This window comes from Loxodonta africana, chromosome 3 (genome assembly GCF_030014295.1).
Source record: "Loxodonta africana isolate mLoxAfr1 chromosome 3, mLoxAfr1.hap2, whole genome shotgun sequence".
Taxonomy (NCBI): Eukaryota; Metazoa; Chordata; class Mammalia; order Proboscidea; family Elephantidae; genus Loxodonta; species Loxodonta africana.
This window is the reverse complement of record NC_087344.1, coordinates 17,433,201-17,495,227: the sequence shown is the minus strand read 5'-3', so window position 1 is coordinate 17,495,227 and position 62,027 is coordinate 17,433,201. Positions and strand designations below refer to the sequence as shown.

General features: G+C 39.8%; 2 protein-coding genes across 2 annotated transcripts; both read right to left on the bottom strand.

Annotated features, from left to right (window-relative positions):
• Positions 1–17,794: 17,794 nt before the first annotated feature.
• On the bottom strand, positions 17,795–19,545 carry LOC135230629 (olfactory receptor 7D4-like). The gene has a single exon (XM_064280559.1). It carries the CDS (start codon positions 18,828–18,830, stop codon positions 17,829–17,831), a length of 1,002 nt encoding a protein of 333 aa, XP_064136629.1. The 5' UTR covers positions 18,831–19,545; the 3' UTR covers positions 17,795–17,828.
• A 27,293-nt stretch (positions 19,546–46,838) lies between these two features.
• LOC135230628 (olfactory receptor 7G1-like) lies at positions 46,839–48,882 on the bottom strand. Its single transcript, XM_064280558.1, has one exon. It carries the CDS (start codon positions 48,531–48,533, stop codon positions 47,460–47,462), a length of 1,074 nt encoding a protein of 357 aa, XP_064136628.1. The 5' UTR covers positions 48,534–48,882; the 3' UTR covers positions 46,839–47,459.
• Positions 48,883–62,027: the final 13,145 nt, after the last annotated feature.

Sequence of the window (62,027 nt, the reverse complement as noted above, 5' to 3'; positions counted from 1 at the left end):
ATTCTGGAAGGTAATTGCGTGGCTGTTTTATGGTTCACTGTGCTGCTCTGTTTTAAAACATTCCATAGTATTTTTTGTTTTGTTTAAAGAAAAACAAAAATACTGGAAAGGTAGAACAACAATTCTACATGGGTCTCAACCTCCTTTCCCAGGGTACTCACAGTGTGGTGACAGGGAGGAGATAGGGTTCTCTAAGTGTGAATTCTGGAACCAGGAATGGGAAATTTGGAAAGGCAACTTCACCACACCCCAGCCCCACTCCTGGCCAAAGAAATGAGAGAATGATAGAACATTTATCAAATTTTTGGAAGGGCTAATTCGTGTGTGGGTGGAGAAAAAGTCCTTGGAATTTAGAACACATAGTAGGGAGATGGGACTAATGAAAGCTGCTTGTAAATTGGATGCAAGGGGGAAAGTAAATATTAGCAAAAAGAGGATCATAGTTTAACTTGAGGTCTCCTCTATAATGTAAACTCATTGAACTTTCTCTTACCTCTCAAATGTCCTCCAGATAGGCTGGTAAAAAGAAAGACCTGTTCAGTTTCCCACAACATTATGAAATGCTAATCAGGGCACTTCAGTAGACCTTGGAGCCGTCGGTGAAGGATTCTTCAGTGTTCTTCTGGATATTGAAGGAGGAAGATGGAAAACCTGTCCTCAGGAAGGGGAGATGGACAGAGTGAGGCACATGGCTCTTGGGTGAGAGGGATCATCTCTGGGAGGAGACTCAGGTGTTCTTTTCCTGCCCTAAGCAGGGCCGTTGAGCGGGATGGTCAAAGGAAAACAATTTGCGGTTTCTGTGGTCCTGAGGGCTCAATTTCCAAAGCTCCTCACTGTGTTTTTTACTATCATTGCTTTCCCAAGGAAGCTCCAATTCTTAAGCAGCAGAGCTCACAGAAGGAGAGAACTCCTAGATGGCTGACTCCCTGATCCTGAGAGGCCAGGTATAAGCCATCCTCTTCCCACCATGATTTCTTTCCCCTGTGGGGGAGCCCTCTCCTGTATCCTTGCGTCTGACCTCCAGGGAGCTGGTGAGATTCTCCTTAGACCAGATTCCAGCTGTCTCTGAGCCAGAAGTGATCATTGAAGGGCTATAGAACCACAGTAGTGTGAGTCCCAAGAGGGACAGAGGCTCAGGGATGCAGATGATGTGTCATGGGATCATCTCCACAAAGTCACACTTCAAAATGTTTCTCTTTTCTTAATCTCCCTTCATGAATGAGCTTATTATAAGAAAGAGGCAGCAAAGAAATCAGCCAGTTTACTAGTTACTGGAGCAGGCTTTTAGGAGTTGTCTGAAAAATACAGACATCAAAACCAATGATCTTAAGGCCTATCCTCTGCTCAATCTATGATAAAGTCACTCTTGAAAAAATTTTAATTCAAGCTGAGGAAGGAATGAAATTCTCTGGAGGCCATTTAATTGCACTGTTATAGACTTTAGCATTTTAAACATTAATACTCTGTAAAAAAAAAAAAACTGGAAGAGATTTGGATAAATCAGTGGTAGGAGGTGGAAGAGAGGACATACTATGGAGATTGATGACTTGGCTTAGACAATCACAGAGGCATGTGTGTTTGTTCAAGAAAGTGATTTTTAAACTCTAGCCCTAACACAGCGTGCTGAGTGAATGCTTTAGGTCTGCAAGAATTTTATAAAAGTTAGATTTAGGAATTGTCATATATTTAGCTGTATTTTTAAGGTATAATAAAACCTTGAATGTTCAAAAAAAAATAAAACAAAAATCAATGCTCTGATTGAGGAGGCCACAAAAAAGAATAACTATAAAGGAAGCAGTTGATAAACTCATTACATTAACAATGTGAACCTTTGAGGGGTATGCAGAAACTATCTGTACTATCTTTGCAACTTTTCTAAGTTTAAAATTAACTGAAAATAAAATCTGAGGTTTTTTTTTTTTTAAACTAAAATAACAAAACATGGTACCAGTACATACTTATCAAAATGGCCAAAATGAAAAAGACAGACGTAAAATATTGGCAAGGTGCTTGACATGTAAATTGATGCAGCCACGTTGGAAAATTGTTTAGCAGTATCAAACAAATCTGACCTATGTGTTCCCTATGAGGCAGAAATCCCACTCCTGTGTATAAACCCAAGAAAAACATGTACACCTGACAAAAACATCCATCTTATGGCAAACCCATGCACAAGAAAACAATATTGTGCTCTGCCTGGTCACACATCATTCCCATGATCACTGTGACCACTGGCTGATTTTCAGCATTAGAACACCAGGCCTTCCTTCCTAGTCTGTCTCAGTCTAGAAGCTCCACTGAAACCTGTTCAGCATCATAGCAACACACTACAACCACAATGTTTTTCTTGGGTTTAATTCACTTGTATGTCTTAAAGAATGAGTGTCCACTGAATGCCATTCCACAATGATTTTTTTAAAAGGGATTCTCTGCAGCAAGAGTTCTTTGATGATGCCTGAAGAATAAACATTTACTGAAAGCTTTCTTACAGACATTGCATTAATAGAATTTTTCTTTGGTATGTATTCTTTTATGCACAATAAGATTACACCTTATCCTAAAGTATTTTCCACATCGATTACACTCAGAGCATGTCTCTCTAGTATGAGTTCTCATGTGTAGTTTAAGAGATACATGCCTAATAAATGTTTTTCCACATTGACTACATTTAAAAGGTTTCTTCTCCTTGGTGTGATTTTTCACGTTTCCTATGAGATAAGAGATAACTGAAGACTTTCCCACATTCCTTTCATTTGTATTGTTTCATTCTCATGTGAATTTCCTTGTGCCGAATAAGGAAGCATTTCACTCTGAAGGTTTTTCCACACTGATTACATGAAAAGGGTTTTTCTCCAATGTGAATCCTCCTATTTTCTTTAAAACATGAGCAATCCCTGAAGGCTTCCCTACTGTTAATGCATTCAAAGTGTTTTACTATAGTATGAATTTTCTTGTGTATAATAAGATTAGAGCTCATCCTGAAAGTTTTCCCACATTCATCACACTTGTAAGGTTTCTCTCCAGTGTGAATTCACAGGTGTGTCTTAAGGAATGACTGATTATTTGTTGCTTCTCCACAGTGGCTACATTTAAAATATTTATCTACAGAGGGGTTCACTTATGTCTTCTAAGGCATGGAAGAACAATGAAAGTTTTCCCACAACCAATACATTTATAGGATTTCTCGCCAGTATGCATAATCTTGTTCATGGTAAACCTAAAGGTCCTACTGAAGGCTTTGCTGCATTGATTATATTTGTAGGGTTTTTCTCTAGAATGAATTCTTTCATGTTGTCCAAGAAGTGAGCTGTCCCAGGAGATTATTCCACAGTCATGACATTCACAGTGTTTCTCCCCGATACGATTTCTCTTGTGTCATATAAGGCAATAGCTTGAGCATAGGCTTTCTGCATTGATTACACTTGTAAGGTTTTTATCTAGGATGGGTTCTCATGTACAATTTAATGGATTAGTGGCTCTGAAATGTTTTCCCACACTGACTACATTCAAAGGATTTCCTTCTAATGTGAGTTTTCTCATGCTTCTTAAGATATAGGATTGAACTTAAGGCTTTCCTACAGTCACTGCATTCATAGGCTTTCTATTTTGTATCTTTTCTAGAGCCCAGGCTGGAGGTATGTTCATTTTGTTTACATCCAGGGGATTTTTCCCCAGGACAAATTCTATCTTGTGGTTGAGGTTGTGAAAAATCTCGAAAGGCTCTCCCAGAATCAAAGTATTACCGGGATTTCCCTCTAGTATGAATCGTCTTATTCAAGTACTCTTCATGCTCACGGTTAAAAAAAGTTTTATTACATTTACTGAGTTTATATACATGAATTCACCCCTGTTAATTAACATGAGTTATAAGCACAGAATTTATCATACTAATTGTATTGACCCCATGCATCTCTCAGTTTGTCCTACTTTGGTGGCTTCTGTGTTGTTGTGATATTGGAAGCTATGCCACTAACATTTCAAATACCAGCAAGGTCGCATGTTATACACGTATTTCAGCAGAGCTTTCAAATCAAAAAAGACTAGAAAAAAGTACCTGGAAGCCTACTTCTGAAAAAATTGGCCAGTGAAAACCTCGTGAATAACAGGTGAACATTGTCAGATATAGTGCCAAAGGTGAGCCCCTTAGTTAGGAAGACACTCAAAATATGACTGGGGAACAACTGCCTCCTTAAAGTAGAGTTGAACTTAATGATGTAGATGGAGTCAAGTTTTTGGGACCTTCATTTGTTGATGTTCCATGACACAAAATGTGAAGAAATAGCTGAAAACATCCATTCATACTCGGAATCTAGAGCATACAAAATAAGACTCTAGGAAAATCGGAAGTCGTCAAAATGAGGTGGGATGCATAAGAATCAATATGCTAAGCTTTAGTGAGCAAAAATGGACTGGTATTGGCCATTTTGAGTCAAGCAATCATACAATCTACTAACCAGGAATGACGAATTGAAGAGGAATGGCTTAGCACCCATTGCCAAAAAGAAAATTTCAAGATCTATCCTAAAGTACAAGGCTGTCAGTGAAGGGATAATATCAATATGCATGCAAGAAAGACCAGTTCATATGACTATTATCCAAATTCATGCACCAACCACTAATACCAAAGACAATGAAATTGAAGATTTTTACCAACTTTTCCAGTCTGAAATTGATCAAACATGCAGTCAAGAGGCATTGATAATTACTAGTGATTAGAATGCAAAAGTTGGAAAAAAGTAGAAAGAACTGTAGTTAGAAAATATGCCCTCAATGATACAAATGACATCAGAGATCACATGACAGAACTTTGTAAGACAAATGACTCATACATTTCAAATACCTTTTTCAACAACATAAAAAATGATGATACACACGGACTTCACTGGATAGATACACTGGAATCAAATCAACCACATATGTGGAAAGAGACAATGGAAAAGCTCAATATCATCAGTCACAAGAAGGCCAGGAGCCAGCTGTGAAGCATACCATCCATTGCTCATCTGCAAGCTCAAGCTGAAGCTGAAGAATATTAAAACAAGTCCACAAGAACCAAAATATGGTCTTAAGTATATCTCACATAAATTTGAAGACCATCTCAAGAATAGATTCAACACATTGAACACTAATGACCAAAGATCAAATGAGCTGCAGGATGGCATCAAGGACATTATACATGAAGAAAGCAAAAGGTCATTTAAAAGACAAAAAATAAAGATCAAAAAGGGTGTCAGAAGAGACTCTGAAACTTGCTTTTGAACAAAGATTAGTTAAAGTGAATGGAAGAAACAATGAAGTAAAAGAGTTGAAGAGAAGTTTTCAAAAAACAGCTCAAGAAGAAAAAGTAAAGTAGTATAATGAAATGTGCAAAGACCTAGAGATAGAAAACCAAAAGAGAAGAAGACACTCAGCATTTCTCAAGCTAAAAGAACTGAAGAAAAAATTCAAGCCTTAAGTTGCAATTTTGAAGGATTCAACTGGTAAAATTTTGAAGGATGCAGGAAGCATCAAAAGAAGAAATTCTCTGAATTTTAATTTCAAGGCCTGAGTGGTTTTTCACTACAACATTCCCAGTACTCTTGTTTTCCTTCACACTGCATGCATCTTCCACATTTTGCTAAAAATTACTGTGACAGTTAAGGTTGCATGTCAACTTGGCTGGGTCTTGATTCTCAGTAATATGACAGTTACATAATGATGTAATTTGGCAGTTATGTAATGAGGTAGTCATAATCCATGTTGTGGTTTTATGTGATTAGCCAATCAGTCATAAGCAGAATTTCCTTGGGAGTGTGGTTTGTATTCACTATTTATATGGACATTCTGGCAAAACTTATTTGCTTCTTCTGGATCCTGATTCTGACTCATCTTCATCTGGCCTCTGGTCCCTGGGACTTGAGCCAGCAGCCTTCCATACTGCCTGCTGATCTTGAGTTTCATATGTCTCTACAGCCTGTGAGCCAGCAGCCTGCCATCTGACCTCCCAATCTTGGGTTTGTCAGTGTCTGCAACTACGGGAGTCCAGAGAAGCCTCCAGCCTGACTCCTGAGCCATGCACTTGGGACTTGCCACCCTCTACAGCTGCATGAGTCATTTCCTTGAAATAAATCTCTCTGACTCACTATATATATATATATATATATTTATATATTTATATATATACACACACACTTGACCCAGCCAAGTTGAGATATATATATATATATATATATATATATATATATATATATATATATATCATGGACTGCCAAAAGAATGAACAAATCTGTCTTAGAAGAAGTACAGCCAGAATGCTCCTTAGAAGCAAGCATGGTGAGAATACACCTCACATACTACGGACATGTTATCAGGAGGGATCAGTTCCTGGAGAAAGACATCATGCTCAGTAAAGTAGAGGGTCAGGGAAAAAGAAGAAGACCCTCAATGAGATGGACTGACACAGTGGCTGCGGCAACAGGCTCAAGCATAACAAAGATTGTGAGGATGGCATAAGACCAGGCAATATTTCATTCTGTTGTACATTTGATATTTATGATTTGGAACTGACTGGACGGCACCCAGCAACAACAACAATATATATATATATATATATATATATATACACACACACACACACACACACACACACATATATATACATACTTACACTTCACTGTGTTTGCTTCTCTAGAAAACCCAGCCTAAGACATTTGGTACTGAGAGTGACTCTAGAGAAACAAAATTGTAAGGATGAGTTTTCTAAACTGGTTTTCAAGTCTGACTAGTCTTAAAGGTGCTGATTACTCTGCCTCCAGTCTTAAAGAGGGTGCTGCTAATCTATGGAATGAGGTGGCCATATTAATATGCAAAATATCACTACCAATGAAAGAAGTATTCGGGAGAAGCAAGGTTCTGTGTGGTGGCATGTTTGATACTTTTTTATAATTTTGTCACAATTGTGACCAAGCTGGTTGGTTGGTCCTAGTTTCTCCAGAAAAAGTGTTTAAAGAAAGACATGAGCTCAGGGTTTCAGAGTCACAGCTCAAGTGCCACAAAAAAGACCTGAAATTTGCCACTTGTGTCCTGAAGGGAATCTTTATTTCTTGAAGTAACAGAGCTGATATTGCTGAAAGCCAAATCAAGTCTTATTGTAAGAATGGCTGAATTACACAGCCAACTGATTTCCCAACCTCAAATGGTGTCTGAAGTTAAAGTGAGGGCATTGATTGAGAAGAAATGGGATCCTGAAATTTGGGATAGGGACATGTGGGCAAATAATCAGGGATCTGGAGACATTGAGCCTCTGAATTCCATTGAATCACTCCTGTCAAGAGAACCAGCCCTGTTACTTCCATCTGAATGCATTATTCCCTGCTTGTCTGCTAAGCCAACCTCCTCAGTGAAACCACTATCTCCTCCACCCTCACCTGAAGATATTAATGCAGCTGTGTCTGAAGAGCGTTTGTCTGAGATGTTTACTGGTTTGGCATCTGAATCATCGTCTGGTGAATCGCCTGGGATGGTTCCCCTGCCAGACATTGCTGAATGTTACCAGGACCAATACTGACCACCTATTTTTGCTTCTAGACCTGTAACTAGACTTAAGTCTCAGTGATCCCCAAAAGGGGAATTACAAAGTGTGTCCCAGAAGGAGGTACACTACACTCCAAAAGAACATGTTAATTTTTCTAATATGTACAAACAGAAACCTGGGAAATATATGTGTTAGAATGCCTATTAAGGGTGTGGGATAATGGTACAAGGAACATAAAGTTAGATTAGTTTGAATTAATTGATATGGGCCCACTAAGCACAGATTCTTCATTCAGTGTTTCAGCTCAAGAGGTTGGGAAAGGATCTAACAGTTTCTTTGGCTGGTTCACTGAACCATGGATTAGGCAGTGACCTACACTGAGTCAAGTTGAAGTACCAGGCCTGCCTTGATATACTGTAGATGAAGGTATCCAAAGGCTTAGGAAAATTGGCATGTTAGAGTGAATTTATCAGGTTAGACCTACAGACCCACACAGGGAGTGGCTAGAGGACACACTTTTTACTGCAATGGTGAGGGATTTGTGGAGGAAGCTTCAACATCCTTGAAGACTGTTTTATTTTATGTAAGTCATATTTCACAGTGGGAACTACCCTAACTGAGTGAAGACACCTAATTACAATGGGGCTGATTGAACCCTATGGTGGTAGGAGCCATATGGATTCCCTCAATTGAAAAAGACAAGGTGGGCATGGTTACCAAAATGACAATGGAGTCAAAGCAGTAATCAGAACAGTCTGACTCATATAGACCTATGGTGTTGGCTACTTAGTCATGGTGTGTCTAGGAGTGAAAGAGATGGAAAATCTACTAAATACTTATTTGAGCTGTACAAGCAGAGGAATTCCAGGTAAAGTGAATGGCAGTCTAACTCAAATTGCCATATAAGAGAGTCATGGCCCCTCAATCAATTCCAAGACTTGAGCCAGTTTATAGACCCACAAGGGGATACCAAGTCCCCCTGATGAAGGAACCCACTATACTGTCAAAAACATATACTGTTTATCTTTCTCCCCACCCTGCCACATGTCTGTCAGTTTGTCGTACTCTGGTGGCTTGCACATTGCTGTGATGTTGGAGGCTAAGCCACTGGTATTACAAACACCAGCAGGGTCACCCATGGTTGGCAGGTTTCAGCTGAGTTTCCAGACTAACAGAGTAAGAGGAATGACCTGGTGGTCTACTTCTGGAAAAATGAGCTAGTGAAAAGCTTTTCAATAGTCTGATATAGTGCCAGAAGATGAGGTTCTCAGGTTGGAAGGTACTCAAAATATGACTAGGGAAGAGCTGCCTCCTCAAAGTAGACAGACAAGAAAAAAAAAAAAACCCTGCCACTGAGTTGATTCCAATGCATAGTAATGTTATAGCACAGAGGAGAACTGCCCCATAGAATTTCCAAGGAGTAGCTGGTGAATTCAAACTGTCCATCTTTTGGTTAGCAGCCTGAGCTCTAGTCGACCTTAGTGATGTGGATGGAGTCAAGCTTTCGGGACCTTCATTTGCTGATGTGGCATGACTCAAAATCAGAAGAAACAACTGCAAATATCCATTAATAATAAGAACATGAAACGTACAAATTATGAATCCAGGAATATTGGAAATAGTCAAAAGTGAAATGAAAGGCATAAACATCAATGTCCTAGGCATTAGTGAGCTGAAATGGACTGGTATTGGCAATTTTGAATAAGGCGATCATATGGTCTACTATGCTGGAAATGACAAATTGAAATTAAAGACTTTTACCAACTCCTGCACTCTGAAATTGATCAAACATGCAACCAAGGTGCACTTATAATTACTGGTGACTGTAATGTGAAAGTTAGAAACAAAGAAGGATTGGTAGTTGGAAAATATGGCCTTGGAGATAGAAATGATACCAGAGATCACGTGGCAGAATTTTGCAAGACCAACTACATCTTCGTTGCTAATGCCTTTTTTCCCCAAACGTAATCTGTGACTATAGAGGTGGACCTTGCCAAGCAGAATACACAAGAATCAAATTGACTATATCAGTGGAAAGAAATGATGGAAAAGCTCAATATTATCAGTCAGAACAAGATCAGGGGCCGACTGTGGTACAGACCATCAATAACTCATATGCAAGTTCAAGGCGAGGTTAAAGAAAACAAGAACAAGTCCATGAGAGCCAAAGTACGACTTTGAGTATATCTCATATACCACCTGAGTTTAGACACCATCTCAAGAATAGATTTGATGTGTTGAACACTAATGACCAAAGACCAGATGAGTTGTGGAATGACATCAAAGACATCATACATAAAGAAAGTAAAACATCACTAAAAAGACAGGAAACAAAGCCCAAAATGGATATCAGAAGAGAATCTGAAACTTACTTTTGAACATATAGTAGCTAAGGTGAAAGGAAGAAATGATGAAGTAAAAAAGTTGAACAGAAGATTTCAAAGGGTGACTGGAGAAGACAAAATAAGTATATAATCAAATATGCAAAGGCCTGTGGTGTAGTGGTTAAGCGCTACAGCTACTAACCAAGAGGTTGGCAGTTCGAATCCACCAGGCGCTCCTTTGAAATGCTATGGTGCAGTTCTACTCTGACCTATAGGGTCACTATGAGTCGGAATCAACTTGATGGCAGTGGGTTTGGCTGAAAGAGATCCGTATTTGTGGACATTCCAAAGAAAGATAATCCAACAGAATGCAGAAATTTTCAAACAATATCATTAATGTCACAAACAAGTAAAATTTTGCTCAAGATCATTCCAAAGTGGTTGCAGCAGTACACTGACAGGAAACTGCCAGAAATTCAAGCTGGATTCTGAAGAGGGTGTGTTACGAGGGATATCATTGCTGGTATCAGACAGATCTTGGCTGAAAAGAGGGAATACCAGAAAGATGTTATCTTAGTTTTCTGGTACTGCTAATACAGAAATACCACAGGTGGATGGCTTTAACAAGCAGAAATTTATTCTCTCATAGTCTAGTGGGCTAGAAGTCTGAATTCAGGGCAGCAGCTCCAGGGGATGGCTTTCTCTCCCTGTCAGCTCTAGAGGAAGGTCCTTCTCATCAATCTTCCCCTGGTCTAGGAACATTTCAGTGCAGGGAACCCTGGTCCAAAGGATGCACACCGCTCCCAGCTCTGCTTTCTTGGTGATAGGAGGTCTTTTCAGATTCTGCTTCTGGGTTTCTTGGCCTCTTGGCCCCTCAAACCTCACTGCCTGCATCTACCATGCTGGGGCAAGTGTTCTAAAGCTCTGTAGCTCAACCGATAAGTGCATGGAGGCACCCTGCTTTGACAGTAAAATTCAGCTGGAGGATACACAGCTCTCTTGCTCTATGGGTTTTATTTAGCACATACTGTAAAACCATGACAATCATAATATTCTGTATTCCCGACGTGTAGAATACTTGGGTCTAGAAACCAAGGGGTAAAAGTATAAATGACGCAACATAAAATCACTCCCAGTGACACACTTGAGGAGTTTGTGCTTCAGGTTTCCTCCACTCTGGCCTCTTCAGGTTTAGAGGTCTTAATTCATAAAGGGAAAATTCTTCCACTTTACATTCCCACCAGATTTATCTCCACATTTTCACCAATACTGTTATTTTCTCTTTTATTATTTCTTTTACTATCAAAATCATCCTCATGGAAGTGAAGTGGCATCTCAATGTGGTTTGATATGAATTTCTTTAATGACTAATTATGTTGAGCATTTTTCATGTGCTTCTTCACCCTTTGTATATCTCTTGTAAAGAAGTGTCTATTCACATCATTTGCCCAGTTTTTATGACGTATTTGGATATGGTTGTTGAATTGTAAGAGTTTCTTTTATTCTTTTGTTCCCTTTTATATCATTTTGTTATCTTCCACCATAATACTGCTGAACTAGTATATTGGGACAACCCTATGGTACAGCCAGAAATAAACTAACTGTGGAGGCATCACAGTCATGTGAGACTGCCTGGGATGAGTCCTTATTGCACATGTTCATTTGACTTGGTTCATTTTCCTAAGCCAGATTTCCCACTTTGATGTTGAGTCTGTAAGCTAGTAGATATTTATCCTATAACATTAATTATCCCCTTAATTTTTGCCAAAAGGCAAGGGCAAGGATGTCATTTTCTATAATTATCTTTTAGGTCTAGTTGCTTTATAATAATATTCAAGTTCTTTATTTCCTTATTGGCATTTTTGTCTAGATGTTCTAATCATTTTTGAAAGTTGTCTATTGAAGTCACCAACTATTATTAAAGAATTGTCCATTTTCCCTTCAGTTCCATGTTTGCTTCATGTATTTTGTTGCTCTGTTGTTAGGTAGGAATACCTGGTGTAGTAGTGGTTAAGAGCTACAGCTGCTGACCAAAAGCTCAGCAGTTCGAATCCACCAGGTGCTCCTTGGAAACTCTATGGGGTGGTTCTACTTTCCCTAAGGGATGTGCTAATGCTACAAGGGATGTGTTAATGCTATCAACAGCTGTGACTCTCAAAATCCCATTGTGACAAAAATGGAATGTATTTTGGTTAAGCAATCTTTGGCAGATCATGGAAGCAGAATAAGGTCCCTACTTCAAGAAAAAGAATGCAGTCATTAGTAACTTTGCTAATGAAAAACCAAGCAATGTGAATGCTAAAAGCATCCCTTAGAATTTGTTGAGGATAGAAGGTCACTGCAGACCTCCTGGAGCATGACCTAGATGGAGGTAGAAAGACTCCAGATCAGGTTGGTTGAGGAGAGAGTAAGCAGTGTGGAAAAGAAAAAAACAAGTGCAGAACAAATATTTAAAAGTTTGGAGCAATATTCAAAGAGGAATGGGGGTGATGAGTGAGTCTTATTTACATTGAAAGATATGGGAATATGTTTAACTACATTGCAAATTATAAACTTGCATGCAGACATTGGAACATACAGGATAAAGAAGGGATAAGTGATAGTGTAAAATACTAATACATCAGGAAACCCTGATGGCATAGTGGTTAAGTGCAACAGGTGCTAACCAAAGGATCGGCAATTTGAACCTACCAGGCACTCCTTGGAAACTCTGTGGGGCAGTTGGATCAGGAATGGATTGAATCCAAAAGTCAGGTAGATATTTTCAAGAGACATTCATCGATAAAATAATTGTGTACAATGGTGGCTGATATTGTGATGGATGGCTACAGTGTCCAGTGAGAGCATATGTCTGGTGGGGACACTGTAACTGAGAACTGAAGAATCATGGGTAGGATTCAGCCAAGAGTCATCTCTTTCTAACTCTAGACTAAACAGTAATTTCTCCCTCTATCTGGGCAATTAATTGATTACATTGCCACAAGTGCAGACTGATGAATGCCAAACCATTATATTTGACATCTGAAATGATAGCACCAGTGAGGAATTCTGTGGTCTCCACTAACTCAACCATTCCTAATAATAAGCTGATGTTTTGTTGTTCTTGTTGCTGTTGATAGGTGCCATCGAGTCGGTTCCGACTCATTACCAGCCCTATTCACAGCAGAATGAAACACTCCCAGTACTGAGCCATACTTACAATCGTTGTTATGCTTGAGCTCATTGTTGCAGCCACTGTGTCAATCCACCTCATTGAGGGTCTTCCTCTTTTCCACTGACCCTGTACTCTGCCAAGCATGATGTCCTTCTCCAGAGACTGATCCCTCGTGACAACATGTCCAAAGTATGTAAGACTCAGTCTTGCCATCCTTGCCTCTAAGAAGCACTCTGGCTGCACTTCTTCCAAGACAGATTTGTTTGTTCTCTTGGCAGTCCATGGTATATTCAATATTCTTTGTCAACACCACAATTCAAAGGCGTCAACTCTTCTTCGGTCTTCCTTATTCATTGTTCAACTTTCACATGCATATGATGTGATTGAAAATACCATGGCTTGGGTCAGGAGCACCTTAGTCTTCAGGGTGACATCTTTGTTCTTCAACACTTTGAAGAGGTCTTTGCAGCAGATTTACCCAATGCAATGAGTCTTTTGATTTCTTGCCTGCTGCTTCCATGGCTGTTGATTGCGGATCCAAGTAAAATGAAATCCTTGAAAACTTCAATCTTTTCTCCATTTATCATGATGTTGCTCATTGGTCCAGTTGTGAAGATTTTAGTTTTCTGTGCTTTGAGGTGCAATCCATACTGAAGATTGTGGTCTTTCATCTTCGTCAGTAAGTGCTTCAAGTCCTCTTCACTTTCAGTAAGCAAGGTTGTGTCATCTGCATAACACAGGTTGCTAATGAGTCTTCCTCCAATCCTGATGCCCCGTTCTTCTTCTGGTATTATTTGTCCAGCATACAGATTAAATAGGTATGGTGAAAGACTACAACCCTGACTCACACCTTTCCTGACTTTCAACCAGTAGTATCCCCTTGTTCAGTCCAAACAAACGCCTCTTGATCTATGTAAAGGTTTCTCATAAGCACAATTAAGTGTTCTGGAATTCCCATTCTTCGCAATGTTTTATCCTCCCTTAAATGTTGTGTCTCCTATTTTCCCTGTCTCCTGGAATATTAAGGCCATCAACTCCTGCACCTTTTAGACCAGTGGTTCCCAACTTGGGCTATTTTGCCCCCTAAGGAACAATTGGTAATGCCTGGACACACTTCTGGTTGTCACAAATGAAGAGTAGAGTTCTGGCATGTAGTGATTAGAGGCCAGGGATGGCGCTAAACATCCTACAATGTACAGAATAGTTCTCCACAGCAATGAATTATCCAGCCCAAGATGTCAATAGTGCTTAAGTTGAGAAACACTGGTCTAGATTGTTAAACAATAATATTAAAAATATTATCTAAAACATCCCAGCCGTTTTCTATTATTTCACCATGTTATTGAAAATGTCATTTAAAATAAATCTCACAATCTTTCTCTATTCTTTGGTGCTTCTTCTTTTTTTTTTTTATGGTCCTTTCTGTAATTCTAAAGTTTTTATTGGTTCACTTGTTTGTCTTTTTTCTTCCCCAATGGAATGTAAGCTATATAAGGACAGGATCTATTTTTTCTTCACATCTTTGTTCCCAGCACCTAACACATAGTAGATTCTCAATAAACATTCCTTCTATAAAATGAATGTATCACTTTGATGGCTATGAGGGTGGTGAAGGAGGAAGACTGGTATTCACCAACTAGATGGTAGACAAGAATTACTTTAGGTGAAGGGAAGGACAATGCACGATACAGGGGAAGTCAGCATGACTGGAGTAAACCTAAAGCTAAGGAGTTTCCATAATGCAACGAAACACTTAGAGGGACAGAGTAGCAGGGGCAGGGGTCTGGGGACCATGGTTTCAGGGGACACCTAGTTCAACTGGAATAAAAAGTTTATTAAGAAAAGATTCTGCATCCCACTTTGGTGAGTGGCACCTGGGGTCTTAAAATCTAACAAGCAGCCATCTAAGATGCATCAATTGGTCCCACCCCACCTGGAGCAAAGGAGAATGAACACCAAAGACACAAGGAAAATATGAGCCCAAGAGACAGAAAGGGATACATAAACCAGAAACTCCATCAGCTGGAGACCAGAAGAACGAGAAGATGCCCGGCTACAACCAATGACTGCCCTGACAGGGAACACAACAGAGAGTCACTAATGGAGCAGGAGAAAAGTGGGGTGCAGAACTCAAATTCTAGTAAAAAGGCCAGACTTAATGATCTGATTGAGACTAGAGGGACCCCAGAAGTCATGGCCTCCAGACTCTCTGTAAGCCTGAATCTAAAACCATTCCCGAAGCCAGCTCTTCAGACCAAGATTAGACTGGAGTATAAGACATAAAATGATACCAGTGAGGAGTGTGCTTCTTAGCTCAAGTAGATACATAAGACTAAATTGGCAGCTCCTGTCTGGAGGCGAGAAGAGAAGGCGGAGAGGGACAGAAGCTACACATGGGAAATACAGCGTGGAGAGGAGAAGTGTGCTGTCACATTATAGGGAGAGCAACCAGGGTCACAGAACAATGTGTATATATGTTTTTGTATGAGAAACTGACTTGAACTGTAAACGTTCACTTAAACCACGATAAAAAAGAAAAAAAAAAAAAAATGAATGTACCAGTAAATCTCCTGGAAGTCTAAGATTGAAAGAGACTGAAAATAAAACAAATAGGACAGATATTCTCCCTATGGTAATTAAAATTTTACAAATACACTATTTTTTTCCAAATACTACTAGGAAGCAGTCCCAATGATAAGTACACTCAAGGTAACAAGTTGTACAGGGTAAATCTGGAACTCCTGGGGTGTTTTAATAAATTATTCAACATAAAAAATCACAGAGAGGGTGGGCACTCTCCTTATCTACTTGTTTCCTATACAGTTATGGAAAGGAGGTCGTTACTGGAGGAGACTAGGAAAACAATACCAAACATTGCTTTATAAAATATTTATGAAAGATTTTTGATAGGACCTGGAGCACTGCCCAACCCCAATATCATTAGAGATGCCATATATTCAAACAATCTAAGATTGCTCTGACCAAACGGACTCTGTCCGTAATACCTCACTCTCTGAAACTGGATTTGGGTGACGAATGCACAACTAAATAAATTTGCTAAAATCATTGGATTATAGCAATGGGACTATTTCATGGTATGTAAACTGTACCTCAGTAAAGTTGTCCAAACTACATTCAGAAAGTTTTCGATAGAATCATTCAAGGTGAGTTGAAAATATTTACTTTTGTTTACAACAGTTTCTAGTACACATCAGTATGATTATGCTTACTACTTGGAATTAAAATCTTTTTTTTCTCTTTTTTAATACCTCTCTGCCCTCCTCCTCACTTTGTACAAAGTAGATAATAAGCTAACCAATTAAGATTTTTCAGTAAATTATTTCTTTTTTTTTTAGTTTTGTATTGGCCACAAAGACCCCAGTTCCTTTCATGTCTCCCTTAATACCTGTTGGTCTTTATCAACTGTCCTAGTTTTGGTTCCCACAGAAGCAGACACTGAAACAAGGATTCGAGTGCAAACAATTTACTTGAAGGAGCAAGGAATATGTATGGGAGAGTGGAGAAGTGACACAGGAAAGAAAATACATCCAGTAAAGTGTGCATTAAGTCAGCTACCACAGTGAGTGAGCAGAATTTTCAACCTGTGGGGAGATTTTGGAAAATGTGCAAAACCCACATCTAAGAATTACCCCCAAGTAAAGAGGTAAATCCCACACCTCTCAGTGAAGGCTACCCCAGAAATAAATAATTACAGATCACATTTGCTACTATGCATTTGGCAAAGTAGGTTCCAGCTGGTGCTGTCCATAGGCAGTCAGACTGGGGTACAATAGGGATGGTGAGAGGACCCCAGGGAATGTGATAGGAGCATCTACTACTCCACCAATCACTGGCTGGACTCAATTCTACCAATATTGTTCTCAAAAAATGAATATCTGAATGCATTCCACAAGTGTGTAATTACCTTTCCTGATGACACCTCCAGAGAGTCCCAGAAAATTAAACCACTTGAGGGAACAACTCTTATTCCACTGTATTCAATACTACATTGTTTTACTATCTTGGGGAGTATATCTAAAAACTGCAATGATGAGACATAAAGGTAAAATAAAATAAAGAATTAGAGAAAGTAAGGAAGAAAGAAAGGGGAAAAGAAGGAAGAAAAGAACCAAGAAAGGACCACAGAGAATGAATCAACATCTCAGGTTATCCAAGGCAGTATATTACTATGAATCATCTGCAAAAACCATCTATCAAATCTAGATTACCACCCTTGAACTTGAAAACCACATCATTGTTCTTATACAAAGTAGGATAGCAAAGTATGGTCGCCAGTTTCAAACCATCCCAATCTCAGACTCTTCTCTGAAAAATGGGGTGAATGAGAATATATCTCAAAGAAATATTGTCATGGTTAAATGAAATCATATGTGTAAAGCAGTAAGGACAGTCCAGATGGGGAAAGCAGTTTGTGATGACTGTTGTATGATTTTGATTTTATTTTGCTCAGGGAAAAACACACACATAACCAAATGAAGGTGAAATGCATCAATGGTTGAGAGATTAACTTTTGGGAAAATCATGTCTGCACTTAACAAGATTAATGATGTCAATCTAAGGTTGGATTTTCTAGGAATGGCTCTAAGAAAGCTGACCAAAGAAAGAACTTTATGGACAGCACATAGGAAAGAAGAGTCAAAAAAAATTACTAAGTCAAAACGGTACAATAACAAGTAGAAGGCCAATTATAGTTGCTTTGGGATTGGAAGAAACAGTGCATGTCTTCTGAGGAAGAAAAAAAAAATCGGGATATTTAAATTCATGATATTTGGCTCTGGGGACTGTGAAGCCCATTTAGCCCTGAGGCCAGTGGCCATCATCCTGGACAAAAAGCTGCTCTACAGAGGAGCCTTCCCAGGGCTCCCTTCACATCCTTATTCCTTAGGCTGTATATGAAGGGGTTCAGCATGGGCGTGACCACAGTGTACATCACTGAGGCAATAGAGCTTCTCTGGGAAGAATGGGTCACAGCAGAACTGAGGAAAACCCCAAGACCTGTCCCATAGAACAAAGAAACCACGGATAGGTGAGACCCACAGGTGGAAAATGCCTTATACTTGCCCCCAGCAGAGGACATCTTCATTAAGGAGGAGACAATCTGAGAGTAAGACAAGAGGATCCCTGAGAGGGGAAACACACCCAGCGGGGCAGTCAACACATACAAGAAGACATAATTGATGTGGGTATCAGAACAGGCCACTTTGATAATCTGAGTCAGCTCACAGAAAAAATGTGGTATTTCAGTGTCTGTACAGAAGTTCAGCTGTGTGATCAAGACAATATGAAGCAGGGAGACCCAGAAAAAGATGACCCAAGACACCAGAACCAACAAGACACAGAACCGGGGGCTCATGATGACTGTATAGTGCAGGGGGCGACAGATGGCCACAAATCGGTCATAGGCCATCATGGTCAGGAGGAAATTGTCCAGTCCAGCAAAAATCATGAAGAAATACACCTGAATGAGGCATCCTATGTACGAAATGTCTTTGTTCTGTGTCTGGATGTTCACCAGCATCTTTGGGACCGTGGTAGTAACGAAACAGATGTCAACAAAGGACAGGTTGGAGAGGAAGAAGTACATGGGGGTGTGGAGGTGAGGGTCAGAGGTAACCGCCAGTATGATGAGTAGGTTCCCAAGCACAGCGACCAGGTGCATAGACAGGAAGAGTGCAAAGAAGAGGGGCTGAAGTTCAGGATCCTCTGAGAGGCCCAGCAGGAGGAATTCTGAAAATTTTGTTTGGTTTTCTGCTTCCACGTATTTAGTGTGTTGGCTGGAGAAGGTAAGAGCAACATTCAATGAACTGCCAAATGGCATCTCAGCTAGTCATCACCTTTACAGTACCACCTGCATTTTGTTATTGAGTCCTTCCATTGACTGTGACTCTCAGTTACAGGTAGCCCTTTTCATTTTAAACATATATAATTATTCAGACACTTTAATTCAGCAGAAATTTCTCTTTTTAGCTTCTATTCACTGGTTCTAATTATCCTATTTGAATCTATACTCATAAACCAATTTTCAAGCTAATTGGAAACATGTAATGTGAACTCCCAAGTATGATCTCTTCCCTGATAATCTCCATGCCTCATCCATTCTGGTAACTCTATGTTAGTGATTAAAGGTCATCTGAGCTGAAAATCCATGTCTTAAATGTGATCTGTCACATCCAATTGATGTAACAGTTAACTTTTTGTGCCTTATTTTTTTTCTTTTTTTTAAAAATCTGGTTATTGCTATTACCTTCTTTGCAAGGTTTAGAAATGCCTTTGTGAACAGGAGGATCTGTTTTAAAAATAACCCCCGCCCCCCCAAAAAAATCCAAACCCATTGCCGTTGAGTTGATTCTAACAAAAACAACTCTATAAGACAAAGTAGAACTGCCCTACCATGTTTCCAGGTCTGGTATCCTTAAGGAAGAAGACTGCCACATCTTTTTCCTGTGGAGTTGCTGGTAGATTCAAACCGCTTACCTTCTGGTTAACACCAGAGTGTTTAGCCACTGTGGTACCAGGGCTTCTAATTAGTAATAGCTATTATCTTTTTTTTTTTTTTTTTTATTATCGACGGCAATGGGCTTGGGCTTGGCTTCTTCATTATCATTATTAATCTGTTCTTTTTATGATAACTATTTTAGATACATAATTCTCCAAAGCTACAGTATAAAGCTGTGATTTCAAAAATGAGGGTTTGAATTGTACTGCCTGGAATAGAATTTTGGCTTTACCAACTTAGTATCTTATGTGACCATGAGAAAATTACTTAATCTCTCTTAACTGCAGATACCACCTTCTCAAATGAGAGTGCTAAATATTCCCGACATAATGAGATCGATGAGTGAATTGAATGAGATGATGCATGTCATTTTTCTAGTGGTGTGCCTGTGATATAGAGCAGGCACTTGATAATTGTGGGCTTCTGTTTTTTTTTTTTTTTTCACTATCACAATAAACGTGCCTTGCATGTCTATCGATTATCAATAGCTCCTTTAAACTATGGCAGCCATAAAGCAAGGATGGAATTGTGATAAGTATAAACAAAACAGGTCTGTTACCTCTTTTGATCTCCATGCAGCTCTTCCAATTAGTGAAGATCCCTATGGCTCCTTATTGCAGAAACCACCTGCCAAATGGATTCTTCCAAGAAGGGGAAAGGCCAAGTGGACTCTGTAAATAAGAGGAGGAAATAGAAGAGCACACCCATTGAAATGAAATACAAAGTATGTGTGTACTCATGTGTACATGCTCTTGAAGAAGGATGTGTTGCACTAAAATCACTGGAGTTTATTACAAAGTATAGGATGGATAAACTAGATTAAAATATCAAAAACTTCTATACAGCAATTATACCAAAGAGAACTAAAAGTCAAACTTAAGATATGAAAATTTAAACTTAAGTCAAAAAGTCAAACTTAAAAAACCAAAACCAAACCCAGTGCCTTCGAGTTGATTCCAATTCATGGAGACCCTATAGGACAGAGTAGAACTGCCCCATAGAGTTTCCAAGGAGCGCCTGGCAAATTCGAACTGCTGACCCTTTGGTCAGCAGCCTTAGTACTTAACCACTACGCCACCAGGGTTTCCAAACTTAAGTCAAACTTAAGATTTGAAAATTTCCAAAAAAGAAAAATAGTATTATTCATGCATAAAATATGGAAATTAATTAAAAAGAGAAAAAAAAATTGTGGGTATATAATTTAGTCTGGGTCTATGAGTAAAAAAAAAAAATTTTTTTCTTTTTTTCCTATGAGTAGGAAAGATTTTCTCTGAAATAGGATTCTTTGAATTGACAGAGGAAGAATAGGTAATTGTTATTCATAGGAAATAAGAAAAGGGAAAGCACAATAGACTGAGAGAATAGAAGGTTAAGTCCCTGAGGGGCAGTGAGCTTGGTAACGGAAGGGATTTGAGAGACCAGTGAGATGAAGAACAGAGAATGACAGATAGGAAGGACTGAGCTTATGACTCCCACAAATAGAGCATGCAGAACTACTCATTGATGTGTCTCTTACATGGGTACTTTTATGTTTACTTGTGTGTCAGAGGTTGTGACTTTGTTTTCTCACCATTCCCTTAACCCAATATAGAATGGCTGTTTTTAAACCACAGCCAACAGGATAATCTCTATTAAAACACTAAAATATTTGTGCTAAATTCATGAATAAGCCAAGGAAATCTAATTCCACTTTAGTCATTCTCCTGTATCACTTAAGATGAGAAATGAAATAAGTCTGAGTATTAAAACTTCAAAAATAATTTTACTATTTACAGATGATATTGAGGACACTGAGGAGAAATAACATAAAAATAGAACTTTTAAGTGCTATCAGTAAGTTGGCAGTGTATTCAACAAATATTTAAAAATCAGTAAATTTCCATTTGGAGGAAAAATGCTTGGGGAATATATAGAAAAACCCAAACACTTTAGGAACAAAACAATACTTCCCTTATAGTAGATTTTCTTTGAACAGGTAATAGATAAATTACAGCAATCTTTAATTTATAGAAGAGAGAAGAGAAGTGATGTTTGATGAGAGAGATAAGATAAAATGTCATAACTGGTTGAGTCAGAGTTTCTTTGGAAAAATTACCCATTCAAGAAATGGCCATTTCCCTTCGGGGGTCTTAAATGCTAGCAAGCAGCCATCTAAGATGCACCAATTGTTCTCAACCCACCTGGAGCAAAGGAGAATGAAGACCACCAAAGACACAAGGTAATTATAAGCCCAAGAGACAGAAAGGGCCACAAACACCAGAGCTTATATCAGCCTCAGACCGGAAGAACTAGATGGTGCCTGGCTACAACCAATGACCGTCCTGACAGGGAACACAACAGAAAGCCCTTAGGAGCAGGGGAGCAATGAGATGCAGACCTCAAATTTTCGCAAAAAGACCAGACTTAATGGTCTGACTGGACTAGAAGGACGCCAGAGGTCATGGTCCCCAAACCTTCTGTTAGCCCAAGACAGGAACCATTCCCAAAGCCAACTCTTCAGACAGGGATTGGACTGGGCTGTAGGACAGAAAATGCTACTGGTGAAGAGTGAGCTTCTTAGATCAAGTAGACACATGAGACTATGTGGGCAACTCCTGTCTGGAGGGGAGATGAGAGGGCGGGGGAGGGTCAGAAACTGGCCGAATGGACATGAAAATAGAGTGGAGGGAAAGAGTGCACTGTCTTATTAGGGGGAGAGCAACTAGGATTATATAGCAAGGGTGTATATAAATTTTTGTATGAGAGACTGAATCGATTTGTAAACTTTCACTTAAAGCACAATAAAAATTAAAAAAAAATTCTACATAAACAAATTGCAAGAGCCCTTGAACCAGACAAAATTCAGGACACCCAGTTAAGCTTCAGATAAACAATGAATATTATTTTAGTATAAATATTACATGTGACATGCAATATTGCATGGGACATAGTTATATTAAAAATAAAAAGTATTATCTGAAATTCATATTTAAATGGGTGTCCTGTATTCTTATTCAATGAATTTAGCAATCCCTACCCTGAGCATATGGCAGAAAATTAATATCAAGAATGCTTATCTGAATTATATGAACTCTCTAGACATGAGAATGTCGGAGAAAGCTATCAGAAGGCTAGAATCTTCTTGGAGACCATGTGTCAATATTCATGTTGGGGAGGAAGTTCCTTGATTCCCACTCCATCTCTGGGACCATGTTATTCTTCTAGCTGCTGTACCCTGAGGAGTCCCCCTAGGTCAATAAAAATGAATGACATTGCGTATTTCCCCCTTTGCACAAGTAAGTGTTGATCATCTATCATCTTTCCCTTTTCTCCCAGTGCTTCTTAGTAACAACCTCAGTTGCTAATGTCAAAAAGGAACAAAAAAGATTCTCTTGTCATAAAAGTTCTTCTAACACTTTTTTTGTTATACACTGTGGTGCCATAGCTAGCTGAAAAAGGAATCTTTCAAACCATCAAGGGAGGAAGGAAGGGCTGTTGCAAACTCAAAATTACAAAAAAACAGAAAAAATGTTAAAGCTGCAACTGATCCCATTCTAGCACTTTCAACAGTTTCTTTCCTCTTTCAGAATTTTGACAGTTTAACTTTTAAGAAAAATTGGGGACAGGAGTAGACAAAAGATAATAGACTAATAAAGTCTATAGCTACAAAAAAAAAAAAAGAAAGAAAGAAATGGCCATTTCCAACTCTTCTTGGAAAGAGGTTCTAGATTACAGAAAGACAAAGAAGAAACAGAATGAGAGCTGGAAAAGACTGGCTACAGTGGAAAGTAAAGTGCATTCAAGGGACAGGGAGCTCACATTCCTAAGCAAATATGGAAGGTTTCAGTATCCTTACCAGAGAGATGAGGCCCAGTACATACTTTTGTTCCTCTTGTCCTTCTTACTCCACCAGCCCTGAAGGGAACACACTAACTCTTTCTAATGGTGTCACTGAACCAGTTTCTCTTCTCCATTGTCTGTCTCTGACAAGCCAAATTTGGTTTTCACCAAGGCTGGGGTCAAATATTTACATGGTGAGGGACAATGACGAGATGTTTAGAGTTTGCTGAGTCTCCTGGGTTGACTCTCAGAGGTCTTCATTAAAAAAATTGTTCTATTCTCCCCTTACTCTCTAAATAATTCACCTCCCAGGGGTACAAAAAAATAAAAACCCATTGCCTTCAAGTCGATTCCAACTCCTAGCGACCTTATAGGACAGAGTGGTGTTGCCCGAGAGGGTTTCCAAGGAGCAGTTGGTGGATTCGCCCTTTGGGTTAGCAGCCAATGTCAAAAACAAACAAACATTTTTCTGCCAATTTTGTCTCTTTGTAGACAGCAATGGGGGGAGGGGCGGGGAGGGGTTTCTGAGATGGATTTTTTCCTCCAAGGAGAAATTCTTCTGTTTTTAGTTTCATTTTAAAGTAACAAGCTGTCCTTTAAGGAAAGTTAACTGCTACAAGGAACCAAACCTAGGAGCCGTCTTTCTTAGAGTGAAATCCCACACTGGGAAGTGTTTACCTTAAAGAATATTTGGCAATTTTATGGAACACTTGGTGTCCTCAAGGTTATGGAGGCAAACGGGTTCTACCTGAAGAAAGGCAAGCTGGTCAATAGTTTTAATGCTGTTAAAGAACTAAAAAGACAAGGACTGAAAAATACCCCTTGATATGCACTTAGTGACATGAAAACTTTGTTGATCTTAGAGAGTGCTCCATTTATTTCCTGGCTCTCTAAATAAAGAGGCAGGGTTAGAAATAATTCAGGTGCCGTGGCTAAAGAGTGATTGAGTATTGAAGAAAAGTAGGCGGCGGATATAGACCTGTTTTGCAAAAGTTTGTAAGGAAAGGGAAAGAAAGAGGCAAAGTATAGCCTAAAGTGAATTTGAAGTTCAGAAGAATTAAAAAAACAAAAAACAGTGGTTGTATGGGAAGATAATTAATTACAAAGGTAATCATCATATATAACACAACATTTGAATACACAGGCAGTTATGACTACATAATTTTCCAGATGGTATACACACGGAAGAAGCCCTGGTGATACAGTGGTTAAGAGATCAGCTGCTAATCAAAAGGTTGGTGATTCTAACCCATCAGCCTTTCTGCAGAAGAAAAATGTGTCAGTCTGCTTCTGTAAAGATTACAACCTCTGAAGCCCTATGCGACAGTTCCATTCTGTCCTATAGGGTCACTATCAGTTGGAATCGACTTGATGTCAATGAGTTTGGATTTCATTTAGTATATACTGTAAATTAATGACAATCATAGTATTCTGTTTTCAAAAAGTGTAGAATACCTGGGTCCAGAAATCAAGCGGTGGAAGCATAAATGGCCCAACATAACATCATCTCCAGTAACCCACCTGGGGAGTTTGTGCTTCAGATTTCCTCAACTCTGGACCCAACTCATAAGGAGAGTTTTTCCATTTTATATTGCCACCAGAAATATCTACACATCCTCACCAAATCTGTTATTTTATCTTTTTTATTATTTCTATCATTATAAACCCTCAAGTGTCTGTCAGTTTGCCATACTGTGGGAGCATGCCTGTTGCTGTGATGCTGGAAGCTCTGTTACCAGTTTTCAAATACCAACAGGGTCACACATAGCAGACACATTTCAGCTGAGCTTCCAGACTGAGGGAGACTAGGAAAAAGGGCCCGGTGGTCTACTTCGGAAAAGAATTAGCCACTGAAAACCTTTTGAATAGCAGCGGAGCATTGTCTGATACAGTCCCAGAAGTTGAGTCCCTCAGGTTGGAAGCCACTCAAAACACAACAGAGGAAGAGCTACCTCCTCAAAGTAGAGTCAACATTAATGACATAGATGGAGCCAAGCTTTTAGGACCTTCATTTGCTGATGTGGCATGACTCAAAATGGAAGAAACAGCTGCAAACGTCCATTAATAATTGGAACCTAAAATGTCCAAAGTACGAATCAAGGAAAATTGGAAATAGTCAAAAAAGAAATGGCAGGCAGAAACATCAATATACTAGACAATAGTCAGCTGAAATGGACTGGTATTGGCCATTTTGAATTGGACAATCATGCAGTCTACTTTTGGGAATGACAAGTTGAAGAGAAATGGCATTGCATTAATCATCAAAAAGAGCATTTCAAGATCTATCCTGAAGTGCAATGCTGTCAGTGATAGAATAACATCCATAAGCCTACAAGGAGGACCAGTTAATGTGACTATTATTCAAAGTTATGCATCAACCACTAAGGCCAAAGATGAAGAAATTAAAGATTTTTACCAACTTCTGAAGTCTAAAATTGATCAAACGTGCAATCAGGATGCATTGATGATTACTGGTAATTGGAATATGAACGTCGGAAACAAAGAAAAATAACTGGTGTTTGGAAAATACGGCCTTGATGATAGAAACAATTCCAGAGATCACATGATGGACTTTTGCAACACCAACAACTTCTTTATTGCAAATATCCTTTTTTTTCACCAACTAACACATGGACCTTATGAGCCGGAATACACAGGAATCAAATCAACTACCTCTGTGGAAAGAGTCGACTGAAAAAATATCATCAGTCACAACAAGGCCAGGGACCAAATATGGAACAGACTATCAATTGCTCGTATACAAGTTCAGGTTGAAACCGTAGAAAACCAGAACAAGTCCACGAGAGCAAAAGTATGACCTTGAACATATTCCTCCCAAATTTAGAGACAATCTCAGCAATAGATTTGACGAGTTGAACACAAATGATTAAAGAGCAGACAAGTTGTGGAATGCCATCGAGGACATCATACATGAAGAAAGCAAGAGGTCATTAAAAAGAGAGGAAACAAAGAAAATTCCAAAATGGATGTCAGAAGAGACTCTGAAACTTGCTTTTGAACGTTGCGTAGCTAAAGTGAAAGGGAGAAACAACTAAGTAAAAGAGCTGAACAGAAGATTACAAAGGGCAGCTGGAAAAGTCAAAGTAAAGCATTATGAAGACTAGCGCTAAGACCTAGGGGTAGAAAACCAAACAGAAGAACACACTTAGCATTTCTGAAGCTGAAAGAACTGAAGAAAAAATCCAAGCCTGGAGTTGCAATACTGAAGGACTCTACAGGGAAAACATTAAATGATGCAGAAGCATTAAAAGAAGTGAGAAATAGTTTAAACTGAGAAGAAAACATTCTTTTGTGGTTAGGAGAGGGGGGAGGGAGAGAGGGTGGGAGAGGGGCATTCACTAATTAGACAGCAGATAGGAACTACTTTAGGTGAAGAGAAACGCAGCACACAATACAGGGTTTCAGGGGACATCTAAGTCAATTGGCATAATATAATCTATTAACAAAACATTCTGCATCCCACTTTGAAGAGTGGCGTCTGGGGTCTTAAACGCTAGCAAGCAGCTATCTAAGATGTATCAACTGGCCTCAATCCACCTGAATCAAAGGAGAATGAAGAACACCAAGGACACAAGGTGATTACAAGCCCAAAAGACAAAAAGGGCCACATGAACCAGAGACTACATCATCCTGAGACCAGAAGAACTAGATGGTGCCTGGCTACAACCGATAACTGCCCTGACAGGGAACAAAACAGAGAACCCCTGGGGAAGCAGGAGAGCAGTGGGATGCAGACCCCAAATTCTCATAAGACCAGACTTAATGGTCTGACTGAAACTGGAAGGACCCTGGTGGTCATGACCCCCAGACCTTCTGTTGGCCCAGGACAGGAACCATTCCCAAAGCCAACTCTTCAGACATAGATTGGACTAGACAGTGGGTTGGAAAGGGATGCTGGTGAGGACTGAGCTTCTTGGATCAGGTGGACACTTGAGATTATGTTGGCATCTCCTGCCTGGAGGGGAGATGAGAGGGTGGAGGGGGTTAGAAGCTGGTGAAATGGACATGAAAAGAGAGAGTGGAGGGAGAAAGCGGGCTGTCTCATTAGGTGGAGAGTAATTGGGAGTGTGTAGCAAGGTGTATATGGGTTTTTCTGTGAGAGACTGACTTGATTTGTAAACTTTCACTTAAAGCACAATAAAAATTATATAAAAAAAAAGAAGATGGAAGGAATACACAGAGTCACTATGCCAAAGATAATTGGTTGACATTCAACCACTTCAGGAAGTAGCATATGGTCAGCAACTGATGGTACTGAAGGAAGAAGTTCAGTCTGTACTGAAGACTTTGGTGAAAAACAAGGCTCCAGGAGATGGCAGAATACCAATTAAGATGTTTTGACAAATGGATGCAACACTGGAAATTCTCACTCATCTATGCCAAGAAGTTTGGAAGATAGCTACCAGGCCAATTGAATGGAAGAGATCCAATTTTTGCCTATTCCCAAGAAAAGTGATCCAACAGAATGAGGAAATTATGGGAAAATATCATGAATGCCACACACAAAATTTTGTTGAAAATCATTCAAAGGCCGCTGCATCAGTGTATCAACAGGAAGCTGCCAGAAATTCAAGCTACATTCAGATAAGGACATAGAATGAGGTATACCATTGCTATTGTAAGATGGACCACAAAGATGTCAGCTGTTTACCTGTGTTTTATTGACTATGCAGTGGCCTTCCATTATGTGGATCATAACAAATTATGGATAACATTTGGAAGAACGAAGATTTCAGACCACTTAATTGTGCTCATGAGGAACCTGTACATAGATCAAGAGGCAGTGGTTTGAACAGAACAAAGGGATACTGTGTTGCTTAATGTCAGGAAAGGTGTGTGTCAGGGTTGTATTGGACATTTTACCAGAAGTGATAAGCCCCTGGAGAAGAAGATCATGCCTGGTAAAGCAGAGGGGCAGTGAAACAGAGGAAGGCCCTCAACCAAATGGATTGACACAGTGGCTGCAACAATGGATTCAAGCATAACAACAACTGGGAGGATGGCACGGGATCAGGGAGTGTTTCATTCTGTTGTACATAGGGTTGCCACGAGTCAGAACTGACTCCATGGCACCTAACAACCTAACAACAACTTTATTATTAAAGTCATCCTCATGGAAGTGAAGTCACATCTCAATGTGTTTTGATTTGAATTTCCTTAACGAGTAATATTGTTGAGCATCTTTCATGTGCTTCATACCCCTTGGTACATCTCTTTGAAAGAAATGTTTATTCACATCTTTTGCCCATTTTTATTAGGTTATTTGGATGTAATTGTTGAATTGTAAGGGTTTCTTTTATGCCCTTTTATACCCGATATCTTCTGGCTCCACACCCTCCCCACCCCGCACGTGGAAGAGGATCCTCCATCCAGCTACAGCAGATGACATTTTCCAGATTGTTATGTCCAGTTGTTCACAAAACCTCCTATCCTTGGAATACGTGTTCCACGCCCCAACCACCAGCAGAAAAGTTACTGTTAAAGATCTCAGTTCAAGCATCATCCCCTCTATGGAAGGCTTTTCCAATTCTCCTTCCCAAGGGTATAATGAAAACTTTCTCCTTTCTGTCCCCAAGGTCTCATCAACAAGTGTAGTCTTCCATCATCATACCTGTGAAACTTATTGACCCTGTTCACAGGCCTGACAAAGTACAAAGAAAACCATGGCCTGGCTGATGTCATAAATAAATAAAAGAAGAAGAGATAAGATTCACCTGGGGGTTTACTAAAACATAAATGGCTAGAACCCACCCACTTGCACAGTTTCTGTCTCAGTAGTTCTGTGGTGTGGGTCAAAGATTTGCATTTCTAACAAGCTCCCAGGTGGTGCTGAAGCTGCTGGTCCAAGGACCACACTTTCAGAGATTACTGGATGTTGGCTATGAATTGACTCTAATTCCAGGAGACCCAAAATGCCACTGTGGCCCGCCAGTCAGAGTGGGGGCATAAGGAAGTCAGGTTATTAATGGGGTCTTAGCTCACATCCATCTCACAATAGGTCCAGTGGGTCTCTGAACCTGTCCTGTAGTGATATCTCCAGTTCCAGAATATATAATTGGAATAGATATACCCAGTAATTAGCAGAACTGCTGCATCAAATCCTGACAAATGGTGTATGAGCTATTACAGTAGGAAAAGGTGACTGGAAGTCATTAGAACTGCCTCTACCTAGGAAAATAGTAAAATAAAATCAATGCCACATTCCTGGAGGGATTGCAGAGAGTCACCATCAAGGACTTGAAGGATGCAGGGACGCTGATTCCCACCACATCTCCATTCAACTTGCCTATTTTATCTGTGGAAAAAACAGATGGATCTTGGAGAATGACAGTGGATTATCAAAAACTTCACCAGGTGGTGACTCCAATTTCAGCTGCTGTTCCAGATGTACTCTCATCGCTTGAGCAAATTACATCTCCTGGTACCTGGTATGTAGCTATTGACATGGCTAATGCCTTTTTCTCCACACCTGTTTTGAAGGGCTGTCAGAAGCAGTTTGTCTTTAGCTGGCATGGCCAGCAATACACCTTCAGTTGCCTACCTCACTGCTACATCAACTTTCCAGCCATACATCATAATTTAGTCCACAGGGACCTTGATCACCTTTCCTTTCCACAAGATGTCACACTGGTCCATTACCTTGATGACATTATGCTGATTGGACTTAGTAAGGAAGAAGTGTCAACGACTTTGGACTTACTGATAAAACACTTCTGTGCTAGAGTGGGGGAAATTAATCCCACAAAAATTCAGGCATCTTCCACCTCAGTGAAATTACTAGGGGCCCAGTGGTGTGGGGAATGTTGAGACATTCCTTCTAACGTGAAGGGTAAGTTATTGCATGTGGCTCCCCTCAAAACTAAAAAGGAGGCACAACACCTAGGTGGCCTCTTTGGATTTTGGAGCAACATATTCCTCATTTGAGTATGCTGCTCCAGCCTATTTATCAAGTGACTTGAAGAGCTGCTAGTTTTGAGTGGTACTGAGAACAAAAGAAGGCTGTACAACAGGTTCCAGCTGCTGGGTAAGCCGCTCTGCCACTTGGGCCATAGGATCCAGCTGATCCGATGGTGCTCAAAGTAACCATGGCAGATAGAGATGCTGTTTGGAGTTTTTGGCACCTCCTTTTGGTAAATCACAGAGTAAACCATTAGGAGTTTGGAGCAAAGCCCTGCCATCCTCTGCAGATAACCACTATCCTTTTGAGAAACAGCTTTTGTTGTTACCGGGCCTTAACAGAGGCTGAATGCTTAACCATGGGACGCAAGTCACCATGCAGCCTGAGCCGCCCCTCATGAACTGTGTGTTGTCTGACCCACAAAAGTCATAAAGTTAGACATGAACTGCAGCTCTCCATCATTAAATGGAAGGGGTATTTACGAGATACAGCCTGAGCAGGACCTGGAGGCACAAGTAAGTTGAGTGAGGAAGTGGCCCAAATGCACGTGGTCTCCACTCCTGTCACATTACCTTCCACCTCCTAGTCTGCATCTATGGCCTCATGGGGAATTCTTTATGATCAGATGACTGAGCAAGACAAAACTTGTGCCTGGTTTACAGATGGCTCTGCGCCATATGCAGACACCACTCGAAAGTGTACAGCAGCAGCAGCACTACAGCCCCTTTCTGGGACACCCCCTAAGGACAGTGGTGTTGGGAAATCCTCCCAATGGGCAGAGCTTTAAGCAGTGTGCCTGGTTGTTCACTTTGCTTGGAAGGAGAAATGGCCAGATGTGTGATTTTATACTGATTCATGGGCTATGGCCAATAGTTTGGCAGGGTGTTCAGGAAGTTGGAAGAAACATGATTGGAAAATTCAACACAAGTATTTATGAGGAAGAGGTATGTGGATAAATCTCTCTGAATGGGCCAAAGAAGTGAAGATATTTGTGTCTCATGGGAATGCTCGCCAAAGGTAACCTTAGCAGAGGAAGATTTTAACAATCAAGTGATTAGGATGACTAGTTTCCAGAAAACTAGTCATCCTCTTTCCACAGTTACTCCTGTCATTGCTCAGTGGGCTCATGAACAAAATGGTCATGGCAGCAGGGATGGACTTCCATTCACAAAGGCTGACTTAGCTACAGCCACTGCTGAGTGTGGCACCATCCCTCCAGGTGATCAGCCAAAAACCTGGTGGTAAGTTAATTACATTGGAGTACTTCCATCATGGAAAGGGCAGCATGTTGTTCTTATTGGAATAGACACTCAGGATATGGATTTGCCTTCCCTGCATGCAATGCTTCTGCCAAAACTATCATCTATGGACTTACAGGATGCCTTATCCACAATCATAGTATCCTGCAAGCATTGCCTCAGATTAAGGGACTCACTTCACAGCAAATGAAGTGCAGCAGTTGGCTCATGCTCGTGGAATTCACAAGTCTTACCATGTTCACCACCATCCTGAAGCAGCTGGCTTGATAAAGATGCAATTACAGCACCAGCTAGGTGTCAATACCTTCCAGGGCTGGGGCAATGTTCTCCAGGACACTATTGCTCTAAACTAGTGTCCAGTATGTGGTGCTGTATCTCCCATGGCTAGGATTCATGGTCCGGGAATCAAGGGGTGGAAATGGGAGTGGCACCACTCACTAATACTCCTAGTGACCCACTCACGAGATTTTTGCTTCCTCTCCCTGAGACCTTATGCTCTGCAGGTCTAGAGGTCTCAGTTCTAAAGGGAGGAATGCTCCCACCTGGAGACACATCACTGATTCCACTGAACTGGACACTAAGAATGCCAACTGGCCACTTTGGGCTCCTTATTCCTCTGGATCAACAGGCAAAGAACGGAGTTACCATACTGCCTGGCTATTGTGATTGATCCTGATTACCAAGAGAAGATCAGGTTGATATTATATAATGGAGGTAAGAAAAGCCTCATGGATTGAATTATGTCCCCCCAGAAATGTGTGTATCAACGTGGTTAGGCCATGATTCCCAGTATTGTGTGGTTGTCCTCCATTTTGTGATTCTAATTTTATATTAAGAGGATTAGGGCAGGATTCAGGTTACCTCCTTGATCCAATGCAAAGTGTGTTTCCCTGGTGTTTGTCCTGCACCACCTTTATCTCAAGAGATAAAAGGAAAGAGAAGCAAGCAGAGAGTGGGGAACCTCATATCACCAAGAAAGAAGCACTGGGAGCAGAGCACATTTTTGGGCCCAGGGTTCCTGTGCCGGAGAAGCTCCTCGACCAAGGGAAGGTTGAGAACAAAGACCTTCCTCCAGAGCCAACAGAGAGATAAAGACTTCCCCGGAGGTGATGCCCTGAATTTGGACTTTTAGCCTACCTTACTGTGAGGAAATAAATTTCTGTTTGTTAAAGCCATCCACTTCTGGTATTTCTGTTACAGCAGCACTAGATGACTAAGAGTATGTCTGGAATGCAGGAGATCCCTTAGTGCACCTCTTAGTACTACCATGTCCTGTTTTAAAGTCAACCCAAAACTACAGACACCCAATTCTGACAGGACTACTTCAGAAATGAAGGTTTGGGTCACCCCACCAGGCAAAGAACCACGACTAGCTGAGGAGCTTGCTGAGGGCGATGGGAATACAGAATGGGTAGTGGAAGACTGTAGTTCTAAACACCGGTTATGATCATGTGCAGAAACAAGGGCTGCAATTGTCATGAGTGTTTCTGTTTTTTATGTGTGCATCAAATATTTTTGTTTTCTTCACTTATAAAATATAAGATGTAAACAGGGCTAGTGCTTTTTTGGTTGTATGTGTGTTCATTGTATCATGTTAAGCGTAAGTTTGACTTTATAATTGTCTTTATTCAGAGATTATGTATGGTTTAAGGAGATGCGTACAGGTGCCAAGTTGACAAGGGGTAGACTGTGGTGGTTCAGATTGTGTTTCAACTTGGTTAGGCCATGATTCTCAGTGTTTTGGCAGTCGTGCGATGTTGTGGTCACTTCCCCGTTGAGATTTGATATGTGATCACCCCAATGCTGGGATCTTCTGTGAGTAGCCACTCAGTTGAAGGGGAGTTTCCTTGGCCATGTGGCCTGCATGGAATGTGCAACAACATTTTGACAGCCTGCGGAGGCTTTTACTCATTCTGGACACTGCACCTACTTCCTGTTCATCTGACCTCTGGTTCTTGGAACTTGAGTTAGCAGCTTACCTGCAATCTTGCCTGCCGATCTTGGAATTTGTCAAACTTTACATCCTGTGAGCAACAGCCCTGCTGTCCAATCTGCCAATCTTGGGCTCACCAGTCCCTGCGGCTACATGAATCAGAAGAAGCCTCTATGCCTGCCCACTGACTTGGGGCATTACAGCCTCTACAACCTCGTGAGTCATTTCCTTGATATAAATCTCTCTCTCTATGTATATATCTATTTATACTTTTTCTTGGTTTCACTTCTCTAGAGAACCTGGCCTAAGACACCCACCAATGAATATTCAGCTCAAGATGTCAGTAGTGCTTAGGTTGAGAAACCCTGGTCTAGCCAGTTGACGAATAATATTAAAGATATTATCTAAAACATTTCAGCCATTTTCTATTATTATATCGTGGTATTGAAAATATTATCCCAAATAAATTTCAGTTTTTTCCATTTATTTGGTGCTTCTTCATTTTTTTTTTTCATATCACTTTCCACAATTCAAATGTTTTTATTGGTTCTTTTGTTTGTGTTCTTTCTTCCCCACTGGAATGTAACCTATATAGGGACAGGAACTACTTTTCTTCATGACTTTGTCCCTAGCACTTTAAACATAGTAGCTTCTTGACAAACATTCCTTCTGTTTAATAAATGTATCAGTAAATCTCCAGGAAGCCTGAGATTGAAAACAAAACAAATAGGACAGACATCCTCCCTACTCTAATGAAATATTTACAAATACACTAATTTTTTCCAAATATTTTAGAATGCCATCTGAATGGTAACTACATTTTAGGTAATAAGTCTTACAAGGGGTCATTTTAATAAGTCATTCAATATAAAACAGAGAGCAGCAGGGTACTCTCCTTTTCTGCTTGTTTCCTATACAGTTATGGAAAGGATGTCATTTCTGGAGGACACTAGAAAAGCAATATACAATATTGCTTTATAAAATATTTATGGACATGGAGCACTGCCTGACTCCTATGTCATGGGGGATGCCACATATTCAACACAATCCAAGATTCCTCTGACCAAATATCTCTGTCTTTGCAGTACATGACTCTCTAAAACTGGATTGGGGTGACGATTGCACAATTCAAAAATTTACTTAAACCATTGGATTAAAACGATGGGTTAATTTCATGATATGGATTTATTCAAGGTGAGCTGAAAATATTTCCTTTAGTTTACAACAGTTTCTAGTACACATCAATATAATTACCATGATAAAATGACAAAAAACAAAGCAGCATTAATGGGATATTGCAATGATGAGAAATGTGCAAAAGTGATGGTCCCTTGGCTCTGGTGCTCAGCCAATGGGCTTGGGTAGGGCTGTTCAGTAGGGTGGTCACAGGGGGGCTCTCTGCAGTCTTTGCAGCCCTTGAGGGTTCAATATCCAAAATTCCTCATTAGTAAAACTCTTTTGCTCTCATTATAATCTTAGAGCATTTCAATTCCTTAAGGAGCAAGGCTCAGGCAAGGAGGAATATTGGGTTGGCTGATGTCCATACCCTGAGGTCAGAAATATGCCATCCTCTTCCCTTTAATTCTCCCTGCTCACATTCATTTCAGGCCCTTTGCACATGGCCAACCTCTCTCTGTAACTGGATGCTAACTTTCTTTCTTTAGGTGTACTCAAAGGCATCCGTATCCTAACAATATCAGGAAGACTGACTCCACGTTTAGGTTAAAAAAAATAGTTTATATTAATATTAAATATATATATCTCCTGTATAAATACAAGTGATAATATTTCAAATGCACCCTCAAAGTACTAATTTTAAAGGCTAATTTTACATATAGCTCATTGAATGTTGCTGTTATTTCTACATATTATATTCAGCACTGCCTAATATAATCTTTGTAATCAAAATGGACTGAGGATATAATAGCCATTTTATGTCTTTTTTGAATTTTACTACCAACTTTTCCTAATTTCAAAATTCTAGCTTAAATATACTTTTTTTTTTCCATTACAGATCATAGGTTGAAATGATGGCTTTTTGTTATCAATGATGTTGTAGTAAGTTAAAAATTATCAGGAAATTGTGAAGCTGTGACATTCTTGTGGTACTAAGAGTGATGCTGGGCCTTGTTTGTTATGACAACAAAGTTTTTTTACCTGAATGTTATTTTGCAGTAATTAAAACATATAATATGGGTTCAGGGATAGACACAATGGCCCTATTGACCTTAAGAGAGAGCCTAGATATAGATCAATACATAAATGGACACTTTATTTGCTACTGAATTGAATTGATGGATTATTTTAATGAAAGGTGCTACAACATAAAAATGAATTGAAATTCTCGCCTCACATCAAAGGCAAAAATAAATTCTAGGTGGGCTCAACCCTCAAATGTAAAAGACAAAGCTATAGATTGAGTTAAGCAGCAGTTTCAAAAACAACACCTACTGAGCACAATTCACTCAGGAAGTTCTGAGAAATACAACTATGTTAAAACTAAGAACATATACTCATCCAAAAATACTATAAAGGATATGCAGAAATCAAGACATTCACCTAAAGAATATGTTAGCATTACCTATAACTGAAAAAGATTAATATCCTGGTTATATAAAGAACTGACATAAATTAATAAGAAATGGATAAACAGCTCGATAGAAATACAGGAGAGGAAATGTCCACAAGAGGGAAAGTAAATGGCCCATAAATATGTGAGAAGATGGCTTTATTTCATTAAAGACATGTCAACTAATGAAATCATTTTTATACCCACTAAATTGTCAGAATAAATGAAAATGTGTTGATGATTAGGTGTATCACCAGGAACTTCTTTGAAAGTTTAAAATGTTTCATCCACTTAGACAAACTCTTTGGAAGTTACTGAAAGAGAGTAAGTACTCTCTTGCACTCAAAAAGTACACCCCAGATATAAAACAAACTCTCATTTCCACCAGGAGACAGGCAAGAGAATGTTTAAACAGATTTATTCATAATAGAAGGACACTAGCTACCAAAATTTCCAGCAACATAAAAAATGATATTTTGTAATGTCATGATACATAATATAAATATATATAGCATTTAAATAAATGAATTACTCTTACACCCAGCAACACAATTGAAATTCAGAAGCACAATCAGGATACAAATTTTATACACTAATATTTAAATATTAACAAGTTCAAAAAGATGCAAATTTATAAATTGGATATGGATACACACAAACACAGTACACAGTGATGATTAAACAATAACCTTTAATCCCATTGACAGTTTCATAGAACATGATCAAATACTGGCAATTTCACAGATGTCTCACTTTTATCATGTAATCAGGGTACATTGATAATTACTGGTGATTGGCATGCAAAGGAAACACTGGTAGCAGAGTGGCTAAGTGCTATGGCTGTTAAACAAAAGGTCAGCAGTTCAAATCCACCAAGCACTCCTTGGAAATTCTATGGGGCAGTTCTATTCTGTCCTATAGGTTCACTATGAGTCAGAATCAGCTCAATGGCAGTTTTCTTTTTTTTGTAATGAGAAAGTTAGAGACAAAGAAGGATTGGTAGTTGGAAAATATAGTCTTGGTGATGGAAACAATGTTGGAGATCGTGTGATAGAATTTTGCAAGATCAATGACTTCTTCTTTGCAAATACCTTTTTCAGCAACATAAATGGTTGACTATACACCTGCACCAAGCCACAGGAATCAAATCGACTACAGCTTTGGAAAGAGACGGTGGAAAAGTTCACTATCATCAGTCGAAACAAGGCAAGGGACCAACAGTGGAACAGACCATCAATTGCTCACATGCAAGTTCAAGCAGAAACTGAGGAAAATGAGAGCGAGTCCATGAAAGCCAAAGTATAACCGTAAGCATATCCCACCTGAATTTAGAGACCATCTCAAGAATAGATTTGACTCACTGAACACTAATGAGCAAAGACCAGAAGAGTTGTGAGATGATATCAAGGACATCATAAATGAAGAAAGTAAGAGGTCATTTATTAAAAAGACAGGAAAGAAAGAAAAAACCTGAATGGATGTCTGAAGAGTCTTTGAAACTTGCTCTTGAACTTTGAGTAGCTAAAGCAAAAGGAAGAGATGATGACGTAAAAGAGCTCAACAGAAGATTCCAAAAGGCAGATCGAGAAGACGAAGTAAAGTGTTATAATGACAAAAACAAAGACCTGGAGGTAGAAAACCAAAAGGGAAGAATGTGCTCTGGATTTCTCAAGGTGAAAGAACTGAAACAAAAATTCAAGACTCAACCTGCAATATTGAAGGATGCCATGGAGAAAATCTATGGGGCAGTTTTACTCTGTCCTATAGGGTCGCTATGAGTGGGAATCGACTCAAAGGCACTGGGTTTTTTTGGGTATGGAGAAAATATTAAATGACTCAGGAAGCATCAAAAGAAGATGAAAGGAATGCACAGAGAGTCACTAAACCCGAAAGAATTGGTCTACATTCAACCATTTCAGGAGGTGGCAGATGATCAGGAACTGATGGCAATGAAGGACGAAGTCCAAGCTGCACTGAAGGCATTGACAAAAAACAAGGCTCCAGAAACTGACAGAATACCAGTTGAGATGTTTCAACAAACGAAAGCAGCACTGGAAGTGTTCACTCATCTATGCCAAGAAATTTGGAAAACAACAACCTGGCCAATTGACTGGAAGAGATCCATATTTATGCCTATTCTCAAGAAAGGTGATCCAACAGTATGTGGAAATTATTGACCAATATCATTCATATCACACACAAGCAAAATTTTGCTGAAGACCATTCAAAAGTGACTGCACCAGAAATTCAAGCTGATTCAGAAGAGGACGTGGAACCAGGGATATCATTGCTAATGTCAGATGGATCCTGGATGAAAGCAGAGAATACCAGAAAGATTTTTACCTGTGTTTTATTGACTATGCTAAGACATTCAACTGTGTGGGTCATACCAAATTATGGATAATATTGTGGAAAATGAGAATTCCAGAACACTTAATTGTACTCATGAGAAACCTGTACATAGATCGAGAGGCAGTCATTCAAACAGAACAAGGGGATACAGTGTGGTTTAAAGTTGGGAAAGATGTGTGTTAGGGTTGTATTCTTTCATCATACCTATTCAGTCTATATGCTGAGCAAATAATCCAAGAAGTTGTACTATGTGAAGAAGAATGGAGCATCAGGATTGGAGGAAGACTCATTAACAACCCAAGTTATTCAGATGGCACAACCTTGCATGCTGAAAGTGAAGAGGACTTGAAGAACTTACTGATGAAGATCAAACACCACAGTCTTCAGGATGGATTACACCTCAACATAAAGAAAACAAAAATCCTTACAACTGGATCAATAAGCAACATCAGGATAAATGGAGAAAAGATTGAAGTTGTCAAGGATTTCATTTTACTTGGATCCACAATCAATACCCAAGGAAGCAACAGCCAAGAAAACAAAAGACACATTTCATTAGGCAAATCTGCTGCAAAAGGCCTCTTTAAAGTGTTGAAAATTAAAGATAGCACCTTGAAGGCTAATGTGCCCCTGAACCAAGCCATGGTGTTTTCAATTGCCTTATATGCATGTGAGAATTAGACAATGAATAAGGAACACTGAAGAAGTGACACCTTTGAATTGTGGTGCTGGTGGAGAATATTGAATATATTGTGGACTGCCAAAAGAATGAACAATCTATCTTAGAAGAAGTACAACCAGAATGCTCCTTAGAAGCAAGGATGTTGGGACTACATCTCACATCCTTTATACATGTTATCAGAAGGGATCAATCCCTAGAGAAGGGCATCAAGCTTGGTAGAGGACCAGCAAAAAAGAGTAAGACACTCAACGAGGTGATTGACGCAGTGGCTGCAACAATGGTTTCAAGCATAAGAATGATTGTGAGGAGGTGCAGGACTTGGCGGTGTTTTGTTCTGTTGTACACAGGGTCACTATGAGTCTGAACCGACCTGATGGCTCCTATCAACAACGACATTTGCTTTATAGGGCTACCATATCAAAGTACGACAAAGCGGGTGGCTTAAAATGAGAAAAATCTTTTGTCTCAAGGTTCTGGAGGCTCAAAGTCTGAATTAAGGTTGTCAATAGGACGCTGCTTTTTCTTAAATCTTGAGGGGAAGATTTTCCCTCATCTCTCCCAGCTTCTGGCATACCCAGTCATTCTTTGTTTTACAGCTGCAGCCTAACTCCATCTTTTTCCTCTGCCCTCACATGACCATCTTTCCTCTGTAATCCTCTCTGTGTCTATACTCGTTTATAAGGACACCACTCATATTGGATTAGAACACACCCTACTCCAATAGGATCTCAAGTTAACTGATAATATCTTCAAAGACTCTGTTCTGGACAAGGTCACATTCACAGGTACCGGGAGTTACAATTTCAGCCTATCTTTTTGGGGGGCATAATATAATCCACAACAGGAGGATTCAGCAAAATAGAAGTAATCCCATGTTTTTCAAATATTAACTTCATGCTCCTCAGATTTCAGCACGGGTCAAAACCTCACAAAGTAATTTTTTAGAATGCTTATCTCTCTGATGTCTCCCCAGAGATTCAAGTCAGTAGTTCTTGGGTGAGATATGGAAACCTGCAGTATGAATAAAGGCCTTAGGTGACTCATCTTTGTAGTTGTTCTGGGGACATAAATGGAGGCAGCTTTGCATGAGAGGTCACCTGGTGTGCCAGGTGAGAGGCTGTCTTCACAGTGTGATGCTGAACACAATTCCATCACTATCATCAGTGATGATCACAACAGAAGGCTCTCCAGAAACTCCACTGATTCTCCTACAAGACCTATGTAGTTGCCACCCCTGTACCACAGAGATGATTCTGACTGAATGTCCTGCTTTTTTTCTAACTCGTGGGAAAATGATCTCCTTAATCCTGCTAACTTTGCTGTTCTCACATTCTGTTTTATACTCAACACCTCTTCCTCAAAATAAAGTTCATCTCCACAGATAAATTCTTACCCTAATAAATTCACAATAAACAGCTAGGTATACGTGAGATCAGACTTCCCCTTAAGACCTCACTGACATTTCATTTTACTTAATCATATTTCTCTGTTTGAATACCACCAGAAATTACAAAGAAAAAATGTAAGATTAGTTGAATAAGGGGAAAAGTTAAAAAAAAAAAAAAACCTCGTATACACTGTGTTATGAATTGAATTATGTCCCACAGAAGTATATGTTGTAATCCCTAACCTCTATACCTGTGATTGGAGCCCTGGTGGCACAGTGGTTAAGAACTCAGCTGTTAAGCAAAAGATTGTCAGTTCAAATCCACCAGCCACGCCTTGGAAACCCTACAGGCAGTTTTACTCCGCCTTTAGTGTATCTATGAGTCAGAATCGACTCGAAGGCATCCATCCGGTTATGGTTGTGGTTACAATCTCATTTGGGAATAGGTTGTCTTTCTTATGTTAATGAGACAGGATTAGTGTAGGGTGTATTTTGAGTCAATCTCTCTTGAAATATGAAGGAGATTAAACAAGCAAGCAGAGCAGAGATTGGGGAAGATTGATGGCAAGCCACATGGAGATCTCTAAAGAACCGGGAAACAAGCTGAAGAAACAAGAATGTTCCTACAGAGCTGACAGAGAGAGAAAGCCTTCCCTTAGAGCCGGCACCCCGAATTCAGACTTCTAGCCTCCTAAGTTGTGAGAAAATAAATTCTGTTTGTTAAAGTCGTTTACTTGCAGCATTTCTGCTATAGCAGCACTAGATAAATGAAACACACTTTTTTTTTTGAACAATTTATTGTAGACAACAAACTAGTTTCCCATTCAGGAATTTGAATACAAACTGTTCCATGACCTCGGTTGCTATCCCCACAATGCATCAGCACTCCCGCTTTTCCACCAGGACTTCCTCTTTCCATTCCTCTCGTTCTCCTGCCCCTCCTTGCCTTCTTCTCTTTGTTTTTGGGCAAATGTTGCCCATTTGGTCTCTTAGAGTTGATTGTTCTAAGGAGGGATCACTTTCCTCATGGGTGTTATTGTTTATTTCAGTCTATTATTTGGCTGAAAGGTGACCTCTGTGATGACTTCAGTTCCAGACTAAAAGGGTATTCTTAGGGCAGTAGTCTCAGGAGTTCCTCTAGTCTCTATCAGTACGTTAAGTTTGGTCTTTTTTTTTTTTTTTATGAAATTGAGTTGTGTTCTATATTTTTCTTCCGTTCTATCTGGGAACTTTTATTGTGTCTGGAAAGACACACTTCTTATCAGTAAATCAGTGAAAAGGAATCAGACGAATAAGTTGACTGAAAGTTTACCAATGTTGCCTACTGATTATATTACTAAGACTAGGAAATAGATATTATATTTCCTGGTGATAGATACTATGACAAAGGTAAACCAATAAAACTGCTGATACAAGGGGTAGAAATACATGAGAGTGAAGAACTATAAGTCTTACAAAGGATGGCAAGGTATAGAACACAACGATCCTAGTTAAATTTTATTGCGCATCATGTACCAAACCTGCAGTGGTTATGGGGATTGACTTTCCCACAGAAAATATACTCTACGTAGTTTATGGGGCAGTTCTACTCTGTCCTGTAGGGTTGCTATGAGTCGGAATCGACTCGACTACACTGGGTTTTTTTGGTTTTTTTAGTCAGTCTAAGTCTGTCAAAGTAATTATTTTTCACCATACCAGAAATTTGATTAGGAAGGAATATATGATCCTATTAATTTGTGATGAGATGGGAGGAGTGTCTTCTGTATGACTCCATGGAAAGGATCTATTAATAATAAAACTCTGTTGCCAATGATTCAGTTTCAACTCATACCAAACCAAAACCATTGCCATCGAGTCTATTCTAACTCATAACAACCCTATCGGACAGAGTAGAACTGCCCCACAGAGTTTCCAAGGAGTGCCTGGTGGATTCGAGCTGTGGCCTTTTGGTTAGCAACCATACCACTTAACCATTACACCACCAACTCATAGCAACCCTCTATTAATAACAGACACTACTTGTCTGTCAGTTTGTCATACTGTGGTGGCTTGTGTGTTGCTGTGATGCTGGAAGCTATGCCACCAGTATTTCAAATGCCAGCAGGGACACCCATGGTCAACAGGTTTAGGGGCACTTCCAGACAAAGACTGACTAGGAGGAAGGACTCTGTTATCTACTTCTGAGAAAAATTGGCAAGTGAAAACCTTATGAACAGAAGTTAAACATTGCCTGATATACATCTGGGAGATGAGACCCTCAGGTTGGAAGGCACTCAAAATATGACTAAGAGGCTCCTCCTCAAAGTAAAGTCAACCTTAAGGATGTGGGTGGAGTCAAGGTTTCAGGACCTTCATTTGCTGATGTGGCACAACTCAAAATGAGAAGAAACAGTGGCAAACATTCATTAATAATCAGAAAGGGGAATGTATGAAGTATGAACATAGGAAAATGAGAAGTCATCAAAAATGAAATGGAATGCATAAAGATCAATATCCTAGGAACTGTTGTTGATGCTGCAGTTAGGTACCATTGAGTTGGTCCTGACTCACAGTGACTCTATGTACAACAGAACTTAACACTGCCCAGTCCTGTGCCATCCTCATAACCATTGTTATGCTTGAGCCCATTAATGCAGCCACTGTGTCAAACCATCCGGTTGAGGGACTTTTTCTGTTTTACTGACCCTCTAGTTTACCAAGCATGATGTCCTTCTCCAGGGACTGGTCCCTCCTGATGACATGTCCATACTATGTGAGATGTAGTCTCCCCATCCTTGCTTCAGAGGAGCATCCAGGTTTTACTTCTTCCAAGATAGATTTGTTCATTCTCTCGGCAGTTCAGGTATATTCAGTATTCTTCACCAACACCATAATTCAAAGTTTTCAGTTCTTCTTCGGTCTTCCTTATTTATTGTCCATCTTTCACATGCTTGGGGTAATTGAAAACACCATGGCTTGCGTCAGGTGCACCTTAGTCTTCAAGATGACATTTTTGCTTTTCAACACTTTAAAAAGGTCTTTTGCAGCAGATTTGCCCAGTGCAATGTGTCTTTTGATTTCTTGACTGCTGCTTCCATGGGTGTTGATTGTAGATCCAAATAAAATAAAATCCTTGACAACTTCAAACTTTTATCCATTTATTATGATATTGCTTATTGGTCCACTTGTGAAGACTTTGGTTTTCTTTATGTTGAGGTGTAATCCATACTGAAGGCTGTGGTCACTAGCTCACTAGGTATTAGCTAAAATGGACTGGCATTGGCCATTTTGAATAGGACAATCATATGGTAAAGTATGCCCAGAATGATAAAATGAAGAACGGTGTTGCGTTCATCATCAAAAAGAACATTTCAAGATCTATCCTGAAGTACAATGCTGTCAGTGGTAGGGTAATATCCATAAAACTACAACTAAGATCAGTAAATAAAACTATTATTCAAGTTTATACACCATCACTAATGACAAAAATTAAGAATTTGAAGATTTTTACCAACTTCTGTCTGAAATTGATCAAACATGCAAATTAAGATGCATTGATTATTATTGGTGGTTGGAATGCAAAAGTTGGAAACAAAGGAGAAAGATCAGTAGCTGAAAAATACAGATTGGTGACACAAAGGATACCACAGCCATATGATAGACTTTTGGAAGACCAATGACTCGTTCATTGCAAATACCTTTTTAAACAACCTAAATGGCTACTATACAGATAGACTTTACCAGATGGAATACACAGGCATGAAATCTGTTACATCTGTGGAAAGAGATGATGGAGAAGCTCAACATCATCAGTCAGAACAAGTCCACTGTCCATCTGTGGGACAGAACATCAGTTGCTCATACGTAAGCTAATGTTGAAGCTGAAGAAAATTAGAGCAAGTCCATGGGAGGCAAAATATGACCTTGAGTATGTCTTATCTGAATTTAGAGACCATCTCAAGAATAATTTCATGCATTGAATACTTATGATGGAGGACCAAATTGTGGAAAGACATCAAGGATATTGCCCGCAAAGAGCACAAAATGATGTTAAAACAACAGGAAAGAACAAAAAGACCAAAATGGATGTCAGAAGAGACTCTGAAGCTTGTTCTTGAAGATAGAACAGCTAAAGTAAATGGGACAAATGATGAAGAAAAAGCTGAACAGAAGATTTCAAAGGGTGGCTTAAGAAAACAAAGCAAACTATCGTAATGAAACCTGTAAAGATCTGGAGTTAGAAAACCAAAAAGAAGACCACTGTAGGCATTTCTCAAGCTGAAAGAACTGAGGAAAAGTTCAATTTTGAAAGATTCTGAGGTGAAAATATTGAAGCATCCAGGAAGTGTCAAAAGGAGATAGAAGGAATACACAGAGTCACTGTTCCAAAAAGAATTGCTTGACATTCAACCATTTCAGGAGGTACCATATGCTCAAGAACTGATGGTCTTGAAGAAAGACGTCCAAGCTGCACTGAAGGCATTGGCTAAAAATGAAGTTCTAGGAGTTGACAGAATACCAATTAAGATTTTTCAACAAATGGATGCAGCGGTGAAGGTGCTCACATGTCTATGCCAAGAAATTTGGAAGACAGCTACCTGGCCAACCATCTGGAAGAAATCCATATTTGCACCCATTCCAAAGAAAGATGATCCAAAGAGTGTAGATATTATCAAACAGTATCATTAATATCACATGATAGTAATATCTTGCTGTGGATAATTCAAAAGCGGTTGCAGCAGTACATCCACAGGGAACTACCAGTAATTCAAGCCTCATTCAGAAGAGGTCATGCAATGCAGGATATCATGGATCTTGGCTGAAGGTAGAGAATAAAAGGAAGATGTTTACCTGTGTTTTGTTGACCATGCAAAGGCATTCAGCTGTATGGATCATAACAAACTATGGATAACATTGCAAACAATGGGAATTCCAAAACACTTAATTGTGCTCATGTGGATGGAATCTGTACATAAACTGAGGGGCAGTCATTACAGAAAAATGGCATACTGTGTGATTTAAAATCAGGAAATGTGCTTGCCAAGGTTGTACCCTTTCACCTTACTTATTCAATCTGTATTCTGAGCAAATAATCCAAAAATCTGGACTGTATCAAGAAGGACTAGCATCAGGATTGGAAGAAAACTCATGAACAATACAGGTGACACAAACCGCTTGCTGAAAGTGAAAAGAACTTGAAGCACTTACTGATGAAGATCAAATACTGCAGCCTTCAGTATGGATTGCACCTCATCATAAAGAAAACTGAAATCCCCACAACCAGACCAATAAACACCATGATAAATATGGAAAGGAAGGAAGGAAGTTGCCAAGCATTTCATTTTAGTTGGATCCACAATCAGTGCCCATGGAAGCAGCAATTAGGAAATCTAATGAGGTATTTCATTGAGCAAATCTTTTGCAAAAGACCTCTTTAAAGTGTTAAAAAGCAAAGATATCACTTTGAGGCATGCATGTGACCCATGCCACAACATTTTCAATCGATTCTTATGCATGTGAAAGCTGGACAATGAATAAGGAAGACTAAGGAAGAATTGATACCTTTAAATTATGGTGCTGGGGAAGAATATTGAATATACCATGGGTTACCAGAAGAGCCAATAAATCTGTCTCTGAAGAAATACAAACAGAATGCTCCTTAGAAGCAGGGATGGGGAGACTTTGTCTGATATACTTTGGACACGTTATTATGAGGGACCAGTTCCTTGAGAAGGACATCATGCTTGGTAAAGTAGAGAGGGGGTCAGAAAAAGAGAGGAAGACCCTCTACAACATGGTTTGACACAGTGGCTGCAACAATGGGTTCAAGCATAAAAATGATTGTGAGGATGGCACAGGACCAGCCAGTGTTTCTTTCTGTTGTACATAGGGTTGATTTGAATCAGAATCAACTTGACGGCATCTAACAAAAACATTTAACAACAGGTTTAGGGACAAATTTTCAGCCTTGTGTACTTGAGCATCACATCTGCACAGGATGCCTCAGTCCATTGCTGCCATTCCTGAGGGTAACCATTCCAAGAATGAAGCTACCTCTTGGAGGACTGAATAAAGTCTTTCTTTCTATCTTTTTTTTTTTTTTTTTTTTTGCATTCTCTATCTCTGAAGTTCTTGTAATTAAGAGTAACTCTGTGGTTTAAACATTTTAGAGTCAGCGCTTACATTTTCTTATTAGAAACAAAGACTTCCTCGCTAGTAGGATTCAGTTATCACACAATCATCTGAAGCCACTGTGATAATCCAAATATGACAATTTTATGGATAATGTAGGGGGAAATTATGGTTCACCTTCCATGTGGGAGACCCAAGTTTGATTTCTGGCCAACGAACCTTATGTGTAGCAACAACCTGTCTGTCAGTGGAGCATCCAGTGTTGTTATAATGCCGAAGAGGTTCCAGTGGGTGTTTCACACTAAGATGCACTAGAAACAAAGCCCTGGCAATTTACTTCCAAAATTTACTTCCAAAATGAGACCCTATGGATCATGAAGGCCAACTTGATTTCAGCTAACAACAATGCCAACAATAGCAACAACCACAAAAATATGATGAATGCTAATGTTACCCTGGACACTCATGGTTTACCAGTGACATGTCATGGTAATAACTAAATTTGGGCATGAAAGGTCAGCTGTCTTGCCTTGCAGTGAGATTAAGTCTAGTTTTCAGTCACAGAACTCTACCCATGGCATCAGGCTGAAGCTAGTCTCTATTCCCACAGCTTTATCTACATCCTGCTGTCTTTATTTTGAGAATGTGCTACCAAAATAAATCAACCCTGCCTTAGGCTCCGCTTCTATAAAACCTGACCAAAGAGATTCAGCTTAGAGAATAAAAATAATTTGTCAAATAGCACAGAGCTACACAAAGAGAAAAGTCAAATTTCAAACCTACTTTGAGTTGCACTTAGCCACTAGGTTATGTCATTATTTTAGAAGAAAGTGTTGGTGGAAGAGTCAGGCATCCTGTCTCACAATTATTCTTTCACTTTGATGCAGTCTAGAAAGCCAAGCCAAATGTAGGTAATGTAATCACTGAAAAGCAGGTATGCTCCTCATAATTTTTCTCAAAGCCCCCTTCACTTCCCTATTTCTCAGGCTGTAGATAAAGGGGTTCATTATGGGAGTGAGCACAGTGTACATCACTGAAGCTACTGCAGTCCTCCTAGAAGGGGTGAATGCAGCACTGATATATGAACCAAAACCTGTCCCACAGAACAAAGAAATTCCTGAGAGATGAGACCCACAAGTGGAAAAAGCTTTATACTTTCCAACTGCTGATGGCATTCTCAAAATGGAGGAGACAATTTGAGCATAAGAGAAAATGATTCCAGAGAGAGGAACACCACCCAGTATTGTAGCTGCAAAGTATGAGAAGATGTTATTGATGAGGGCATCAGAACAGGCAACCTTGATGACCTGAAGAACTTCACAGAAGAAGTAAGGAATTACTAGCTCTGTGCAGAAGGACAGTCGCAATGACATCAGACTGTGGAGCAGGGCGTTCGTGATGCTAATGAACAAGGAGAGTAGAATCAGCAGGCCACAGATGTGGGGGTTCATGATGACAGTGTACTTCACTGGGTGACAAATGGCTACAAAGCGGTCATAGGCCATCACTCCAAGGAGAAAATTTTCCAAAGCAGCAAAAACTAGGACAAAGCCCACCTGGGTGAGGCAGCCTGCATATGTGATACTGTGATTCTGTGCTTGGAGGTTCACTAGCATCTTTGGAATTGTGGTGGTACTGAAACAGATGTCAGTGAGGGACAGATTGGCAAAAAAGAAATACATGGGGGTGTGGAGGTGGCAGTCAAAGATGACAGCCAAGACAATAAGCAAGTTTCCTAGCACAGTGACCAGATATATGGACAGAAACAGACTAAATAGGGGGGCTTGCAGTTCCGGATCTTCTGTCAGTAACTGGAGAAAGAATTTTGAAATATCTGTTTGATTTCTGGGTTCCGTATTGCTGATGACATGACAGAAGAAATATAAGAAAATCAAATGTATGGTTCCTGGACCAGCAGCAGCTACATCACCAGAGGCAAGCACGATCTTGGGAAAGTAGGAGAAGAAAATAAATGGGGTGTCTTCATTATGCATATTTTGTTACTTAAAAAAAAACAACGCTGATATAGCAGAGCATTCTGGAAAGAGGAAATGGTCATGGTCTTTCATTCAGTATGTACTGTTTTTGCACAATCTGCGGATATGATCATTTATAAATTTTGCAATTTTTTACGGACAAATATATAGACTAGGGGAGCAGCCAGATGTGTCTGTCTGAGTCTCCACCACCTTTTTCATAGATCAGAGCTAGACAACAGAGATAATATGAAGGTATGTTAAGAACCAGAAATGGGAAGATAAGGTGAAGCCAACCCCCTCCCCCACAAGAATGCAAGTAAATGTCAGAGGATTCTATAGCAGTCCTCCTGTTTGCTCAGGAGGAACATGGCCCATATCATTACAGAGTGAGAGAAGGAGACTACTGGAATGAGAGCTGCTTGAGCATTGATGCTAAGATACAAGGAAATATGTTAGGAAGGTGGCAGAGAGCCAATTGTCCTATGGGAGACTCCGTTCATTTTATGAACATACCCTAGTCACAGCTTCATCTGGATAAATCTGTACTAAGATATCTGCCCTTAGCCCTCATTTTTAAATATTAGCTAAGCAGTTTTAAGTTACCTGGCTGATATCACTGAAGAATGATGCCTGAACTCTGCCCTGGATGGGAAAGGTGGAAGATGTGTCCTGAAGAAAGACAGAGGGACTGAATGAAGCAGGATGCTTCTGAGCAAGAAGGATCATCTGTGGGTGGAGTCTCAGGTGTGCTGCTTCCTGATGGGGGAGGACTGTTGAGTGAGTTAGTCACGGGAAGACTATTTCCAGTCTCTGTCCCTGGGCAGGTAGTATCCAAAGTTCTTCATTAGCCAAACTGTTTTATTGTTATTCTGATCCCAGGGCAATGCAAATCTGAAAAGACCAAGGCAATTAAAAACAAAAAACAAAAAAAACCTGTTCCTGTCCAGTAGATTCGGACTCATAGCAACTCTAAAGGACAGAGTAGAATTCCCCATAGTGTTCCCAAGGAGTGCCTCGTGGATTCAAATTGCCCATCTTTCAGTTATCAGCCGTAGCTCTAAACCACTGCACCACCAGGGTTTCCGACCAAGATAATAAAAAAAAAAAAAAAAGAGGAGAACTCAGGATGACTGATTCCCAGTAACTGGATTCCACTTCTCTCCACCTCTTTCTGCTCACCTTCCTGGTGCATACTTTGTATAAATTGACAGGCCATCCTTCTCTAACTGAACTCTTATCTTCTTTATTTATATGCAACTAAAAGCATCTCTATTTTACCAATGATATAAGGAAGCTTGATGTTGATTTTATAAAAATACAGTTTATATATGTGGATATAAATATTATATTAAGATATTATACAAATGTAAACATTAAGAGTTGTTTCTTTTTATGAGTCATTAATGTTTCATGAATGTTAATCTTCATCCTGTGTGTATTGCACAGAAGATTCTAAGCTATTCTCTGTAGTCAATTCTGACTATAATCACCGTTGAGAGACATAAAACCCACCCAGTGCCGCCGAGTCGACTCCAACTCATAGAGACCCTATAGACATATTACTCCCTTTTTAGGATTTACAATTTCATCACAGTTTTTCCAGTTTCATCATGATAGTTTCAATCTACATTGTTCTTCAATCTACATTAGTGGAAGGTGGGTTGATAATTTGGCTTTTGATTTTAATAGAGTTGTAAGAAATCACAATGTCATCACTAGTGTGCAGGTTTATCCACATTCTCAGTAGGCTTAGATGGCAGATGGTGAAGATGGTGTTCCATGTGAATACTTCCTTAAAAACCCTTCATATTAAAGAAAAAAATTTTAACTCTGGTGAAAGTATAGTCAGCCAAAGTTACAGGATTTCAACAATTTCTACAGGTTCAATTCAGTGACATTGATTGCATTCTTCAAATAGTGCTACCATACCTGCTACCTCCAAAACTTTCCACTACCAATGTCTTAAACTCACTGCCCCCTATACTTCCCATCCAAACTTTTGAGTTGCCATGGTCAATTTGACCTCACATAGATAATTCTTTAAAAATGTACAATGCTCAAAGCAGAAGTACTTTACTAATTAAGATAAGCCATGTTTTGTTTTGTTTTAAATTACCATTCAAAGAAGACTTTAGTGTATAATATTGGTTTATGGTTTCAAGTTTAAAGATTATTTCAGGGCCATAGTTTCAGGGGTTCATTCAGCCTCGATGGCTGCAGAAAGTCTAAAGCCATTAAAAATTTGAAATTCTGTTCCAAATTCTCCCCCTCCCGCCACCCCATTTGATCAGAATTTTTCTATACAATTTTTGATCAAAACATTTGGTAATGGTAATCAGGCATCATCAAGTTACGGTCTCATGGTAAAGGAGGCAGTTGTTCATGAAGGCAACCAGGCACACATTTGATATCCTTCTCCTATTTCTGACTCTCCTTCTTCCCCAGGTGAATGAAGACTAATTGTTGAGTTTTGATGGCCACTTGCAAGTTGAAACACCCCAGTAACTAGGCAAGAAACTAGGAGGTAGAACAGAAATACTGAGAAAAGAAAATTGGCAACAGATACAAGTGTTTAAGATTTCAACCTATCTTCCTGGAGGACATAACTCAATCCATAGTAATAGGATTCAACAAAATAGAAGAACGTCACAGAAAATGATAAATACAGAATTCAGGATAGTGCTTGCTACTGGGAGGATAGAGGAAAATGTGAATGGAAGACACTTGAAATGGATTCCATGGTGATGGCATTACTTCATTTCTTAACCCAGGGGTAGAGATATGAGTTTTCATTACATTGCCATTCTTTAAGAGCTACAAATACATTTCATACACTACTTTGAAAATGATATGTTAATAAGTAAAACTGAAAAGATTTTCAAATTCCAGATTCTTTTGTAGCCCATATTCTAATACATTCTTCCACGTTCTAATATTTACATCATGCTTCTCAGATTTCAGCACACATCAAAATCTCAAAAAGGAGTTATTAACAATGCTCATCACTGGAATGTATACCCAGAGATCAAAGTCAGTAGTTCTTGGGTGAGGTATGAACATACAGTATGAACATAAATGGAGCATCTTTGTACTAGGAGACACATGTTGTGCCAGGTGAGGTGTCCTCCGAGTGTGCCGGTGAACACAATCCCACCACCACCATCAATGACCTGAACAGTAGGCTCTCTGTACACTCCACTGATGGTACAAGACCTGATTTTTTGTCACACCCATACTACAGAGATGATTCTGACTGATGACTCTGCTTCTTTGTGCCTGTGGGAAAAGCCACCTTCCTGAGCCTGCCACTTTCCCTCTTCTGCTGTCCTGATATGCAGTCAACACGTCTTCCTCAAAATAAAATCCATCCCCACAGGAAAACTATTTTCCTCACAAACACACATTAAAAAGTTTCACATGAGATCTCTAAGAGCACAGGAAGCCCTCTAAAACTTCAGTGATTTAATTAATTTTATTCAACTTCTGTGTAGACTCACCAGGGTTGAGAAAGAAAAACTGCAAAATAAGGTGACTAAGAAGAAAAGTCTTTTGATTTCTTGACTGCTGCTTCCATGGCTGTTGATTGTGGAGCCAAGCAAAATGAAATCCTTGACAACTTCAGTCTTTTCTCCGTTTATCATGATGTTGCTCATTGGTCCAGTTGTGAGGATTTTTGTTTTCTTTATGTTGAGGTGTAATCCATACTGAAGGCTGTGGTCTTTGCTCTTCATTACTAAGTGTTTCAAGTCCTCTTCACTTTCAGCAAGCAAGGTTGTGTCATTTGCATAACGCAGGTTGTTAATGAGTCTTCCTCTGATCCTGATGCCCTGTTCTTTCTCATATAGTCCAGCTTCTCGTGTTATTTGTTCAGCATACAAATTAAATAGGTATGGTGAAAGAATACAACCCTGACGCACACCTTGCCTGACTTTAAACCAATCAGTATCCCCTTGTTCTGTCCGAACAACGGCCTCTTGATCTATGTAAAGGTTCCTCATGAGCACAATCAAGTGTTCTGGAATCCCCATTCTTCACAATGTTATCCATAATTTGTTACGGTCCACACAGCCTAATGCCTTTGCATAGTAAATAAAATAACAGGTAAACATCCTTCTGGTATTCTCTGCTTTCAGCCAGGATCCATCTGACATCAGCAGTGATATCCTTGGTTCCACATCCTCTTCTGAAATCAGCCTGAATTTCTGGCAGTTCCCTATTGATATACTGCTGCAGCCGTTTTTGAATGATCTTCAGCAAAATTTTGCTTGCATGTGATATTAATGATTGCGTTCTATAATTTCCACATTCGGCATTGCATTGGGCAAATCTGCTGCAAAGGACCTCTTCCAAGTGTTGAAGAGCAAAGATGTCACCCTGAAGACTAAGGTGCGCCGGACCCAAGCCATGGTATTTTCCATCGCATCATATGCATGTGAAAGCTGGACAATGAATAAGGAAGACTGAAGAATTAACGCCTTTGAATTGTGGTGTTGGCCAAGAATATTGAATGTACCACGGACTGCCAAAAGAATGAACAAATCTGTCTTGGAAGAAGTGCGGCCAAAATGCTCCTTAGAGGCAAGGATGGCGAGACTGCCTCTTACATACTTTGGTCATGTTGTCAGGAGGGATCAGTCCCTGGAGAAGGACATCATGATTGGCAGAGTACGGGGTCAGCGGAAAAGAGGAAGACCCTCAACAAGGTGGATTCACACAGTGACTGCAACAATGAGCTCAAGCATGACGACGATTGTAAGGATGGCACAGGACCAGACAGTGTTTGTTCTGTTGTGCATAGGGTCGCTATGAGTCGGAACCAACTCAATGGCACCTAACAACAACAAGGACAAATGTAACACCTCATATACACTCTGATCAATAAATCAATTAGACAAGATCAAAGCAAATAGGGGTCCAAAAAAGACTGTCATCTCTACCCAGACTACTGAATAATTATTCATTTGAGTATATTATTAAGACTAGTAAACCTGCTGAAAGATATTACAATAAAGGGAAACCAATAAAACTGCTGAATCAAGTGGTAGAAATGTTTGAGAGCAAGGAATAACAAGCCTTATAAATAATGGTAATGTATAGAACTCAATGATCCCAGTTGGATTTTATCGAGAGTTATGTGCCAGCCATTGTATTAGTGGTTTTAGTGGTTGCAGGGGTTCACTAACCAACAGAAATACAATCTGCATGGTCAGCCTGAGGCTCTCATAGTACTCGATTTTTCCCATACGAGAAGTTTAATGAGGAAGGGATGTATGATCCTATTCAAAGTGGTGAGAGAGGAGGAGATGTCTTCTGTATCACTCCATGGAAAGGTCTATTAACAATAAAAAACCAAACCCATTGCCATCGAGTTGATTCCAACTCATAGCTACCCTATAGGGAAGAGTAGAACTGCCCCATGGAGTTTCCAAGGAGTGCCTCGTAGATTTGAACTGCTGACTTTTGGTTAGCAGCCGTAACTTTTAAACACTATGCCACCAGGGTTTTCCTATTAACAATAGATCTCTATTAACAAAAGATCCTCTATTAATAGTAGGCCCAAAGAAGGAGTCAGTTTTGTGTCTCTGAGCATCAAAAGTGATTAGGACACCTGGATCTGTTGCTGTCCTAGAATGCAGCCACCTTGTAGGAGACTGAATGAAACCCTACCGACCTGTTCTTGTGCATTTTCTACCTCCGAAGTCCTTGTAATGAAGCATTTGTAATGAAAACCTGTTAGAGCCAAGGTTTATATTTTCTTATTAGAATCAAAGTCTTCCTCACTGATAAGGTTCACTTACCTCACAATCTTCTGAAGCCACGGAAATCATCTAATTTTGTCCCTTTTGTAGATAATGAAACTGAATATGATGAATGCTGATGTTACTTTTTACACATACAATTTATCAATGACATGTCTCAGTGATTACTGATTGGGGCATGAAAAGTAAGCTCTCATCTCTCACAGTGGGACTAATTCTAACTTTCCATTCACATGGCTTTGTCCATGGAATCAGGCTGAAGCTAGCCTCTGGCTATCCCCACAACTTTGCTTTCATCCTTTCCTGGCTCTCTTCACCTTCTCCCACTTTCCTTCTGCTGAAATGGATGCCCTCACAATCACATAACAGAATACCTGCCTCAGGTGCTGCTTCTATAAAACTTGACCAAATAAACTGGGGTTAGAGTGTTGCAAAAGGTTTTCACTGGCTAATTCTTTTCAGAAGTAGATTGTCTGGTCCTTCATCCTAGTCTGTCTTAGTCTGGAAGCTCAGCTGAAACCTGTCCATGATGGGTGACCCTGCTGGTATCTGAATACCGGTGACATAGCTTCCAGCATCACAGCAACACACAAGCCCCCACAGTATGACAAAATGACAAAAACTTGCTTTTGAACATCGAGTAGCTAAAGCAAAAGGAAAAAATGATGCAGTAAAAGAACTGAACAGAAGATTTCAAAGGGCTGCTCAAGAAGACAAAATAAGTATTATAATGATGTGTGCAAAGAGTTGGAAATAGAAAAACAAAACAGAAGACCAGGCTCAGCATTTCTCAAGATAAAAGAACTGAAGAAAAAATTCAAGTCTTGAGTTGCAATAGTGAAGGATTTTATGGGGAAAATATTAAATGATGCAGGAAGCATCAAAAGAAGATGGAAGGAATAAACAGTCATTATAACAAAAATAATTGGTTGACGCTCAACCATTTCAAGAGGTAGCATATGATCAGGAACCAATGGGACTGAAGGAAGAAGTCCAAGCTGCACTGAAGGCATTGGCAAAAGGCAAGGCTCCAGGAATTGAAGGGAATCAATTGAGATGTTTCAACAAACGGATGCAGCACTGGAGGTTCTCACTCAACTCGGCCAAGAAATTTGGAAAACAGCTACCTGGTCAGCCAACTGGAAAAGATCCATATTTATGCCTATTCCCAAGAAAGGTGATCCAACCGAATGTGGAAATTATCGAACAATATCATTAATATCACATGCAAGTAAAATTTTGCTGAAGATCGTTCAAAAGCAGATAATATCCACAGGGAACTGCCAGCAATTCAGGCCAGATTCAGGGGAGGACTTGGAAACAGGGATATCATTGCTGATGTCAGATGGATCCTGGCTGAAAGCAGAGAATACCAGAAAGATGTTTACCTGTATTTTATTGACTATGTAAAAGCATTCGACTGTGTGGATCATAATAAATTACGGATAACATTGCAAAGAATGGGACTTCCAGAATACTTAATTGTGCTCATGAGGAACCTGTACATATATCAAGAGGCAATCATTTGACCAGAACAAGGGGAGGCTGTGTGGTTTAAATTCAGAAAAGGTGTGCTTCGGGTTGTATCCCTTCACCATGCCTATTCAATCTGTATGCTGAGCATGTAATCAGAGAATCTGGACTATATGAAGAAGAACTGGGCATCAGGACTGGAGGAAGACTCATTAATAACCTGCGTTTTGCAGATGACACAACCTCGCTTGCTGAAAGCGAAGAGGACTTGAAGCACTTACTGATGAAGATCCAAGACCACAGACTTCAGTATGGATTACAGCTCAACTTAAAACAAAAAAACAAAAAAAAAACAAACCCAGTCTCGTCGAGTCGATTCTGACTCATAGCGATCCTGTAGGACAGAGCAGAACTGCCCATAGAGTTTCCATGGAGCACCTGGTGGATTGGAACTGCTGGCCCTATGGTCAGCTGCCGTAGAACTTAACCACTACACCACCGGGGTTTCCCCTCAACATAAAGGAAACAAAAATCCCTACAACTGGACCAATAATCGACATCATGATAAGTGGAGAAAAGATTGAAGTTGTCAAGGATTTCATTTTACTTGGATCCACAATCAACAGCCATGGAAGCAGTAGTCAAGAAATCAAAAGATGCAGTGCTTTAGGCAAATCTGCTGTAAAAGACCTCTTAAAAGTGATGAAATGCAAAGATAACACCTTGAAGACTAAGGTGTGCCTGATCCAAGCCATGGTATTTTCAATAGTATTATATGCTTGCAAAAGCTGGACAATAACTAAGAAAGACAGAAGAAGAATTGGCGCCTTTGAATTGTGGTATTGGTGAAGAATATTGAATATATCATGGACAGCCAAAAGAACAAACAAATCTATCCTGGAAAAAGTACAACTAAGTTGCTCCCTGGAAGCAAGGATGGTGAGACTATGTCCTACATACTTTGAACATGTTGTCAGGAGTGATCAGTCCCTGGAGAAGGACATCATGCTTGGTAAATACAGTGTCAATGAAAAAGGGGAAGACCCACGACGAGATGGATTGACACAGTGGCTGTAACAATGGGCTCAAGCATAACAACAGTTATGGGCATGGCACAGGACCGGACAGTGTTTTGTTCTGTTGTATATAAGGTCGCTATGAGTTGGAACCAACTTGATGGCATCTAACAACAACAACTGAGGGATGAAATTATCTGTCAAAAGTACAGAGCTACACAAAGAACAGAGTCAGGATCCAATCCCAAGGTGAATTGCGCTTGTCATTTTAGAAGAACGTGTGATGGGAGAGTCAGGAATTCTGGCTCATGAGTATTCTTCCCCTTTGATGCAATCTAGAAATCCAAGCCCAAAGCAGATAATTAAATCACTGAAAAACAGATATACACCTGATAATGTTCTTCAAGCTCCCCTTTATGTCCCTGTTTCTCAGGTTGTAGATAAAGGAGTTCATCATGAGAGTCACCATAGTGTACATCATTGAAGCTACTGCAGTCTTCCTGGGAGAGTGTGTAAATGCAGCACTAATATACATACCTAAGCCTGTCCCATAGAACTAGGAAACAACTGAGAGATGAGACCCACAGGTAGAAAAAGCCTTATGCATTCCACCTGCTGAAGACTTTCTCAAAATGGAGGAGGCAATTTGAGTATAAAAGAAAATGATTCCAGAGAGAGGACCACCACCCAGTATGGTAGCTGCCAAATGTAAGAAGATGTTCTTGACAAAGGTATCAGAACCGGCAATCCTGATGACCTGAACAGCTTCTCAGAAGTAGGAGATTGCCCAGTCTGTGCAGAAAGACAGGTGCAACACTATCAGGCTGTGGATCGAGGCATCCACAGTGGTAATGAAAAAGGAGAGTAGAATCAACAGACCACAGTGGCAATGGTTCATGATGACTGTTTATGTCTTGGTTGACAAATGGCCACATAGAGGTCATAGGCCATTACTCCAAGGAGAAAACATTGCAAACTAGTGAAAACCAGGACAAAGCAGACCCGGGTGAGGCAGCCTGCATATGTGATGCTCTGATTCTGTGCTTGAACGCACACCAGCATCTTTGGGATAATGGTGATGCTGTAACAGATGTCAGTGAAGGACAAATTGGCAAGAAAGAAATACATGGGGGTGTGGTGGTGGAGTCAGAGCTGACAGCCAGGATGATGAGCGGATTTCCCAGGACAGTGACCAGATATATGGACAGAAACAGGCCACAGAGGAGGGGCTGCAGTTCCAGATCCTCCCTCAGTGTCAGGAGAAGAATTCTGAAACATTTATTTGGTTTCTAGGTTCCATATTAATGAATCTGATGGAAAAGATGAGATGAAGACAGTGAAATGTGTGGGCCCCATACCAGCCGTAGCTGCATCACCAGAGGCAAACATCATCTAGGTCAGGAACACGAGGAATGGAGGGGAATACAGTTAGTGCCATCTGTGTGCATCTTATTTGATTATTTAATAAAAAAATACATGAATCAGATCAATAGCTGAGCATCAATATTTGTTTATTCTGGAAAGTAGTTAAAGGTGCTATTTTTTTTTTTTTACACCATCTGTGTTGGTATGATCATTTTAAATATTTTGTAATTTTATAGGAAGAAAATCCTGGTGATCCACTTCTGAAAATCAGCCAAAGAAAAGCCTATGAATTAAAACAATTTGATTCACAACCGATTATGGGGATGGCATAGGACCTGGCAGCTTTTTGTTCTGTTGAGCATGGGTTGCCATGAGTTGCGGGCAAACTCACTGGCAGCTAGCAGCCACAACAACAATCTGGCTCTGGTGGACTTCCCGTAGGCCCAGAATTCCAGCCCAAAAGGCATATTCTATCCAAGTGTGAATGGACACACTTACTCCAAGGAAAGATCTACCTTTACAAAGAAAAATATGTTTACAGCCTCCCAGACATGAAGCATCAACAAAATTATTGTTATTACTATTTTTTAAAAAGGTAATATTATAGAGAAAAATGGAAGGAGGAATTCAAAGAGTCTGTTGACACTCCACATCTTTTTCCAGAGATTAGAGCCAGGTGACACAGATAATACAAATGTGTGTTAAGAACCAGGAGTGGGACGATAAGGCGAAGCTGACAGCCCTCCTATTTCACCACCACAAGAATGCGAGTAAATATCAGAGAATTTTATGGTAGTCATCGTGTTTGAGAAGGGGCAATTTCTGCTCAGGAGGAAAACGATCTTTACCATTATAGAGACAGAGTAAGAAAGAAGAATTGGCGTTCCTTGGGATTGGTGCAAAGAGACAAGGAATCATGTCAGGAAGATGGAAGATAGTTAGGCAGGAGTCCATGGGAGACTTGAGTTCAATCATTTTATGCATGTACTCTCTTCACAGCTTGCCCTGGATGAACTTGTGAGGAAACTCCTGCCCTTATTTCCAAACAACAACTAGCGATTTTAATTACCTGGCTGGCATCACTGTAGAATGATGTTGACGCATTCCCTGAATGGTGAAGGTGGAAGATGTGTCCTGAGGAAAGGCAGAGAGACTCAGTGGGACACCTGGCTCCTGGGCTTGAGGATCACTTGTGCGTACAGTCTCTGGTGTGCTGCTTCCCGGCTGGGGGGGTGAGGGGATATTGAGTCACGGGCAGTCACATGCAGACTATTTTCAGTCTCTACATCCCTGGGGGCTCAAATTCCAAAGCTTCTCATTAACCAAAAACTTTTATTGTCATCCTGATCCCAGGGCAGCACAAATCCTGAAAGACCAAGTCTTTATAATGTGAAATTCAGGATGGTCAACTCCCTGCCCCCGTGAGACCAGCTGCATGTGATTCGTCTCTCTTTGTTTCTGCTCACCTCTATGTCACACACCATGAATATGTGGACACACATTCTTCTCCAACTGGACTCTAGTCTCCTTCATTTTTTTTTTTTAACACAACTGGTAGCAACTCTATCTTACCAGTGAATTTAGGAAACCTGACTCCTATTTTAGGTGTGAAGGGATAGTTTATGTATATGGGTATATTTATCAACACCCATTTTTTTTTCTTTTTTTTTTTTTTTTATGGAAGCAGCAGGCAAGAAGTTAAATGAAAATTGCATTGAGCAAATCTGCTGCAAAAGGCCTCTTCAAAGTGTTAAAAAGCAAAGATGGCACTTTGAGGACTAAGGTGTGCCTGACCCAGGCCAAGGTATTTTCAATACCCTCATATGTATGTGAAAGCTGGACAATGAATAAGAAGAATTGATGACTTTGAATTATGGTGTTTAAGAAGAATATTGAATATACCATGGACTGCCAGAAGAACAAACAAATCTGTCTTGGAAGAAGTACAGCCAGAATGCTCTTTAGAAGCTAAGATGGTGAGACTTCATCTCGTGTACTTTGGACATGTTATTAGGAAGGACCAGTCCCTGGAGAAGGACATAATGCTTGGCAGAGAGTCAGCAAAATAGAGGAAGACCCTCAACAAGATGGACTGACACAGTGGCTGCAAAAGATGGGCTCAACCATAGAGATGATTGTGAGGATGGCACATGACTGGGCAGTGTTTCGTTTTGTTGTAGATAGTTACTATGAGTGGAGACTGATTGGATGGCACCATCCAATCGTATATGTAAAAATATACCTAAGATTTTGTAAAATGCAAATGGTCTGTGTTCGTTCTTTCTGAGAGTCATCGAATGAACCTGAAACTTACTGTATGAATATCATGAATATCAAATAAATCTTATGACTTCATACACAAATTTAATCTTGTGGAAATTTTGTTTTTAACTACCTAAATCAGATCATTGATTGTTTTTGTTGTTAGGTGAGGTTGAAATGATTACAACTCAGAGCAACGCTATACAAAACAGAACGAGACAATGCCTCGTCCCGTGTCATCCTCAGAATTTTTACTATGTTTGAGCCCATTGTTGCAGCCACTGTGTCAATCCATCTCATTGAGGGTCTTCCTGTTCTCCTCTGACCCTATACTTTACCAACCATGATGTCATTCTTCAGGGACTCATCCCTCCTCATAACATGTCCAAAGTATGTGAGACAAAGTCTCTCCTTCCTTGCTTCTAAAGTGCATTCTGGCTGTACCTCTTCCAAGACAGATTTGTTCATTTTCTGGCAATCCACGGTATACTCAATATTCTTCGCCAACGCCATAGTTCAAAGGCATCAACTATTTTTTGGTCTTCCTTATTAATTGTCCAGCTTTTGCATGCATATGAGCCAATTAAAAATAACATGGCTTAGGTCAGGTGCAACTTAGTCCTCAAAGTGACAACTTTGGTTTTTAACACTTTAATGAGATCATTTCAACAGATTTGTCCAATGCAATAGGTCATTTGATTTCTTGACTACTGTTTCCATGAGCCATAGTCTAGGGGCTTCCTCCAGCACCTGTCAGACCAGTAAGTCTGGTCTTTTTTGGGATTTTGAATTATGTTGTACCATTTTTCTCCCACTCTGTCTGGGGCCTTCTATTATGATCCTTGTCAGAACAGTCCATCGTTGTTGCCAGGTACCATCTAGTTCTTCTGGGCTCAGGATGGTGGAGGCTGTGGTTCTTGTGGTCCATTAGTCCTTTGGACTAATATATTCCTTGTGTCTTTGGTTTCCTTAATTCTCCTTTGTTCTGAATGGGATGGGACCAAGAAATACATCTTAGATTGATGCTCGCAAGCTTTTAAGACCCCAGATGCTACTTACCAAAGTAGAATGTAGAACATTTTCTTTATGAACTATGTTATGCCAATTGGCCTAGATGTTCCCCAAGACCCTGGTCTCCAGCCCTCAGCCCCAGTAACTTGGTCCCTGAAGTGTTTGGATGTTTCTGGGAAGCTTCTAAGACTTTGCCTTGTTCAAGTTGTGCTGATTTCCCATATATTGTGTGTTGTCTTTCCCCTCACCAAAGTTAATGCTTGTCTATTACTGGGTACTATCTAGTTAGTGATTTCCCCTCCCCATTCAAGCCTTCCCTTTTAACCATCAAAGATTGTTTTTTTCTGTGTAAACTTTTTCTTGGGTTTTTATAATAGTGGTCTTATACAATATTTGTCCTTTTGTGATGACTTATTTCACTCAGCATAATACACTCCAGATTTATCCATGTTGGGAGATGTTTTCAAGATTCATCATTGTTCTTCATTATTGCATAGTATTCCGTTGTGTATATGTACTATAATTTGTTTATGCATTCATCTGTTGATGGGCATTTAGGTTGTTCCCATCTCTTTGCTATTGTGAAAAATGTTACGACGAACATGGGTGTGCATATATCTATT

Bases quoted from the DNA above. Each gene is read 5' to 3' on its own strand.
- LOC135230629 (XM_064280559.1), bottom strand. From the start codon at position 18,830: ATGCCATTTGGCAGTTCATTGAATGTTGCTCTTACCTTCTCCAGCCAA.
- LOC135230628 (XM_064280558.1), bottom strand. From the start codon at position 48,533: ATGCATAATGAAGACACCCCATTTATTTTCTTCTCCTACTTTCCCAAG.